The sequence below is a fragment of the Eleutherodactylus coqui genome, chromosome 1 (genome assembly GCF_035609145.1).
Source record: "Eleutherodactylus coqui strain aEleCoq1 chromosome 1, aEleCoq1.hap1, whole genome shotgun sequence".
Lineage (NCBI taxonomy): Eukaryota > Metazoa > Chordata > Amphibia > Anura > Eleutherodactylidae > Eleutherodactylus > Eleutherodactylus coqui.
Genome location: NC_089837.1, coordinates 315,228,714 through 315,300,802, shown reverse-complemented (window position 1 = coordinate 315,300,802; position 72,089 = coordinate 315,228,714). Strand labels below are relative to the sequence as shown.

The 72,089-nt window shown below is 44.2% G+C and overlaps 2 protein-coding genes across 4 annotated transcripts; one reads left to right on the top strand and one right to left on the bottom strand.

The window, feature by feature from the left end:
• The first annotated feature begins 15,673 nt into the window (after positions 1 to 15,673).
• Positions 15,674 to 45,798, top strand: ZBTB8OS (zinc finger and BTB domain containing 8 opposite strand). Of its 2 annotated transcripts, none has more exons than XM_066575028.1 (7): positions 15,674 to 15,827; positions 15,913 to 15,937; positions 26,218 to 26,339; positions 33,179 to 33,261; positions 37,551 to 37,603; positions 43,711 to 43,747; positions 45,473 to 45,798. In XM_066575028.1, exons 1-7 carry the CDS (start codon positions 15,746 to 15,748, stop codon positions 45,557 to 45,559), a joined length of 489 nt encoding a protein of 162 aa, XP_066431125.1. In that variant the 5' UTR covers positions 15,674 to 15,745; the 3' UTR covers positions 45,560 to 45,798. The 2 variants fall into 2 exon arrangements, with proteins under 2 accessions (XP_066431125.1, XP_066431126.1); XM_066575029.1 differs by having other exon boundaries at positions 15,719 to 15,831.
• Positions 45,799 to 45,900: 102 nt separating this feature from the next.
• LOC136574627 (zinc finger and BTB domain-containing protein 8A-like) lies at positions 45,901 to 63,090 on the bottom strand. Of its 2 annotated transcripts, none has more exons than XM_066575026.1 (4): positions 62,971 to 63,090; positions 55,158 to 56,092; positions 50,638 to 50,807; positions 45,901 to 46,595 (listed from the first exon to the last, which is right to left on the bottom strand). In XM_066575026.1, exons 2-4 carry the CDS (start codon positions 56,077 to 56,079, stop codon positions 46,278 to 46,280), a joined length of 1,410 nt encoding a protein of 469 aa, XP_066431123.1. In that variant the 5' UTR covers positions 56,080 to 56,092; positions 62,971 to 63,090; the 3' UTR covers positions 45,901 to 46,277. The 2 variants fall into 2 exon arrangements, with proteins under 2 accessions (XP_066431123.1, XP_066431124.1); XM_066575027.1 differs by having other exon boundaries at positions 46,457 to 46,595; positions 50,604 to 50,807.
• Between the last annotated feature and the right edge of the window lie 8,999 nt (positions 63,091 to 72,089).

The window sequence follows — 72,089 nt, the reverse complement described above, 5'->3', positions numbered from 1 at the left end:
TGTCATAAATAGGAAACGCTAATGGGTCCCAACTCCATTATTCAATTCTATGCGCAAAAGAATTAGCATCCAACATGTTCTATAAAGCTGCATTGTGATGTCATTAAGGCTCTATTATGACACATACAGCTTGGAACCACTAGAGCACGCCAGCCAATTACCATTGGAGTTGGAAGTGGGTAAACAAGTACTAGGATATCTTCCTAAGAAGCCACAGCAGCCGGATAAATTGTATGTTCCACCCAACGGCTATTTTATTCAGCCCGCAAGGGGGAAGCAGCGGCCTACAAAATCTAATTCTCTCATTTCCTGATGAGATAGAAAGATAGATAGATAGATAGATAGACTGTATGCAATAACCCTGATAGATAGATAGATAGATAGATAGATAGATAGATAGATAGATAGATAGATAGATAGATAGACTGTATGCAATGACACCTACAGCTTGAAACCATAAATACTAGAGCACGCCACCATGCCCCCCTCCCCCCAACGATTCTCCCAGCAGTCATGCCTCCGCTCCCCCGCCAGCGATTCTCCCAGCAGTCAGAATGTCTCCCATCCCCCCCCCCAGCGATTCTCCCAGCAGTCAGAATGTCTCCCATCCCCCCCCCCAGCGATTCTCCCAGTCAGAATGTCTCCCATCCCCCCCCCAGCGATTCTCCCAGCAGTCAGAATGTCTCCCATCCCCCCCCCCCCCCAGCGATTCTCCCAGCAGTCAGAATGTCTCCCATCCCCCCCCCCCAGCGATTATCCCAGCAGTCAGAATGTCTCCCATCCCCCCCCAGCAATTCTCCCAGCAGTAAGAATGTCTCCCCCTCCCCCCCCCAGCAATTCTCCCAGCAGTAAGAATGTCTCCCCCCCCAGCAATTCTCACACAACGGCTATTTTATTCAGCCTGGAAGGGGGAAGCAGCGGCCTACAAAACCTCAGTGGTCGCTGCTGCCGTCATCTAGATATATAAAAACGAAGTATGTATGTATGTCTGTCTTCGCAGCAACGCGCGACGGGTACGCTAGTATACTAATATATTACACAAGACGACCTCCTCCTCATATACTAATTCTATGCGCAAAAGAATTTGCCTCCAAATTTTACGTACGGAATCTAATTCTCTCGCTTCGCGATGTAATAGAAACTTGAAATTTGGCACGAGCATTGAATATGTCATAAATAGGAAAAGCTTATCGGTCCCAACTCGATTATTCAATTCTAGGCGCAAAAGAATTGGCGTCCAAATTTTACGTACGGAATGTAATTTTCTCACATAGAAACTTGAAATTTGGCACGGGCATTGAATATGTCATAAATAGGAAACGCTAATGGGTCCCAACTCCATTATTCAATTCTATGCGCAAAAGAATTAGCGTCCAACATGTTCTATAAAGCTGCATTGTGATGTCATTAAGGCTCTATTATGACACGTACAGCTTGGAACCACTAGAGCACGCCAGCCAATTACCATTGGAGTTGGAAGTGGGTAAACAAGTACTAGGATATCTTCCTAAGAAGCCACAGCAGCCGGATAAATTGTATGTTCCACCCAATGGCTATTTTATTCAGCCAGCAAGGGGGAAACAGCGGCCTACAAAATCTAATTCTCTCATTTCCTGATGAGATAGATAGATAGATAGATAGATAGATAGATAGATAGATAGACTGTATGCAATAACCCTGATAGATAGATAGATAGATAGATAGATAGATAGACTGTATGCAATGACACGTACAGCTTGAAACCATAAATACTAGAGCACGCCACCATGCCCCCCTCCCCCCAACGATTCTCCCAGCAGTCATGCCTCCGCTCCCCCGCCAGCGATTCTCCCAGCAGTCAGAATGTCTCCCATCCCCCCCCCAGCGATTCTCCCAGCAGTCAGAATGTCTCCCATCCCCCCCCCAGCGATTCTCCCAGTCAGAATGTCTCCGATCCCCCCCCAGCGATTCTCCCAGCAGTCAGAATGTCTCCCATCCCCCCCCCAGCGATTCTCCCAGCAGTCAGAATGTCTCCCATCCCCCCCCCAGCGATTATCCCAGCAGTCAGAATGTCTCCATCCCCCCCCAGCAATTCTCCCAGCAGTAAGAATGTCTCCCCCTCCCCCCCAGCAATTCTCCCAGCAGTAAGAATGTCTCCCCCCCCCCCCCCCCCCCCAGCGATTCTCACACAACGGCTATTTTATTCAGCCTGGAAGGGGGAAGCAGCGGCCTACAAAACCTCAGTGGTCGCTGCTGCCGTCATCTAGATATATAAAAACGAAGTATGTATGTATGTCTGTCTTCGCAGCAACGCGCGACGGGTACGCTAGATATACAATAGCAGGTGGCTTACTTATTCGATCTACGTGGGGGGGGGTAACTTTCGACGACGCTCGCGCGCCATTTATCGTAGGATATTTGTACTATGCCTATAATCTTCCCAGGAGTGTACTCAACAACTTCCCAAAGTTTCATGGCGATCGGATGAATGGTGTAGTAGCGCATAAAGGACAAACAGACACGCACACAGACATACATTCAATTTTATATATATAGATGTTGGGGCATGTTCAAGGGCGTCCGATGTTGATGACATCAGTGATGACATCACAATAGCAGGTGGCTTACTTATTCGATCTACGTGGGGGGGGGGCGTAACTTTCGACGACGTTCGCGCGCCATTTATCGTAGGATATTTGTACTATGCCTATAATCTTCCCAGGAGTGTACTCAACAACTTCCCAAAGTTTCATGGCGATCGGATGAATGGTGTAGTAGCGCATAAAGGACAAACAGACACGCACACAGACATACATTCAATTTTATATATATAGATGAGCAGGAGGTCTCACAATGCAGCTTTATAGAACATGTTGGGTCATGTTCAAGGGCGTCCGATGTTGATGACATCAGTGATGACATCACAATAGCAGGTGGCTTACTTATTCGATCTACGTGGGGGGGGGCGTAACTTTCGACGAAGCTCGCGCGCCATTTATCGTAGGATATTTGTACTATGCCTATAATCTTCGCAGAAGTGTACTCAACAACTTCCCAAAGTTTCATGGCGATCGGATGAATGGTGTAGTAGCGCATAAAGGACAAACAGACACGCACACAGACATACATTCAATTTTATATATATAGACTAGCGTACCCGTCGCGCGTTGCTGCGAAGACAGACATACATACATACTTCGTTTTTATATATCTAGATGACGGCAGCAGCGACCACTGAGGTTTTGTAGGCCGCTGCTTCCCCCTTCCAGGCTGAATAAAATAGCCGTTGTGTGAGAATTGCTGGGGGGGGAGACATTCTTACTGCTGGGAGAATTGCTGGGGGGGGGAGGGGGAGACATTCTTACTGCTGGGAGAATTGCTGGGGGGGGATGGGAGACATTCTGACTGCTGGGATAATCGCTGGGGGGGGGGATGGGAGACATTCTGACTGCTGGGAGAATCGCTGGGGGGGGGGGATGGGAGACATTCTGACTGCTGGGAGAATCGCTGGGGGGGGATCGGAGACATTCTGACTGGGAGAATCGCTGGGGGGGGATGGGAGACATTCTGACTGCTGGGAGAATCGCTGGGGGGGGGGATGGGAGACATTCTGACAGCTGGGAGAATCGCTGGCGGGGGAGCGGAGGCATGACTGCTGGGAGAATCGTTGGGGGGAGGGGGGCATGGTGGCGTGCTCTAGTATTTATGGTTTCAAGCTGTACGTGTCATTGCATACAGTCTATCTATCTATCTATGTATCTATCTATCTATCTATCAGGGTTATTGCATACAGTCTATCTATCTATCTATCTATCTATCTATCTATCTATCTATCTTTCTATCTCATCAGGAAATGAGAGAATTAGATTTTGTAGGCCGCTGCTTCCCCCTTGCGGGCTGAATAAAATAGCCGTTGGGTGGAACATACAATTTATCCGGCTGCTGTGGCTTCTTAGGAAGATATCCTAGTACTTGTTTACCCACTTCCAACTCCAATGGTAATTGGCTGGCGTGCTCTAGTGGTTCCAAGCTGTACGTGTCATAATAGAGCCTTAATGACATCACAATGCAGCTTTATAGAACATGTTGGATGCTAATTCTTTTGCGCATAGAATTGAATAATGGAGTTGGGACCCATTAGCGTTTCCTATTTATGACATATTCAATGCTCGTGCCAAATTTCAAGTTTCTATGTGAGAAAATTACATTCCGTACGTAAAATTTGGACGCCAATTCTTTTGCGCCTAGAATTGAATAATCGAGTTGGGACCGATTAGCTTTTCCTATTTTCTATTACATCGCGAAGCGAGAGAATTAGATTCCGTACGTAAAATTTGGACGCTATTCTTTTGAGCATAGAATTAGTATATGAGGAGGAGGTCGTCTTGTGTAATATATTAGTATATGAGGAGGAGGTCGTCTTGTGTAATATATTAGTATATGAGGAGGAGGTCGTCTGTTTAATATATTAGTATATGAGCAGGAGGTCTCACAATGCAGCTTTATAGAACATGTTGGGGCATGTTCAAGGGCGTCCGATGTTGATGACATCAGTGATGACATCACAATAGCAGGTGGCTTACTTATTCGATCTACGTGGGGGGGGGGCGTAACTTTCGACGACGCTCGCGCGCCATTTATCGTAGGATATTTGTACTATGCCTATAATCTTCCCAGGAGTGTACTTAACAACTTCCCAAAGTTTCATGGCGATCGGATGAATGGTGTAGTAGCGCATAAAGGACAAACAGACACGCACGCAGACAGACATACATTCAATTTTATATATATAGATTCAATGCTCGTGCCAAATTTCAAGCTTCTATGTGAGAAAATTACATTCCGTACGTAAAATTTGGACGCCAATTCTTTTGCGCCTAGAATTGAATAATCGAGTTGGGACCGATTAGCTTTTCCTATTTATGACATATTCAATGCTCGTGCCAAATTTCAAGTTTCTATTACATCGCGAAGCGAGAGAATTAGATTCCGTACGTAAAATTTGGACGCTAATTCTTTTGCGCATAGAATTAGTATATGAGGAGGAGGTCGTCTTGTGTAATATATTAGTATATGAGGAGGCGGTCGTCTGTGTAATATATTAGTATATGAGGAGGAGGTCGTCTGTTTAATATATTAGTATATGAGCAGGAGGTCTCACAATGCAGCTTTATAGAACATGTTGGGGCATGTTCAAGGGCTAGCGTACCCGTCGCGCGTTGCTGCGAAGACAGACATACATACATACTTCGTTTTTATATATCTAGACTAGCGTACCCGTCGTGCGTTGCTGCGAAGACAGACATACATACATACTTCGTTTTTATATATCTAGATGACGGCAGCAGCGACCACTGAGGTTTTGTAGGCCGCTGCTTCCCCCTTCCAGGCTGAATAAAATAGCCGTTGTGTGAGAATTGCTGGGGGGGGAGACATTCTTACTGCTGGGAGAATTGCTGGGGGGGGGGGGGGGGGAGGGGGAGACATTCTTACTGCTGGGAGAATTGCTGGGGGGGGGATGGGAGACATTCTGACTGCTGGGATAATCGCTGGGGGGGGGGATGGGAGACATTCTGACTGCTGGGAGAATCGCTGGGGGGGGGGATGGGAGACATTCTGACTGCTGGGAGAATCGCTGGGGGGGGATCGGAGACATTCTGACTGGGAGAATCGCTGGGGGGGGATGGGAGACATTCTGACTGCTGGGAGAATCGCTGGGGGGGGGGATGGGAGACATTCTGACTGCTGGGAGAATCGCTGGCGGGGGAGCGGAGGCATGACTGCTGGGAGAATCGTTGGGGGGAGGGGGGCATGGTGGCGTGCTCTAGTATTTATGGTTTCAAGCTGTAGGTCTCATTGCATACAGTCTATCTATCTATCTATCTATCTATCTATCTATCTATCAGGGTTATTGCATACAGTCTATCTATCTATCTATCTATCTTTCTATCTCATCAGGAAATGAGAGAATTAGATTTTGTAGGCCGCTGCTTCCCCCTTGCGGGCTGAATAAAATAGCCGTTGGGTGGAACATACAATTTATCCGGCTGCTGTGGCTTCTTAGGAAGATATCCTAGTACTTGTTTACCCACTTCCAACTCCAATGGTAATTGGCTGGCGTGCTCTAGTGGTTCCAAGCTGTACGTGTCATAATAGAGCCTTAATGACATCACAATGCAGCTTTATAGAACATGTTGGATGCTAATTCTTTTGCGCATAGAATTGAATAATGGAGTTGGGACCCATTAGCGTTTCCTATTTATGACATATTCAATGCTCGTGCCAAATTTCAAGTTTCTATGTGAGAAAATTACATTCCGTACGTAAAATTTGGACGCCAATTCTTTTGCGCCTAGAATTGAATAATCGAGTTGGGACCGATTAGCTTTTCCTATTTTCTATTACATCGCGAAGCGAGAGAATTAGATTCCGTACGTAAAATTTGGACGCTAATTCTTTTGCGCATAGAATTAGTATATGAGGAGGAGGTCGTCTTGTGTAATATATTAGTATATGAGGAGGAGGTCGTCTGTTTAATATATTAGTATATGAGCAGGAGGTCTCACAATGCAGCTTTATAGAACATGTTGGGGCATGTTCAAGGGCGTCCGATGTTGATGACATCAGTGATGACATCACAATAGCAGGTGGCTTACTTATTCGATCTACGTGGGGGGGGGGGCGTAACTTTCGACGACGCTCGCGCGCCATTTATCGTAGGATATTTGTACTATGCCTATAATCTTCCCAGGAGTGTACTTAACAACTTCCCAAAGTTTCATGGCGATCGGATGATTGGTGTAGTAGCGCATAAAGGACAAACAGACACGCACGCAGACACGCACGCAGACAGACATACATTCAATTTTATATATATAGAAGATGAGGAGGAGGTCGTCTGTTTAATATATTAGTATATGAGCAGGAGGTCTCACAATGCAGCTTTATAGAACATGTTGGGGCATGTTCAAGGGCGTCCGATGTTGATGACATCAGTGATGACATCACAATAGCAGGTGGCTTACTTATTCGATCTACGTGGGGGGGGTGCGTAACTTTCGACGACGCTCGCGCGCCATTTATCGTAGGATATTTGTACTATGCCTATAATCTTCCCAGGAGTGTACTCAACAACTTCCCAAAGTTTCATGGCGATCGGATGAATGGTGTAGTAGCGCATAAAGGACAAACAGACACGCACACAGACATACATTCAATTTTATATATATAGACTAGCGTACCCGTCGCGCGTTGCTGCGAAGACAGACATACATACATACTTCGTTTTTATATATCTAGATGACGGCAGCAGCGACCACTGAGGTTTTGTAGGCCGCTGCTTCCCCCTTCCAGGCTGAATAAAATAGCCGTTGTGTGAGAATTGCTGGGGGGGGAGACATTCTTACTGCTGGGAGAATTGCTGGGGGGGGGAGGGGGAGACATTCTTACTGCTGGGAGAATTGCTGGGGGGGGATGGGAGACATTCTGACTGCTGGGATAATCGCTGGGGGGGGGATGGGAGACATTCTGACTGCTGGGAGAATCGCTGGGGGGGGGATGGGAGACATTCTGACTGCTGGGAGAATCGCTGGGGGGGGATCGGAGACATTCTGAATGGGAGAATCGCTGGGGGGGGGATGGGAGACATTCTGACTGCTGGGAGAATCGCTGGGGGGGGGATGGGAGACATTCTGACAGCTGGGAGAATCGCTGGCGGGGGAGCGGAGGCATGACTGCTGGGAGAATCGTTGGGGGGAGGGGGGCATGGTGGCGTGCTCTAGTATTTATGGTTTCAAGCTGTACGTGTCATTGCATACAGTCTATCTATCTATCTATGTATCTATCTATCTATCTATCTATCTATCTATCTATCTATCAGGGTTATTGCATACAGTCTATCTATCTATCTATCTATCTATCTATCTATCTTTCTATCTCATCAGGAAATGAGAGAATTAGATTTTGTAGGCCGCTGCTTCCCCCTTGCGGGCTGAATAAAATAGCCGTTGGGTGGAACATACAATTTATCCGGCTGCTGTGGCTTCTTAGGAAGATATCCTAGTACTTGTTTACCCACTTCCAACTCCAATGGTAATTGGCTGGCGTGCTCTAGTGGTTCCAAGCTGTACGTGTCATAATAGAGCCTTAATGACATCACAATGCAGCTTTATAGAACATGTTGGATGCTAATTCTTTTGCGCATAGAATTGAATAATGGAGTTGGGACCCATTAGCGTTTCCTATTTATGACATATTCAATGCTCGTGCCAAATTTCAAGTTTCTATGTGAGAAAATTACATTCCGTACGTAAAATTTGGACGCCAATTCTTTTGCGCCTAGAATTGAATAATCGAGTTGGGACCGATTAGCTTTTCCTATTTTCTATTACATCGCGAAGCGAGAGAATTAGATTCCGTACGTAAAATTTGGACGCTATTCTTTTGCGCATAGAATTAGTATATGAGGAGGAGGTCGTCTTGTGTAATATATTAGTATATGAGGAGGAGGTCGTCTGTTTAATATATTAGTATATGAGCAGGAGGTCTCACAATGCAGCTTTATAGAACATGTTGGGGCATGTTCAAGGGCGTCCGATGTTGATGACATCAGTGATGACATCACAATAGCAGGTGGCTTACTTATTCGATCTACGTGGGGGGGGGGCGTAACTTTCGACGACGCTCGCGCGCCATTTATCGTAGGATATTTGTACTATGCCTATAATCTTCCCAGGAGTGTACTTAACAACTTCCCAAAGTTTCATGGCGATCGGATGAATGGTGTAGTAGCGCATAAAGGACAAACAGACACGCACGCAGACAGACATACATTCAATTTTATATATATAGATTCAATGCTCGTGCCAAATTTCAAGCTTCTATGTGAGAAAATTACATTCCGTACGTAAAATTTGGACGCCAATTCTTTTGCGCCTAGAATTGAATAATCGAGTTGGGACCGATTAGCTTTTCCTATTTATGACATATTCAATGCTCGTGCCAAATTTCAAGTTTCTATTACATCGCGAAGCGAGAGAATTAGATTCCGTACGTAAAATTTGGACGCTAATTCTTTTGCGCATAGAATTAGTATATGAGGAGGAGGTCGTCTTGTGTAATATATTAGTATATGAGGAGGCGGTCGTCTGTGTAATATATTAGTATATGAGGAGGAGGTCGTCTGTTTAATATATTAGTATATGAGCAGGAGGTCTCACAATGCAGCTTTATAGAACATGTTGGGGCATGTTCAAGGGCTAGCGTACCCGTCGCGCGTTGCTGCGAAGACAGACATACATACATACTTCGTTTTTATATATCTAGACTAGCGTACCCGTCGTGCGTTGCTGCGAAGACAGACATACATACATACTTCGTTTTTATATATCTAGATGACGGCAGCAGCGACCACTGAGGTTTTGTAGGCCGCTGCTTCCCCCTTCCAGGCTGAATAAAATAGCCGTTGTGTGAGAATTGCTGGGGGGGGAGACATTCTTACTGCTGGGAGAATTGCTGGGGGGGGGAGGGGGAGACATTCTTACTGCTGGGAGAATTGCTGGGGGGGGGATGGGAGACATTCTGACTGCTGGGATAATCGCTGGGGGGGGGGATGGGAGACATTCTGACTGCTGGGAGAATCGCTGGGGGGGGGGATGGGAGACATTCTGACTGCTGGGAGAATCGCTGGGGGGGGATCGGAGACATTCTGACTGGGAGAATCGCTGGGGGGGGGGATGGGAGACATTCTGACTGCTGGGAGAATCGCTGGGGGGGGGATGGGAGACATTCTGACTGCTGGGAGAATCGCTGGCGGGGGAGCGGAGGCATGACTGCTGGGAGAATCGTTGGGGGGAGGGGGGCATGGTGGCGTGCTCTAGTATTTATGGTTTCAAGCTGTAGGTGTCATTGCATACAGTCTATCTATCTATCTATCTATCTATCTATCTATCTATCAGGGTTATTGCATACAGTCTATCTATCTATCTATCTTTCTATCTCATCAGGAAATGAGAGAATTAGATTTTGTAGGCCGCTGCTTCCCCTTGCGGGCTGAATAAAATAGCCGTTGGGTGGAACATACAATTTATCCGGCTGCTGTGGCTTCTTAGGAAGATATCCTAGTACTTGTTTACCCACTTCCAACTCCAATGGTAATTGGCTGGCGTGCTCTAGTGGTTCCAAGCTGTACGTGTCATAATAGAGCCTTAATGACATCACAATGCAGCTTTATAGAACATGTTGGACGCTAATTCTTTTGCGCATAGAATTGAATAATCGAGTTGGGACCCATTAGCGTTTCCTATTTATGACATATTCAATGCCCATGCCAAATTTCAAGTTTCTATGTGAGAAAATTACATTCCGTACGTAAAATTTGGAGGCTAATTCTTTTGCGCATAGAATCGAATAATCGAGTTGGGACCGATTAGCTTTTCCTATTTTCTATTACATCGCGAAGCGAGAGAATTAGATTCCGTACGTAAAATTTGGACGCTAATTCTTTTGCGCATAGAATTAGTATATGAGGAGGAGGTCGTCTTGTGTAATATATTAGTATATGAGGAGGAGGTCGTCTGTTTAATATATTAATATATGAGCAGGAGGTCTCACAATGCAGCTTTATAGAAGATGTTGGGGCATGTTCAAGGGCGTCCGATGTTGATGACATCAGTGATGACATCACAATAGCAGGTGGCTTACTTATTCGATCTACGTGGGGGGGGGGCGTAACTTTCGACGCTCGCAGCGCGCGCGCCATTTATCGTAGTATATTTGTACTATGCCTATAATCTTCCCAGGAGTGTACTCAACAACTTCCCAAAGTTTCATGGCGATCGGATGAATGGTGTAGTAGCGCATAAAGGACAAACACGCACGCACGCACGCACGCACGCAGACAGACATACATTCAATTTTATATATATAGATAGTAAGCTGTTAGGAGCAGGGTGTGTATTGTATATTAGATAGTAAGCTGTTAGGAGCAGGGCGTGTATTGTATATTAGATAGTAATCTGTTAGGACTAGGGTGAGTATTGTATATTAGATAGTAAGCTGTTAGGAGCAGGGTGTGTATTGTATATTAGATAGTAAGCTGTTAGGACTAGGGCGTGTATTGTATATTAGATAGTAGGCTGTTAGGAGCAGGGTGTGTATTGTATATTAGATAGTAAGCTGTTAGGAGCAGGGTGTGTATTGTATATTAGATAGTAAGCTGTTAGGAGCAGGGTGTGTATTGTATATTAGATAGTAAGCTGTTAGGAGCAGGGCGTGTATTGTATATTAGATAGTAATCTGTTAGGACTAGGGTGTGTATTGTATATTAGATAGTAAGCTGTTAGGAGCAGGGCGTGTATTGTATATTAGATAGTAAGCTGTTAGGAGCAGGGTGTGTATTGTATATTAGATAGTAAGCTGTTAGGAGCAGGGTGTGTATTGTATATTAGATAGTAAGCTGTTAGGAGCAGGGCGTGTATTGTATATTAGATAGTAAGCTGTTAGGACTAGGGTGTGTATTGTATATTAGATAGTAAGCTGTTAGGAGCAGGGTGTGTATTGTATATTAGATAGTAAGCTGTTAGGAGCAGGGTGTGTATTGTATATTAGATAGTAAGCTGTTAGGACTAGGGCGTGTATTGTATATTAGATAGTAAGCTGTTAGGAGCAGGGCGTGTATTGTATATTAGATAGTAAGCTGTTAGGAGCAGGGCGTGTATTGTATATTAGATAGTAAGCTGTTAGGAGCAGGGCGTGTATTGTATATTAGATAGTAATCTGTTAGGACTAGGGCGTGTATTGTGTATTAGATAGTAAGCTGTTAGGAGCAGGATGTGTATTGTATATTAGATAGTAAGCTGTTAGGAGCAGGGTGTGTATTGTATATTAGATAGTAAGCTGTTAGGAGCAGGGTGTGTATTGTATATTAGATAGTAAGCTGTTAGGAGCAGGGTGTGTATTGTATATTAGATAGTAGTAAGCTGTTAGGAGCAGGGCGTGTATTGTATATTAGATAGTAAGCTGTTAGGAGCAGGGTGTGTATTGTATATTAGATAGTAAGCTGTTAGGAGCAGGGTGTGTATTGTATATTAGATAGTAAGCTGTTAGGAGCAGGGTGTGTATTGTATATTAGATAGTAAGCTGTTAGGAGCAGGGCGTGTATTGTATATTAGATAGTAATCTGTTAGGACTAGGGTGTGTATTGTATATTAGATAGTAAGCTGTTAGGAGCAGGGCGTGTATTGTATATTAGATAGTAAGCTGTTAGGAGCAGGGTGTGTATTGTATATTAGATAGTAAGCTGTTAGGAGCAGGGTGTGTATTGTATATTAGATAGTAAGCTGTTAGGAGCAGGGTGTGTATTGTATATTAGATAGTAAGCTGTTAGGAGCAGGGTGTGTATTGTATATTAGATAGTAAGCTGTTAGGAGCAGGGCGTGTATTGTATATTAGATAGTAAGCTGTTAGGAGCTGGGCGTGTATTGTATATTAGATAGTAATCTGTTAGGACTAGGGTGTGTATTGTATATTAGATAGTAAACTGTTAGGAGCAGGGCCTGTATTGTATATTAGATAGTAAGCTGTTAGGAGCAGGGTGTGTATTGTATATTAGATAGTAAGCTGTTAGGAGCAGGGTGTGTATTGTATATTAGATAGTAAGCTGTTAGGAGCAGGGCGTGTATTGTATATTAGATAGTAAGCTGTTAGGAGCAGGGTGTGTATTGTATATTAGATAGTAAGCTGTTAGGAGCAGGGCGTGTATTGTATATTAGATAGTAAGCTGTTAGGAGCAGGGTGTGTATTGTATATTAGATAGTAAGCTGTTAGGAGCAGGGTGTGTATTGTATATTAGATAGTAAGCTGTTAGGACTAGGGCGTGTACTGTATATTAGATAGTAAGCTGTTAGGAGCAGGGTGTGTATTGTATATTAGATAGTAAGCTGTTAGGAGCAGGGCGTGTATTGTATATTAGATAGTAATCTGTTAGGACTAGGGTGTGTATTGTATATTAGATAGTAAGCTGTTAGGAGCAGGGCGTGTATTGTATATTAGATAGTAAGCTGTTAGGAGCAGGGTGTGTATTGTATATTAGATAGTAAGCTGTTAGGACTAGGGTGTGTATTGTATATTAGATAGTAAGCTGTTAGGACTAGGGCGTGTATTGTATATTAGATAGTAAGCTGTTAGGAGCAGGGCGTGTATTGTATATTAGATAGTAAGCTGTTAGGAGCAGGGTGTGTATTGTATATTAGATAGTAAGCTGTTAGGAGCAGGGTGTGTATTGTATATTAGATAGTAAGCTGTTAGGACTAGGGTGTGTATTGTATATTAGATAGTAAGCTGTTAGGAGCAGGGCGTGTATTGTATATTAGATAGTAAGCTGTTAGGACCAGGGCATGTATTGTATATTAAGCGCATTTGCCGCGGCGAAATTCTGGACAGAATTTCCGTAGCAAATTTGCTCTGTGTGAACCCAGCCTTAAAGAAATTATGTTACAGATTTTTAACCCTTCAAATGGGTGGGATGAAATCTGTGACAAATGCACATTAACGTATGCTGACTTTGTTGTGTTTTTTTTTTGCAGCGGAACATTCACAAAAGTGTTACATGTGCATTTTATTCCCACAGTTGAAGGTGCAAAAATCCACAGCATAAATTGACAGGCTGCCGACAGATCCACACAGGTTCAATTTTGCCCCGTAGATTTTTTCCACAGTGTATGCATGAGTGTTCTTAAACTCAGTGACTTGGCCTGTACTCTAAAACACTTTATTTTATGGATTTAAAGGGGTTGTCCAGTTAACTATTGATGGCATATCCACAGGATAGGTCATTAGTAGTAGATTGGTGGGGATCCGTTCTCTGAGCCGATGTGCTTCTCCACTGAGCAAATTTCTACAGGAAGCAGATGGCTCTCTTCCTACTGCGGTGGCCAGGCTTTCATATTGTAGGCCATTCCTTTCAATGGGAACTTTGCTTGCAATACCCAGCCTGGCCACTTCAGAGATAACGGCGCTATCTGCTTCCTGAGGAAATCAACTGAGTGCATAAGTGCACCTGCCAAAAACTTTTAGAGTTGCATTAATTAAAAAAAAAACATAATTTTGAAATTTACACTAGATTTTGATAGGATTTCCGTTCCTATTTTTTAGAGGTCTCTGACTAGACATGTGGTTTCCTGAGTGTTGGAGATGAACCCTTATCATAAGCCTATGGCTGTCAACTCAACTCTACATGCTCCATCCATCATGCTCCTCGTGTAATAAAAAATATACCGATAAGAGAACTGTTAGGAACCAAAAGTAATTGTTCAGATTAGAAATTTCTCTAGAACAGGATAATATTTTCCGTAGGCTTGTGCTAAAGGAATATCCAAATTGGTGTCGTAAGGGCCATTTACATGGGAGAATTATCGCTCACAATTCATTCAAATGAACCAAAATGAGCGATGATTGTTCAGTGTAAATGCAAAAAAATAGTTTGCTATTTGTTCACTTTTCGTTATTGCTAACTCTCGGTCAGCATAAAGAACATCGTTGAATCGCTGGTTTCTCGCAGCGTGTAACCGCTCCTCGCTCCACAGAGAATGTGGCCACTATGGGACATTTAGCACAGAATACATCACTCTATACAATCAGACGATTTCTATTAAAACCACCTATTAAATGTTGCACCAAGATCCTCTTTTCCACAAACTAATTTCTTCTGGTGTGGGATGTGTAGCGTGGAGAGTGCCAGCATTGGCTACGGCCCCCTGCACAGGGGTGGAAATTCCGTGGCGGGATTTCCGGGAGAATTTCCACCCGTGCCCGCCTGCATAGGATTGCATTAGAAAACGCAATCCTATGCAGACGGCCGCGATTTGTCTGCGCGAAAATACATTAGGCAAACAAATAGCGGCATGTCCTATTTCTGTGCGAGTCTCGCAGAGGCCAGCAAAGAAATGTCAGTAGTGCTGGGCCGGCTCCGCTCTGCGCATGCACTGGCTGGCCGGCAGCTGGCACGTCACAGAGCCGGAGCCACGGGAGCTGGTGAGCGCCGCACTGGCCCCTTCCTGGTCGTGGGTCAGATCCTGCTGCGAGAATTCTCGCTGGGGATCCGACCCGGCCGTCTGCAGGCGGCCTACTTCTCTCTCTCCTAGCTTATTTCTTCAGATGAGGATACATATAATTGGGTATGTACCACTAAGCTTCATCAGTGTGGGCACCTTGTGTGTATGAGACCTCTCTGTATTTGAAGCAGAAGTCTCCACGATGACCTCTGTGTATTTGGACCACCATGTAGGGGCCGGAGCTTGAAACCTCATGCACGGCTCCCATTGATTTGAATGAGAGCCGTGCCTGCAGTTACAAGCGCCGGCCACTGCACAGTTAAAGAGGCAACTAGTAAAACCATGTAGCACTCATTTATGCATCATCCTTCATGGACATTTCTTCTATCCCACATTCTGCTATTTCATTCCTTGCTGGAAGTAACGCCGTACGACTGCTGTGATTGTGAATACATTTTATTAGTGTATTACAAAGCTTCAACCAAAACTCTACATCTGCGGGTCGGCCGAGAACGTCGGGCACGACTGGCTGTTGCCGTGTATGTTCGCCGCCTTTATCCGAGCGAACCTGGGACAGACACAACTGCGCTCCCAAGCGAGAGGGGGCGGGGTCAGCCGGCAGTCAGGTCACGTGACGGAAAGTGACGTCGAGACTCAGGTCACGTGACGGGAAGTGACGGCGAGACCCGGAAGGCTCTGTCCTTCTCTGGGAAGCCATGGATGAACGCTACTACACGGTGACGGAGGAGCAGGCCGCGGTGAAGGCCAAGTACCCGGCTGTGGTGAAGAAGCACGAGTGTAGGTGCGGCGCTGCTGCGGCTGCCGCCTGTGTGTACGCGGCCGTGCGCTCCACTCACTGGCTCTACCACCTTGTGTCTTTCAGATCTGGACCACACTGCGGACGTACAGTACGTGCCTGTCACGTGGTATTGTGCAGCTGTAGCCCCACAGATCTCCCCATACCCCAGAGTAATACACTGCAGTACTGCTGCCGCCTCATGCAGCACCTTATCACCTGGTAGTCAGCCTTCTTTCATGAGTCAGGCCATTGGGACCTCAGGAGCTGCCGATCTGGCTCAAAAGTGCTGCATGCAGGGCTTGTTCTTACGTCTAAAAGGGGCAGCTGAGCGGAAACTGATTGTACCCCATTATAACTAATAGTCTGTCCAGCGCTACTCGCATCCGTCCTTATACAGAACCACCGGACGCAGGGATTCCCTTGTCATGCTCCCAGAACAGGAAAGCGGAACCACCAGCGCAGGTGTGACACCACCCATAACGCTGTAGGACATACAGTTGCGTCCTGCAGCATCAGGGTAATGTGAAGAGTGGCGATCCCACGCCATATATCGCAGCTGCCGGCTGTTTCCTACGGCCGGCACCCACCGGCAACAGCTCCAATAAGCTGCGCCGCTTACCGGGGCTGTTAACTCTTTGAATGCCGCTGTCCATTCTGACAGCAGCATTTAAATCTCCCAACCGATGTTTGTGGGTCCCATGCAGGGCCTGCAATGAGATTGTGGGGAGCAGTGCGAGTGTCATGGCAGCTGGGGGCCTTCTGAAGGGCCCCAGCGCTGTCATACCTGAATGCCTATCAAGCCGTTAGAATAGCATGGCTTGATAGACTGCCTGTCAGATCGCAATATGATGTAATGCTGTTGCATTACATCATACTGCAGGAGCGATAAATCTATCAGATATTCTTGTACCCTCTGGAGACTAAAAAACAAAGCAAAAAGAAGTTTAAAAAAGTTGCACTAATTATTAGAAAGAAAAAAAAACTTGCCATATTTATAATATAAAAAAACAAAAATACACATTTGGTATCGCTGCGTCCGTAAAAGTCAGATCTATCAAAGTAATGCACAATTTACCCCACATGGTGAACCTCGTCAGAAAAAAAAAAAACGCCAAGCTTGTGCTTTTTTGGTCACCCTGTTTGCAAGAAAAAATATATTAAAAAGCGATCAAAAAGTCGTATGTATTCAAAAATGTTACCACCACAAACTACACGGCGTCCCGCAAAAAATGAGTCCTCACACAACTACGTTGACGGAAATAATTTTGAAAGATTAAATATCTTTGAAAAAAAATACATGTGCAGCAAAAAAAAAAAAAAGCTATAAGTTTGGTGTCGTAGTAATCATACTGAGCCATAGAATAACGTTATCATGTCATTTTTGTTGCAATTTTTGCGACATAGGAACAAGATGCACTGAAAGATGGTGGAATTTCGTTTTTTTTTCCCCATTTCACGACACTTAGAATTTTTTAAAAAGTTTTTCAGTACATTGTATGGCACGCTAAATAGAACCATTTAAAAATACAACTCGTCCCACATAAAAACAAGCCCTCATACAGCGATGGATAAATAAGAGTTATGATTTTTTTAAAAAGGGGAAGAAAAACAGAAAATGGAAAAAAAGGCTGTGTCCTTAAGGAGTTAAAGCTTGCTAAGCTCTATAGGTACCCTGTTTACCCTAAAATAAGACTCTTTCTTCTATTCATTTTTGCTCTAAAGAGGCACAGGGTCTTATTTTGGGGGGATGGTTTATGCTTGCCATTCAATACGATGGCTGTGTTTGGTTTTTCAAACGCCGCAGTGATTGGCTGAGCCGTGGTGCCCGAGAACCAATCGGAGCAATTGCTTGCTGGAGGCAGGGTTTACAAACGCTGTTACCAGCAAGCAATTTTCTGTCAGCGCTGATAACTGCAAGGAAGCCTGCGAAGACCAGCAAGAGGGACCCGGACAGCACCTGCTAGTTAAGTATTGCTTTTTTTCCATATAGTGTACCTAGGGCTTATTTTTGGGGTAGGGCTTATATTTTAAGCAACCCTCCATCCTGAAAATATCCTGAAAATTGGGGTAGGGCTTATTTTAAGGAACACGTGGTAGCATTCCCACAGCCAGCATGGGGCAGGCAATTATGTCCCACAGCCAGTTTACCCACAATAAGTGCAGCAGCAGGCCTTTAGGCCCCACCCATTTTATGCTAAACTACGCCTTTTGTATACTCTAACGGCTCCTGCACACTGGTGAGGGTGATATCGGGCTGTGATTCACGGCCTGATATCGCCCTCGCAATCCTTCTGAAAACCCCTGGATGCGAGGCGTTTTCACATGGAAACAGCATTGCATCCCTGTGGGGGTTCCCTTCATCCCCGCCGCAGCTAACACAGCCGCAGCAAGAAATTGCGATGTTCATCTACTCTTTTCAATGGGGTCGGCGCTGCTGCCTCCGGCCTCATTGGGCGATATCGCAAAGATAGAACATGCTGTGATTTGTTTCCTGCATAGTATCGCAACGCGGTGCCATGCAGGAAAACATCGCTTATCTGTATGACCCCATTTAAAAGAATGGGGTTCATATTTTTGCATCTTAAAACGCACAAATCTCACATGATTTAAGCACCCATGTGAAGGCACCCTATTAGACCCTTTCAGTGACCCCCTTCTAATAGCGCCGCTCAATGATCTCTTCACAGTAATAGTACATCTATAAATAATAGTCATATAGCAGCTCTACACAGAGATATTGATTACAGTGCAGTTACCTCCAGTCATCACAGGTTGCAGAGACTGAATTGGGATGTTCCGTAGTTTCTATCGGTACCATTTTGGAGTACATATGAAGGCCGAATGCACACAGGCGGATTAGCATCGCGGAATTCGGAGCAGGCGTCCGCCTCCAGATTCCGCAGCAAATACCAGCCGAAGCATGTAGTGGAAATATGATTCTTCATGCACATGAGCGGAAGCCAATTACGGTTTCCGCTCGCGAATGAAAAATCACAGCATGATGCATCTTTGCGCAGATTCCGCACGGACAGCTTCTATTGAAGTCAATGGAAGCTGTCCGTCCGTGGCCCTTCCGCAATTAACATTGCGAAAAGGTCGCAGATTCTGTGTCATTGCTATGCGAGAAAAGCACACGTTTTTTGTTGTTTTTTTTAAATCTGTACTGCGCATGTCCGACAGTGAGCCGTGTGAACTATCCGCAGTACAGATTGAAGAAAAGAAAAGCAAGTACACGTGGGCGCTGCTGATGCCAGGGACAGATTTCATTGCGGGATTCTGCATGGGAAATCCGACCCGCCCGTGTGCACGAGGCCTTAGTGTGATAGCACAGATGCAGCAATACCAAATATGGTTTTGTTTGTTTTTTATTTTGATTCTTTTATATCAAATATGGGAAAAGGTTTTCTTTTTTTTTTTTTACTTTTTAAAACCTTTGCCTTTTATTTTTGAAATAACGCATAAAGTTTTTTTTAAACTGATTGTTACTTTTTTTTTTTTTTTTAGTTCCCGTAGGGGACTTGAACTTGTGCGATCACTCCTGCAGTTTGATGTAATACCATAGTATTACAATATACCACAATCTGACAGGAAGTCTATCAAGCCATGTCTGCAGCATGGCTTGATAGACAATCTGAAAGTGGACGGGGGGTGTATTAGATCCAGGAACAATTATGTGATGTTGCTCTATTCCAAATTCTAGAAGGGCCACGGCAACCAAATGGTATCCTGCAATTTCATTGCAACTACACTACCGTTCAAAAGTTTGGGGTCACCCAAACAATTTTGTGTTTTCCATGAAAAGTCACACTTATTCACCACCATGCGTTGTGAAATGAATAGAAAATAGAGTCAAGACATTGACAAGGTTAGAAATAATGATTTGTATTTGAAATAACATTGTTTTTACATCAAACTTTGCTTTCATCAAAGAATCCTCCTTTTGCAGCAATTACAGCATTGCACACCTTTGACATTCTAGCTGTTAATTTGTTGAGGTAAGCTTGTGAAATTGCACCCCACGCTTCTAGAAGCATCTCCCACAAGTTGGATTGGTTAGATGGGCACTTCTGGCGTACCATACGGTCAAGCTGCTCCCACAACAGCTCAATGGGGTTCAGATCTGGTGACTGCGCTGGCCACTCCATTACCGATAGAATACCAGCTGCCTGCTTCTGCTGTAAATAGTTCTTGCACAATTTGGAGGTGTGTTTAGGGTCATTGTCCTGTTGTAGGATGAAATTGGTTCCAATCAAGCGCTGTCCACTGGGTATGGCATGGCGTTGCAAAATGGAGTGATAGCCTTCCTTATTCAGAATCCCTTTTACCCTGTACAAATCTCCCACCTTACCAGCACCAAAGCAACCCCAGACCATCACATTACCTCCACCATGCTTAACAGATGGCGTCAGGCATTCTTCCAGCATCTTTTCATTTGTTCTGCGTCTCACAAACGTTCTTCTTTGTGATCCAAACACCTCAAACTTGGATTCATCCGTCCACAACACTTTTTTCCAGTCTTCCTCTGTCCAATGTCTGTGTTCTTTTGCCCATCTTAATCTTTTTCTTTTATTGGCCAGTCTCAGATATGGCTTTTTCTTTGCCACTCTGCCCTGAAGCCCAAAATCCCGCAGCCGCCTCTTCACTGTAGATGTTGACACTGGTGTTTTGCGGGTACTATTTAATGAAGATGCCAGTTGGGTGCCTGTGAGGCGTCTGTTTCTCAAACTAGAGACTCTAATGTGCTTATCTTCTTGCTTAGTTGTGCAACGCGGCCTCCCACTTCTTTTTCTACTCTGGTTAGAGCCTGTTTGTGCTGTCCTCTGAAGGGAGTAGTACACCGTTGTAGGAAATCTTCAATTTCTTAGCAATTTCTCGCATGGAATAGCCTTCATTTCTAAGAACAAGAATAGACTGTCGAGTTTCAGATGAAAGTTCTCTTTTTCTGGCCATTTTGAGCGTTTAATTGACCCCACAAATGTGATGCTCCAGAAACTCAATCTGCTCACAGGAAGGTCAGTTTTGTAGCTTCTGTAACGAGCTAGACTGTTTTCAGATGTGTGAACATGATTGCACAAGGGTTTTCTAATCATCAATTAGCCTTCTGAGCCAATGAGCAAACACATTGTACCATTAGAACACTGGAGTGATAGTTGCTGGAAATGGGCCTCTATTCACCTTTGTAGATTTTGCACAAAAAAACAGGCATTTGCAGCTAGAATAGTCATTTACCACATTAGCAATGTATAGAGTGCATTTGTTTAAAGTTAGGACTAGTTTAAAGTTATCTTCATTGAAAAGTACAGTGCTTTTCCTTCAAAAATAAGGACATTTCAATGTGACCCCAAACTTTTGAACGGTAGTGTACATTCCGGGCATTTAAGTACTGCTATCAGAATTTGTGACATTTAAAGGGTTAACAGCCACGATAAGTGTGAGCGCTGATCACAACTGTTGCTGCGTGTGTCAACAGTGAGAAACGGACGGAACCCGCATTGTACATCTTGGAGTGTTAGGGGGTTCCTAAAAATGTATATGACTGCACATTCAGAGCATCCTCTTGTGATATAGTTATGACAACATTGAGTGTGTCCCACTATGATGTAACAGTGACATTTAAAACGCCCTCTCCATGCAGTAGAATTACATCCATTAACAGAAGCCAAGTGCCTCCCTCCCTAATTACATTAAAGAGGTCGCCTGAGTCTCTTTACTGTTGATGACCTACCCTCAGCATAGGTCATCAATAGTTGATCGGTGGGGTTCTGCCTCTCGGGATCATCACCTATCAGCTGATTTCTGAGTCTATCGGTGTGGACAGTGCTGGAAGCAGATAGCGCTGTCCTTATTGCAGTTTGATACTACCGGCACGACTCTCATTGAATTCCAAAGGGAGCACTACCTGCAGTACCAAACCGGGTCGCTGCCATAGAGACAATGTGATTTGTTATCAGCTATATCCTCACTGACAGTGGGGATCAGTAGGGATCCTGAGAGGCAGCCCCCCACTGATGAGCCATCCTGAGGATAGGACATCAATAGTGAAAGTCGCCGACTAACGGTCGATTTCTTGCGGGTTATTGCCAAAAAATAGGACATGCAGCGATTTTATTTATTTATTTTTTTTTTAAATCTCGCAGCATCATTGCCAGAGATAAGTTGTTCATGTGAAAAAAACACCTTGAAATCCATGTACTATTTTCACGTGTGAGCACATGGCCATGATATTGTCACGTTTTACGGGCATGAAAACCAATGATTTCAGTGAGAAATGCAAACCAGAAATCGGCTCCTCTGCAGTCGCTCCCACGCAAGGACTGGTTGGAAACCACAACTGATGAACAGGAAAATGGAGAAAGTCCAGCGTTGGGTTAAAAGCATTCAGTCTTTATTAGATCATCCAGACAGACAGACATGGAGGAACAAAAGGACATGTGCCATCTTACATGTTTTAGGCAAACATGTTGCCCTTAGGGCTCCTGCACACTTGCACTTTTCTTGCGCGTTTTTGTTAAAATCGCAATGCGTTTTTAACATTAGAAAGTCCTATTGACTTTTGCAAAAAAAAATGCAGCAAAATCATGTGAAAAACATGCGCGAGAAAAACACAAGTGTGCAGGAGCCCTTAATCATAGACTATGATTGAATGGCTGTGATTGGTTTATCGAGCGCTGGCTCTGATTGGTTCTCAAGCACCGCAGCTCAGCCAATCACAGCAGCGCTTCCTGGAGGCGTGGATTCTGAACCTCCAAACCAGGAAGTGCTGAGTGAAAACTTCAAGCAAGTCTGCCGGTGCTTATGGGGAGATGTGTGGCGCATGTTAGGTGATTTATTTTCTTATTATTTTAATTCCACCCCACCCCCGTCCTCCCCACCCCAAATCATCGATTTGCTCGCGGTGATATCACTGTCGCCCGTGTGAAAGAGGCCTTAAACCTTTTGCTCATTCTCAGCTGAACAGTCTAGTGGGCTGTTCTGTCAGTGATTGTCAATCATTAATAGCTCCGCCCACTGGACTGCAGCCGAGAATGAGCAAAAGGTTTAAAAGAATAAAATACAAGTTATACTGAATCTTTCCCTATAAAACTATATATCAGTCCGCTCAGCTCCTCCTGTTCTATAACATGATGTCTTTAAGCGTGCCTTAAAAACACATCTGTTTAGGGAGGTCACCATAGTCCCATATCTAACTTCTCAATTTACCCCAATTCAACCCCCTTCATCCCACTGTATCCACGTATCCCCATATCCCATACATCGTAAGGCACTACATATCTCTATGTACACTGGTACTTAGCTGGTGAGCAGCTCGTACAGCTTTATGTATACCACCCTGTTTATATAAAAGATGGCTGGATCATTGTATAGAGCAAGCACTGTTACCTCTGTCACCCCTATTTCCTTATAGTCTATAGACTCTTGCAAGCTGGGACTATTGTTCTTGACCCTCTATATTACTGTATGTTATGTCTTATTTTGTCTGTTTTCCCTGATTTGTAAAGTTGTGCGGAATGTGTTGGCGTTGTATGAATAAAGATTAGTATTGCTATTAAACAGCATCCAGCTTATTACCTACATCCCTGATGGTCTAAGGCAGGGCTCACACGGACAGATTTCAATTGCGGAATCTGTAGCAAAACGCAGGCATTGAGAAGCATGTACTTACGCTTTTTTGCTCACACTCGCTGATATAAATTGCGTATTTCGTGAGCGGAGAAAAAATTGCAGCATGCTCTATTTTGCTGTGGATGGCTTCTGTTGATGTCAGTGGAGGCTGTCCGTCCCGTAGCCCATACGCAATTAACATTGCAGATGGGCTGTGGGTACTTGCGTTATCACTAAGCGGCAACATAAGAAATACAAACATTCTAAAAAAAAAATACTGCGCATGAGCGACAGCGAGCCACCACTGTCATCCGCAATACAGCTAAGTAAGGTATGCAGAATCGCTGGCGGGGCTGACAGCTAGAATCCATTGCGGGCCTCCCGCATGCAGAATCTGGTCCACCCGTGTGTAAGGTAGGGAAGAAGTTGAAGAGTTTATATGGTCAATTAAAAATCTAGTTCGATGAATGTGTGGGCAATATGTGATGTCCTTACAATGAGATGAATGTTCACTTTACACACAAGAATTATCACTAAAAATTCATGCAAATGAGTGATAATCATTGCGCGTAAACACGGCCATAGTGCACTTTTCATCTGTACGATAATTTTAAGGTGAGTTTAAAATCCATCCTTCAGCCACAGAGTGATAAAGTATCTCTCAATAGAAGGCCTGCTGTGTTCTTCATGGGAGATGGAAGATTAGATTGTATTCTGCCAGCAGCCCTGACAAAACCAAGGCAGCTGTGCGCAGAGCCCAGCCCACATGCTGGGTTCTGCAAACAGCTCCAGGAGGCCATTTTACATGCAAAAGAAGATGATAAAGTGTTAATGGACATTAATGTCTATTAACACTTTATGTAAAATGATCACTAAAACTTTCAATCATTTGAAAGATTATCTTTGCATGTAAATGGGCATTAAGACCAGACCCAGTCAATTGTTGCTACAGGTTGTCTTATCTGCCTATTGTGTGCACTCCCTCCAGTTTACACGACAGGCATTGCCACAGCTTGTCCAAGGCAGTGTGTCTCAACTACAGTCCTCACGGACCCCCAACAGGTCATGTTGTCAGGATATCCTATAGTAAGAACACCTGTGGCAATGTCTGAGGCACAGATAATAACTACATCACCTGTGCAATACTGAGGAAACTCTGAAAACATGACCTGTTGGGGGTCCTGAGGACTGGAGTTGGGGGAACACTGGTCTAAAGGTCCTTTTACATGCTAAGATAATCTTTCAAACTGCAAAGATTGAAAACTTAAGCGATATATTTGCATAAAGTCTTAATGGCTTTAATGGTCATTAACACTTTATCATCCTCATCTGCATGTCAAAGGACCTCTAGGAGTTATATGCAGAGCCCAACCTGTGTTTAAACACACTCCCAACAGTGCAAACACATTCCATTGTTCTCCTTGTGGCTAATGTAAACATGCCGTGGGAAGAACATCCTGCAGTCTTTTGAAAGATTGTGAAATGCATTTAAATGGAATGTATTTGCTCAGTCGTTCAGCGGCTGAACGATGGATTTTATGTGCAGTAAAATCTATTGTTCAAACGAAAAGTGCACGATGCCCGCGTTTACGATTATCGCTCATTTTCGTCTGTTTGGACAAATTTTGAGCGATCATCGTTGCATGTAAAAGGACCATAAGGGACTGGAAGTTAATATTCATCTGTAAATTTATTATGCGTTACCCACACGAACATCTCTCATTTCTCTCTGTCTCTCGCTCTCCCCATACCTCTGGTGATTGCTTTGCTACAACCCCATCAAGGTCTGCCTTGACTTTCAGAAATAAGAATGAAAAAACATCTCTTCTATCAACCATTAATTATTGGGTTACATTTTACCTAAGCACCTCTAGTGTCTATGTGAGTTTCCGTTAAATCGGGACTCCATTTATGTTCTTATTGTTTATTAAAGAGGTTGTCCAGTAATTAGACAACATTGCTGCAATAGCTTGAACTATCTTAAATGTAAAACAGAGTAGTATTTACCTGTCCAGCAGAAGTCAACTGATCGCTGTAGCCAATCAAAGGCTGTGGCATATCCATTCTTAACTCCTGGTATTGTGGCACCCAGGGTGTTGGTGCTGATGCCAGGAGTACAGGCAGTGATACTGCAGCGGTCAAGGGACTTCTGCTGACAACAGTCACCGGGAGGACGTTGGGGTAACACTGCTGGATCACTGTGCAGAGAATGGGTAAGTACAGCTCTGCTTGTTATTTTAAGGCAATGTTGTCCTATAACCTGTAAACCCCTTTAAAGAACCCTTCAGGTACGCTAATTCTGCATACACTGAACTTTCCAGGGAGTGCCTGAATATCTAGTAACCCCCTTCCAAACCTTCACAGTCTTGTAAGTGTAGTCACTATTGTAGAACAGATGGCATGTGGAGGATGCCCACCAATCTATAGTGCTAGAGCTTTGTTGAATTGGAAGGGAGGGAACATATTCTATCCTGGACATAATGGGGTAGACTTGCTCTTCCGGGCTAATAGACAATGTAAGCTTATACTAAATAGTCTAAAACTTATCACAATGCTGGCTGGTTGATAGATTTGATGCATCTTCAGACACTTATCTACATTTACACCACCTATTGGTGGAGTAAATTGTTCTGTGACTTTTTTTCAAGGCAGTAAAGCACAACCACTAAATGCAGGTTTGCTTTAAATTAATTATAATAGCAATTCTATTTCAAGACACTTGTAGCTCTATATTGCCTTATTGTAAAAGACTTGACTAATAGATGGCTCCTTGTACTTTTTCTACAGACTACATGCTTGGGGTGAAACCCTGGAGGAAGCCTTTGAACAATGTGCTATGGCTATGTTTGGTTACATGACTGATATAGAGACTGTGGAGCCTATAGATACAATCGAGGTGCAAACTGAAGGTAAGAATTGTGTTGTACATAGATATTAATATATTTTTATTATTGCATTATGATTAGAAGGTTTTTTTCTTTTAATATGAGGAATTATGTTCTTCACGGTTTAGGCTAAATTTACACATTCATTGTGGATCACATTTTAGAGCTGTACAAATGACGATAAAAGGTTTTGAATTACCTTATATACTTGAGTATAAGCCGACTTTTTCACCCCTTTTTTTATACTGAAAAATGCCCCTCTCGGCTTATACTCAAATTAAAAATATATACTTACCTCTCCGCCAGAGGCCCGGAGCATCTGGCTGCTTGGGGCCCGTCACTGTAATGAAGTTCTTCCAGCAGGCATGGATTCAAAATCCCTGGCTGCTGAAAGGGCTGTGTCTGATTGGCTGAGCGCTGTGACCAATCACAGGCGGCGCTCATTTGTCCTTCAATGAATGGCTGAGCGCTCAGCAAATCAGACCAGACGCAGCACTTTCAGCAGACGGAGATTTTAAATCTCTGCCTGCTGAAAGAACTTTATTACAGTGACTGGACCCAAGCGGCTGCATTTTTTTTTTTCATTTTTTACTAAACTAGGGATGATTTTCAGGGAAGGGCTTATATTTAAAGGCCTTCCCTGAAAATCACTGCGGGAGGTGCCGGCTTATACTCGGGCACCTAGGTTTTCCCTGTTTTTTGTGGCAAACTTAGGTGCCTTGGCTTATATTCAGGTCGGCTTAAACTAGATTATATACAGTATTTAAAAAATAATTGTGCGCACCTCACTGGTGAATTCCACTTTTAGTCGCATAAAACTAGAAAAGAGGGGGAAAAAAGTCAGTGAAAAAAGATATTTAAAAAAATTGTGTATTTGTCACAGGAAAAAAAAACACTGCAAAAATTATTTTGGTAGCTGAAAAAAAGTAGGTTAGTAAAACCAGCACATGGGTAAAATCCCTAAAATGTGTCTGGTCCTTAAGGGGTTAAATAGCTTAACACAACTAATATAACAAGTGGTTTCTGCAACTTCAACACAAAATGCCATCTTTAATTGCTGTAGTCTCAGAATTATTCAACTCCTTTGTGACAAGCATCTTTGGTACTTAGTAGAGCACCTTTTTCTGTTATGACCTGCTGCGAACATGATGCGTAGTCAGATGCCAGCTGCTGGCAGCTTTGCTGAGGAATCTTGGACAATTCCTCATTGGCAATGGCCTGCAGTTCACTAATAATCTTGGGTTAATGTGCTAAAATTGTCGTCTTCATATCCTACCAAAGATTTTCTCTGCGGTTCAAGTCAGGCGACACTGACGACCACTCCAGAATCTTCAGGATGTCTTCTGAAACCAAGCCTTGGTGCACTTTGATGTTTGAGGTGTGCTTGGGATCATTATCCTACTGGTACATCCAATGATGCCCAAGCTTCAGCTCGCTTGTAGAAAGCTTAAAGGGGTTGTCCCGCGAAACAAAGTGGGTCTATACACTTCTGTATGGCCATATTAATGCACTTTGTAATGTACATTGTGCATTAATTATGAGCCATACAGAAGTTATCAGAAATTTTTCACTTACCTGTTCCATTGCTAGCGTCCTCGTTTCCATGGAGCCGTCTAATTTAGACGCGCTTGCGCAGTCCGGTCGTCTTCTTTTCTCAATGGGGCTCCGTGTAGCTCCGCCCCGTCACGTGCCGATTCCAGCCAATCAGGAGGCTGGAATCGGCAATGGACCGCACAGAAGCCCTGCGGTCCACCGAGGGAGAAGATCCCGGCGGCCATCTTCAGCAGGTAAGTAAGAAGTCACCGGAGCGCGGGGATTCAGGTAAGCGCTGTCCGGTGTTCTTGTTTAACCCCTGCATCGGGGTTGTCTCGCGCCGAACGGGGGAACTGTTGAAAAAAAAAAAAAACCGTTTCGGCGCGGGACAACCCCTTTAAGTTTTTTTCTTAGGATTTCCTGATACCTGACTGAATCCACCTTGCCCTCCACATGCTGCAGGTTTCCATTGCCAGAGCATCATCAATCCACCACCATGTTTTACTGTAGGCAGGTTGTTTTTAACGTATGCTTCATTCTTCCTTCTCCAGAATTATCGCTGGTCCATAGGCCCAAAGAATTTGCTTTGTTTCATTGCTCCACAGAACAGGATCCCGAAACTTCTGTGACTTATCTATATAGTTTTGATCATATTGGAGGTGACTTTTCTTGTGCTTTTCGTTCAGTAGAGGTGTATGCATTAAATCTTGCTGCAGGTCTTTTGCAGTCACTTGAGTGCTTTTGACCATCTGCCTATCTGGTGATCGCTTTCTCCTACGTTCAGGTAGTGTAGCCAGTGTTCAATTGACTTTGTACCGTGAGCTATGCTTCCAACTGTATCTCTAGGAACATTCAGTGCCTCTACTACTTTGTTGTATTTTCTTTGTTTGTATAAGGCCTCATGTCCACGGGGACAGATCCGCAGCGGGTCACCCGCACGTGTGATCCGCGCCCCATAGGGATGCATTGGACACCCCCAGGTAATTAAATACCTGCGGATGTCATTTTCCCGCAGCATGCACCATTTTCGTGCTGGTCTCCCGCGGGGACGGCTCCTGCAGGCTTCTATTGAAGCCTATGGAAGCCGTCCGGATCGGCGGCACAACCGCAGCTGAATTCCTGCTCTTCGGGGCGCGGGAGAGCAGGAGTTTAAAAAAAAAAATGGAGTGCACGGTGCATGCGCGCCAAGCACATCCACCGGGCCGAAGAAAGAAGATCCGACTGCGACAGAGGGCAGATCCGCAGCTTCTGGACAGGTAAGTAATGCTTACTTTTTAGCCTCATGTCCACGGGAAAGGAGGGACCTGCTGCGGGATTCTGCATGAAGAATCCGCAGCAGGCCTGATTTTCCCCGTAGACATGAGGCCTTAGGCAATGATTTCTTTTTGGACCCCTCTCTTGACTTAGTGTCTTTTTCCATGGCTTCAGCGCCCGACAGTCATTCCAGCGATCACTCCAGTGCTTTCACGCCGGAGTAGGATTGTTCAGTGAATTGAGGCTGAGCGCACTGGAGATCGCTCCAGCCGCCCGCCTTCATTCACAGTAAAGAGGCAGGTGCTCATAGCTGAAGGACTGCCTGTTTATATGGGCCAAGCTTTGTGTGTTTTTTTTTTTTTTTATACCTGCAGAAACTGAACAACGAACACATCATTCAGTGTAAAAGGGCCCTTAGCCTTATTTCTAACATGTAATCAAACGTCAGTGTCAACAAACTCCTTGTCTGTCCATGTATATGATGTGTTTTATCTGAAGCACAGCTAAAGGTACCTTTTTATATGGGACGATTATTACCCAATTATCGCTGGAAATGGTGAATTCAGTCAATGGTTGTCCAGTATATACGCGGCCCCCGATAGAGCACTGAGCGACAAATCACTCACTACTTGGAGTTGCTTGGTTTTTTGCAGAACTCCAAACCAAGTGACTGTCAGGCCATGTAAACAGGAGCCGCTCAATCTTTGACGGACTCCTTTTTACTGGGAATAGGGACTGGCGGGCCTGGACGATCCTCAGCCGCTTTGCCTCCTTATCGCACCTGTGTATAAGCACAGGATCAATAGTCACTGGTACGGCTATTGGGTGCTAATGCTCCCAACACTCGTACTGTATAAATGTACCTTAATGCAACCAGTGAAGCTCTGCTTGTGGCAACACCTGATTCACAAATATGTGCGTTTAAGGATTTTCTTCAGGGAGTTGAATATTTCTGAAACTGCAGTCATTAAAAATGAAATTTTGTGTTGAATTTTGAGAAACCACTACTTATGTTGTGTTGAGCTATTGAAACTCTTCTCATTTGATGATTTTTTTTTGGAAATGGTTTGTTAATTTGGCAAATAAATCTAATTTGCAATGGGGATTCAATAATTTTGACTGCAACTGTACTTAATAAAGATGTACAGTTGTTTTTTTTCTACCTTGTTTCCCCGAAAATAAGACGGTGTCTTATATTAATTTGTGCTCAAAAAGATTTAACTTTTTTACATGTATAGCTGCCTGGACACTATTTAAATTGAGGGCTTATATTTCAAGCATCCTCAAAAAATCCTGAAATATAATTTTGCATCCGCAGAAATCCTGGAAAATCATGCTATGTCTGATTTTCAGGGTATGTCTTATTTTCGGGGAAACAGGGGTACATTATCAACTAACCCAGAGGTGTTAAACATCCTTATGGTTGCCTTCAAAGGGGTGATTGCAATTGCACAGTAATGTAATAAAATTATCACATGAGAATATTCACACACATAATATCACAGTGAGTAGTCTTGCAAAAGTAATACACTATAAATTGAACCCATCAGTTTCAATGGGTTAGTTTCCATTAGCATTTCTTTTCACGTGATATGCGATCATGTTAAAAAATACACGGCATGACCTATTTTGGTGCATTTTACGCACCACAATAGGCCATTGAAGTGAATGGGTGGACACAAATCCGCAGCGAATACGCTGGAAACCTGTGCATTCACTGCGAATTTGCAAACCATTTCAATGGGCCTGTCTGCATTATTTTTTGCATGCGCAAATACACAATCTATATGCACACACAAAAACGCGCAGCCTAAAAAGACAAGCGTAAGCGATTTTCAAGAAATGCACTGATGCCCCATGTGAACGAATCCTAAGGGTGACCCCCCCCCCCCCCTTGGTGGCCCCAGTAGTAATGGTGACCCACTTAGTGGCCCCAGTAGTAATGGTGACCCACTTAGTGGCCCCAGTAGTAATGGTGACCCCCTTAGTGGCCTCAGTAGTAATGGTGACCCCCTTAGTGGCCTCAGTAGTAATGGTGACCCCCTTAGTGGCCCCAGTAGTAATGGTGACCCCCTTAGTGGCCCCAGTAGTAATGGTGACCCACTTAGTGGCCTCAGTAGTAATGGTGACCCCCTTAGTGGCCCCAGCAATAAGTGACCCACATAATGGCCGCAGTAGTAATAGCAACCCCTCTACAGGCTTTACTTTCACCCAGCCTGCAGCATTGGTCTGGTGTCAGCAGCCTCTGTTGAGTGTGTAACTGCTGGCCTCTCCTCTGTGTCTGCACTGCATACAGGACGGCGCACGCAGATGCCTGGGGGGAGAGGTCAGCAGTCACAGACTGCAGTGCTGCCGCCGGACTGGAGCTGCAGGCAGTGTTTGTAGAATTCCTGCTAGTTTTGAAGCACGGCTGGTGGGCAACATAAAATGAGGCAGTGGGCCTTGTGTTTGACATGTGTAAACTAACCTGTGCACAACCCCAATTCCCAAAAAGTTGGGGTGCTGTGTAAAATGTAAAAAAAAAAAGAATGCAATGATTTTGAAATCTCATATAACTATATTTTATTCACAATAGAACATAGAACACATACGAGAAGGGGGAAGTAAGACATTTTTCCATTTCATTTTTTTAAATTAACTCATTTAGAAATTGATGGCAGCAACACATCTCACAAAAGTTAGTACAGGGCCATGTCTACCATTGTGTAGCATCCCCTCCTCTTTTAACAACAGTCTGGAAAGTGAGGAGACCAATTGCTGGAGTTTCGGGAGAGGAATGTTGTCCTATTCTGCTCAACAGTCCTCAGTCTTTGTTGGACAGGGACCTCTCCTATCATCTATTTATACCCAGGACTGTGACTAACATGGGGGCATTTTCTACATCTAGATCCGTGTTCCCCAACTCCAGTTCTCAGGGACCGCCAACAGGTCGTGTTTTCAGGATTTCCTCAGTATTGCACAGGTGATGTAATTATTGCCAGTGCTCAGACATTACCACAGGTGTTCTTACCATAGGATATCCTGAAAACATGACCCGTTGGGGGCGCTGAGGACTGGAGTTGAGAAACACTGATTTTAGAGGAAAGAAGGTTTCTACACCGACTTAGAAGATGTTCTTTACCGTAAAAGCAGTGAGACTATGGAACTTTCTGCCTGAGGATGTGTAGCTGGTGAACTTGATAAGAGTTTAAGAGGGGCCTGGACGTCTTTCTTAAATGTAACAATATTACATGTTATAGTCGCTAATTACTCAGGATTGGTGATCCAGGGATTATTCAGATTGCCAGACTCGAATTTTGTTTTCTCTTAAATGAGAAAAATTGGCTTTTATAGCAATGGTTTTTTTTGCCTTCCTCTAAATCAACATGGAAGGGGGTTTCTGGGGATAATAGGCTGAACTGGATGGACGTGTCCTTTGCAGCTTTACATTTTAAAAAATGAAATGGAAAAATGTCTCATTTTCACCTTCTGATATGTGTTCTATGTTCTATTCTGAATAAAATATGGTTATATGCATATCCAAATAATTGCATTCTTTTTTCTAAACAGTCATTTACATTTTACACATCGTCCAAACGTTTTTGGTATTGTATATCTGTACTGTATGTATGTGTGTATATATGTACACTCATTGTAAAAAAATATGTCAAGCACCTAGAAGGACTTGTTGGAATCAAATGAAACTTTCTCTGTGATTTGTAACGTTGATATAAGCAAGTGATTACAATGTTAGAGCGAAAGGATCATTTATTGTGGAAAACTGACCCCTTGATGGGAGGCTCTAGTACCCTGTTGTACTGCCTCTAACTTGGATACAAGATGTAAAACGGGCGGGCATGGAGGCTCTAGTACCCTGCTGTACTGCCTCTAGCTTGGATACAAGATGTAAAACGGGCGGGCATGAAGGCTCTAGTACCCTGTTGTACTGCCTCTAACTTGGATGCAAGATGTGATACGGATAGGCATGGAGATATACAGGTTCCATATGGTATCCTGCGGCATATCAGTCCACGTTTACTGTAACTAAAGCAAAACACTACCACAGGTGTCTGATTTTTTTTCTTTCTTTTTAATAGGGAGTGATATGCTCAGCTTACTCTATCATTTCCTAGACGAATGGCTCTATAAATTCAGTGCTGATCAGTACTTCATACCTCGGGTGAGTCTTTTATGATGGTTTGTAAGGCTAAAAAAAAGACATATGTCCATCCAGTTCAGCCTATGATCATTAATGTTGATCAAGTGGAAGGCAAAACTCCCCCATGAGATAGAAACTAGTTGTCCTCATTTTAGGGGGGAAAAAAATCTGGCAATCGAAGTAACTCCCTGGGTCACCAACTCTTTTGAAGTAATTAGTGATTATAACTTGTATTAAGAAAGGGCATCCAGGCCCCTCTTGTACTTTTTTTTTTTTTTTTTTTTTTTTTTAGCGAGTTCACCATCATCACATTCTCAGACAGAGTTCTGTGTTTGTGTAAAAACTTTCTTTCCTCTGAATGTAACAAGTGGCATCCTCTATGTATACAGTCCTGGCTCTAAATAGATGATGGGAGAGATCTCTGTATTGTCCCCTGATATATTTATACATAATTATTAGGTCGCCCCTCAGCCATCTTTTTTCTAAACAAAATAACCCCCATTTTGCTAACCTCTCTGGGTATTGTAGTCCGCCCATTCCATTTATTAAATTAGTTGCCAATCTTTTCACTGAAAAAGCCAAAAATACCTGAAGGTCTGCAAAGCAGACACGGTCGCCATAGGCACGATCGCCATAAGGCAGGCACAATCGCCACCGACACAATCGCCGTAGGGCAGGCGCAATGGCCTTAAGCCCTGAGGATATGTAGTCAGCCAGACAATAATGTGTGGAGGAGCAACTTGTTCCTGGCAAGCTAATATGCAGTCACCCACTCAACCCAGCCCAGATGGGGAGGAGTGACTGCATATACTAATAGCCTGCACATGTGAACGATACCAAAGATGTCAGCCATAGATAGGTGGTGACCCACCATACAGGATATCAACCCTGGCTGATATGACAGCGGGTTGCCCTGTATCTCTAAGGTGGGCCACACTGGCTGACATCTTGGGCTCCCCCACCAACTAGCAAACTACATACAAAAGTACTAATGCATACTGATAAAATACGGGTGTTAGTACTGCATTTTGGCCAAAACGCATAGGCTGACGGACCGCGTCGAGGTCACACCGCTTCCGTCAGTACCTACGCTAACTCACGATAAATTACATAAAATCACAGAGGTGAGGAAAAAGAAAAAAACAAACACATTCACTGAAAAAGCCAAAAATACCTGAAGGTCTGCAAAGCAGACACGGTCGCCATAGGCACGATCGCCATAAGGCAGGCACAATCGCCACCGGCACAATCGCCGTAGGGCAGGCGCAATGGCCTTAAGCCCTGAGGATATGTAGTCAGCCAGACAATAATGTGTGGAGGAGCAACTTGTTCCTGGCAAGCTAATATGCAGTCACCCACTCAACCCAGCCCAGAATGGGGAGGAGTGACTGCATATCCTCAGGGCTTAAGGCCATTGCGCCTGCCCTACGGCGATTGTGCCGGTGGCGATTGTGCCTGCCTTATGGCGATCGTGCCTATGGCGACCGTGTCTGCTTTGCAGACCTTCAGGTATTTTTGGCTTTTTCAGTGAATGTGTTTGTTTTTTTCTTTTTCCTCACCTCTGTGATTTTAGTTGCCAATCTTTGTACCAGCTTAAGCTCTGATATGTCCTACTTGAGTACCGGTGCCCAAAACTGTACACAAGGTGTAAAAAGCTTTATAAATGTCCCACAAATTTCTGGCTTTAAAAAAGTTGCAAACATATATGACTTTTTGTGCCGCCCTCGTTGGTTTTTTAAAAAGTGGATGGGGTTTGTTGGTACGTGGTTTGGCTCACAATACCAACAAATTTCTGTTAAATTGACACCAGAAACTGGCAAAAATGTCAGAAATAAACATTTCTTTTAAGGCACGTAGAGATGCTTAGATGCACCTAATATATGAAGAGTTATGCACCCAGGGAAATCCTATTCAGGCCAGCATTTTAAATGCTGGTCTTAATAAATTCCCCCCAATATTCCATGTGTGGTCTCACCAGTGACTTGTAAAGAGGAAGAACAATGTTCTCATCATGTGCCCCTAGACCTCGTTTGATGCGTCCATGATCCTAATTGCCTCGTCAGCAGCTGCCTGACACTTTTTACTCCATTTTACAGTTAGCTATAGGACCCCAGGTCCTTTTTCATGTCGGTATTACCCAGTGGTTTCCCATTTAGTGTGTGATGTTGACATGTATTTCTTCTGCCCATGTGCATAACCTTACATTTATTAGTGTTAAACCTCATTTGCCACTTTTCTGCCCCAGATTTAGCTTTTCCAGATCCATTTCCAACCATAAACTGTCCTCTTATGTGTTAATTACTATATAGCTGCAATTATGGCATTTTACAGTGTAATCTTTTATTAATAAATGTTAAAAAGAATGGGGCCCTATGCTAGCCCCTGTGGGACCCCAATAGTAACGGTGACCCAATCTGTGTATGTACCATTTATAACCACCCTTTGAAGTTAAACTGACTGGCCTATAGTTTCCGAGTTTACTTTTTGACTCGTTTTTGAACATGGGCACCACATTTGTTATGGACTAATACAGTGGAAAAGACCCTGTCAGTAGTCATTAAATATAATAAATAATGGTCTATCATCACATTACGTAATTTCCCTATATCCCAGGAAAGTATACCATCAGGACCCAATGATTGGCCTATTTTAACTTTTTTTAAGGCAGTTCTGTACTTCTTTCTGGGTTAGGGCCCTTTTATACTGCACGATTGTTGGGCACAGAAGAGCCTAACAGCCATCCCAGCAATAATCGCTCCTGTGTAAAAGCACAGAAGCAAATCATCACTCAGTGAATGGAGGTGGAGTGCGCTGGGATAGTTCTGGCCTGCCCAACGCCATTCACAGTAAACAGGCAGTCATTCATAGATGGGCTGCCTGTTCACACACGCTGATCATCGTTTGATTTTTATGCATGCACAATCCAAATGACAAACAAATTATCATTCAGATTACCATGATCCAGTGAGATATGAACGATAACCGTTCCGATGCACCAGTAGCTGACCTCATGGCTACCATGAGACTTTGCAGCGGTGCTTGGATTACGCCTACTATGTCATTCTTGTCAGAGGAGGCGAGAGGGATGGACTTATGAGGGGAACAAGCAGCTATCAGAGACAGTCCGGCCCACCCACTAGATCCCTGTGCCTCATTTACATGTGGCGCAGGAAACTTTAAAACTGCTATTGCTGAGAGATGCTTTTATCACCATTCATAACAAAATAAGTGTAGAGTGAGCCAACGGCATTGTAGCGCTGTTACTGGTCGCTATTGGCAAAAACTGCTGACTGGTTCCCTTCAATAGAGCGGTTTTTATCACTCTCCATTTTACTTAACTTATCCTTTTCCTCTATGAATGCGCTGCAGAAAAAAAAGCCTAAGGCCGGCTGCACACGAGCGTGACGGGCTCCGCTGCGGAATATTCCGCGGCGAAGCTCGTCACAGCGCCCCCCCCAGGGACCCCATACTTACCAGCGTATCCGGCGTCTTCGCTCCCGCATGACGCTTCCCCGCCCACCGCCGCCGCGTCATATGACACGGCCGGCCGTGTCATATGACGCAGCGGCGGTAGGCGGAAAAGCGTTTTCACGCTATCTTCCGCTGTGTTACAGCGGGAGATAGCGTGAATGGACGGATTCCATTGACTGCAATGGAAGCCGTCAGCGCGTACACCCGCGGCAAATAGAGCATGCTGCGGGTGAGGACGGGAGATTTCACAGTGCGGAATTCCGCACCGTGAGCCCTGAGCTATTAGGTTCAATAGAACCTAATAGCTGCGGGCAACGCAGCAGATTTTCGCCGCAAATTACGCGGCGGAAATCCGTTCGTGGGAAGGAGGCCTAATAGATTTGCTTTCTCACTGCCCTCTAGGATTTTTTCTTTTTTAATGGGCAACAATTTCAGTATTAATCTTTTTACTATTTATATAATTAAAGAACAGTTTAGGGTTAATTTTACTCTTTGGCTAGAAGTCGCTCTTGCTTTTTACATAATATGTATTTTCCCTTATAGCTTTTAGTGCTTCCTCGCTGCCTTTCGTTTTTTTGGCTTTAGATGCTTTCTTTTTACTGTTTATTGCCCGGTTTGTATCTGTATTGAGCCACATTGGTTTTCTCCTATTTCTATGAAAATGAACAGCTGATAGGAAATTTTTTAAAGCATCTTAAATATTCTCTGTTTGTCTGTATTCTTTGAAGACATTGTCCCAGTCATTAATGCTGAGGGCATCCCCAAGCTGCTTAAACTTAGGCGCTGTGACTAACTGCCATGTAGATTGTACAGAAAAATAACCCTGTCTCTTTATTTAGGAGGTGAAAGTGCTACATATAGACAGAATAAATTTCAAGATCCGTTCTATTGGGTAAGTTATTTCTCAGTCTAATTTATATGTCTGCAATAGGGATTAGTGTCCCAGCATGACCACTGGTATCCTGACCTGAACTCCCAAGTATTGTAGATTCCTATGATACGTGGAGTTCAGATCAGGATATCGGGCCGGGACACTCATCCTTGTCAAGGATGCATAAATGCAGCTATAATACGCTTATGTCACTGGCCGGAGGATGTTAATACATTAGTACCATTAGCGTTAGCAAGTGCACCCATGCAATTATTGGGAAATGCATGCACTAGCAGCCACCCATGTACGTGTATTGGCACCCTTGAGGACCCACACCTATCAGACTTTTGTGAATATGACATAAAAGTCTGAGATAAGAGTAATCCTTTAATACTTACAGCTTTTCACCTGCTACAATACGTAAGCAACTTCAGACAAGTCTAGGGAATTCTGTGTGAGCTAAATATGTTACCAGCAGAAATCTCCCCTGTTCTTAATATTTGGTATAACCATCTCACCTCAATTGATGACCAAATCACCAGAGCCAGCAGGATACCCAGGAATCAACTACTCCGATACACAGAGAAGGAAAGAAACAATCATGTGCCTCTAGTAGTGACCTACAATTCACAGCTAGGGGTACTAAGGAAAACTGCAAAGAAACTCCACCATACCCTACACAAGGATGACCGTCTGAAAACCATATTCCCGGGCCCTCTTCTTCTGTGTTACAGACAACCTCCTAACTTGAGGAACTTTATAATCAGGAGTGCATTACCCTCTGACACACAAAAAGGAACTTATCCCTGTAATGTAAGGAGCTGTAAGACCTGCTCACATGTACTGACTGCGGACAGGATACGGATCCCCAACACACAGCAGGACTATAAGATCCCGGAGACATTCACATGTTCCTCGTCCAATGTTGTGTACCTGATCATGTGCAGTAAATGTCCTGTTGGGGGACTTTGTCGGAGAAACAGGACAGAAACTGAAAGCAAGGATGAGATCTCATCGCCACACGATTGAACACAGAAAAAGGGAATTACCTGTGGCCGAGCACTTCTCTAACCATGGACATAACATAGGAGATATGAGAGTTTTGATATTGAAGGGTGGTTTCAAGTCACAAAACCACAGAAGAATTTGGGAATATAAATTGATAACAACCTTTGACACGCTGAATACTGGGTTAAATTATTCCCCAGGATTTATGCGTGAATGGGAAGTGTGAGACATTTATTGCACAGATAAGACTGCTGGCCTGGTGAACCCCCTCCAACAGTAATTTAGGGACCATAAAACTTTCACTCTGCTATCAGTGCCTAGACAAGTTTGTTTTCTGTTGCAGAATTCCTTTTAAGTGCAAACCAATCCCATCCATGTCTGTGCCTTGTCATAAGTGTGTTTAAATATTCATGCCTCTTCGGATCTATTCCATTTTTAGCCTGACAAAGAGCCTGAGAGGTTCGCAAGCTCGCTATTACATAATGTAGTTTTGTTAGCCATTAAAAGGTATCATATCTACAAGATTACGTGGTTTCTCTTGCTGGAAAAAAAAATCACATTTTGAATATTTGGTACAATGTATCAGAATGACCAGACTTGAAATGTAGCAAACCATCAGCTGTGATGACCGTTAGATCTGAATTGGTTAGGAGCTGCCAAACATGTTTTGTAATCTTGGATCTACTTTTTTTTGGCCTGTGAGTAGGAGATCTCCGGGTGAACTAGAAATTGCTGTATGTGGCGCACAGAGCATGTTACTACAATATTTTTCTTTTGCATGTCCTGTTTTTAGATGCTGAATAATGACAATTGCAGCTAATTATTGCACTTGCTCAACAGCCATGCCTCTTTCATACATGACACTACTGCTTCTTCACTGTGCCCTACTCTGGGCTGGAATGTATATTTGGTATCCGTGGGTAATAGTACTAGTCATACAAATCCTGGTATGATAACCCAAGGAACATTTCAATAGGATAGGAAGGAGAAGGGAAACACAAACCTATGAGGGGGCAGTTGTCCCACTTCTGTGTTGATGCCAGCTGGAGAACAACCTGGTGGCCTAACATCAAAAGCTACTACACCTGCTATGAAGTCTATTGGTAGATCTGTTAAAGGGAACCTGTCATGTCCCCACAGCAACATAAACTAAACTATAGGGCTGTTAGAGTAGGTTACAGGGAGCCGGGTGATGTATTTTTTTTAATTCACCGACTCCCTAGTTCCTGTGGTGTCCCTTTCTGAAGTCCCGGCCGCGCTTGAAAATCTGACTCTTCTTCAGAGTCTCATACATACACTCTCCTATAGACTTCAGAGTAGGACACCGCAGGAACCAGGGAGCGGGTGAGTATAGCAAATACATCAGGCGGCTCCCTGTCACCTCACCGAACAGCGCCATAACTTAGTTTATAGAGTTGGTAGGACGTGACAGGTTCCTTTAATCTACTAGTTGACCACTCTTGGTACAGGTTTTTATCTTCTGGATGTAAACATGAATGTCTTACTTGGTGTGCCTTCACACGGGCAATAAAATTGCGTGATATGAGAATAAAAAAGCAGAATTATGAAACCAATGGATTTTCAATGTTTTTTTCACATTAGCAAAAGGTTATCACTGATCCGATGTTGCGGGGAAAAAAATCACGGCCTGTTCTATCTTTCTGCGATGTGCAACTTTTAAAATCTCCCATGTTTCCCTATAGAGCTTCCTTTTTATCGCATCGCACGAACTTGCAGTTTTTGTGCAATGCATTCTTAACATTACAAAGTCCTATTGACTTTTGCGGTAAAAAAAAGTCTTGTGCTTTTATCGCTTAAAAATTGTGGGTACAAAGACGAGATTTTTTTTCATGAAAAATCGCGACCAGCTGTGTGAAACCAGCCTTACTGATGCCAGGAAAAGATCTTTGAAAATGGTCAGTATTAGTGAGTTGCAGAATTTATTTTGCAAGTACAATGAATGCACTAGCTTGTGTCTTGTGCAAGGTCTCAGGGGATAGTGGATGTCTCAAGGACACGTACATCCCCTGAGGTCTTGTACTACATACACTAGCATTCAAAAGTTTGGGGTCACATTGAAATGTCCTTATTTTTGAAGGAAAAGCACTGTACTTTTCAATGAAGATAACTTTAAACTAGTCCTAACTTTAAACAAATGCACTCTATACATTGCTAATGTGGTAAATGACTATTCTAGCTGCAAATGTCTGTTTTTTTGTGCAATATCTACAAAGGTGTATAGAGGCCCATTTCCAGCAACTATCACTCCAGTGTTCTAATGGTACAATGTGTTTGCTCATTGGCTCAGAAGGCTAATTGATGATTAGAAAACCCTTGTGCAATCATGTTCACACATCTGAAAACAGTCTAGCTCGTTACAGAAGCTACAAAACTGACCTTCCTGTGAGCAGATTGAGTTTCTGGAGCATCACATTTGTGGGGTCAATTAAACGCTCAAAATGGCCAGAAAAAGAGAACTTTCATCTGAAACTCGACAGTCTATTCTTGTTCTTAGAAATGAAGGCTATTCCATGCGAGAAATTGCTAAGAAATTGAAGATTTCCTACAACGGTGTGTACTACTCCCTTCAGAGGACAGCACAAACAGGCTCTAACCAGAGTAGAAAAAGAAGTGGGAGGCCGCATTGCACAACTAAGCAAGAAGATAAGCACATTAGAGTCTCTAGTTTGAGAAACAGACGCCTCACAGGTACCCAACTGGCATCTTCATTAAATAGTACCCGCAAAACACCAGTGTCAACATCTACAGTGAAGAGGCGGCTGCGGGATTTTGGGCTTCAGGGCAGAGTGGCAAAGAAAAAGCCATATCTGAGACTGGCCAATAAAAGAAAAAGATTAAGATGGGCAAAAGAACACAGACATTGGACAGAGGAAGACTGGAAAAAAGTGTTGTGGACGGATGAAACCAAGTTTGAGGTGTTTGGATCACAAAGAAGAATGTTTGTGAGACGCAGAACAAATGAAAAGATGCTGGAAGAATGCCTGACGCCATCTGTTAAGCATGGTGGAGGTAATGTGATGGTCTGGGGTTGCTTTGGTGCTGGTAAGGTGGGAGATTTGTACAGGGTAAAAGGGATTCTGAATAAGGAAGGCTATCACTCCATTTTGCAACGCCATGCCATACCCAGTGGACAGCGCTTGATTGGAACCAATTTCATCCTACAACAGGACAATGACCCTAAACACACCTCCAAATTGTGCAAGAACTATTTACAGCAGAAGCAGGCAGCTGGTATTCTATCGGTAATGGAGTGGCCAGCGCAGTCACCAGATCTGAACCCCATTGAGCTGTTGTGGGAGCAGCTTGACCGTATGGTACGCCAGAAGTGCCCATCCAACCAATCCAACATGTGGGAGATGCTTCTAGAAGCGTGGGGTGCAATTTCACAAGCTTACCTCAACAAATTAACAGCTAGAATGTCAAAGGTGTGCAATGCTGTAATTGCTGCAAAAGGAGGATTCTTTGACGAAAGCAAAGTTTGATGTAAAAACAATGTTATTTCAAATACAAATCATTATTTCTAACCTTGTCAATGTCTTGACTCTATTTTCTATTCATTTCACAACGCATGGTGGTGAATAAGTGTGACTTTTCATGGAAAACACAAAATTGTTTGGGTGACCCCAAACTTTTGAACGGTAGTGTAGATACATCAGTTTTGCCCGGTATTTTACTTTAAAACGGTATTTCAATATATAAAACTTATTGAAAGTATACAGAGCAAAACAAAAATCCTCAGTATATACTAATTAAAACTTTTCAGTATTTTCTCACATACTCACTAAGCAGCCCAAAATGTGATGTTTATAGCTCACTGCCTAGAGTTACGACTTGCAGTTCCACTTCAGTTTGCTAATGGAGCCTGCTCAGAGCTAACACTAGGTGTGCTAATGTGAGAAAGCACAATATGAAATGCACAATATGGAACAGTGGTCAGCAATGCAAGATGGGAAGTGTACCTGCTACCTACCTGACCTGCTGCTGAAACCAGGAGCACTCTTACTGCAGTGGGGAGCACATGAGGAGCAATATTGTCTTCTATTATTTTGTAATGATAGATGTTTAGGATGTACTATTAGGCTAGTTCCACACGGGCGATCACTGTTTTGCTGCGAGGCAAAACCGTCTCTTGCTTCCCAAGGCTTTTGGAGCATCAGCGCTGCGTTTTCTCGCAAAATCATGACTACTGCTCGCGATTTTCTTGCTCGGTTTTTATATTTCTTTTTAAGAGAAAGTCAATAGGTTTTTTTTAATGTTAAAATCACATTGCAAGTTTGTTGCATTGCAATTAAAAAGGAGGCTTCATAGGGAAACCTGACCGTAAAAAAAAAAAAAATCACATATCGCAGAAAGATAGAGCATGACAGGGTTTTTTTGTTCTCTCAACATCGCTAATGGGAAGAAAACCATTGAAAATCATTGGTTCCATATTGTGCTTTTTCAGAGTCTCGAATCGTGTGAAAATCGCGCTATTTTTACACCCTTGTGAAACCATTTTATGTGTTGTATTCTAGCTCTGTGTAACTGCACTGTAAAAGCGTAACTTTGTTTTCCTAAAACTATTGACATTTCATAGTGTCACGTTTTTATTGGTGGGTGCGTGTGTGCTGAAAAGAATCACTTAACCAAGCACTTTGCCCCCTTTAGCCGTGATTGGCGCTCCTTGGGTCGGCTGGTTTACCCAGGAATTCAAAAATATGGCCGCTGTTTACGCAACCTGTGGAAACCCATCCCAGGATGTGAGAATGCATCTTTAGACCAGAGGTGGCGGGCAGTGCCTAATGCCACGCTTAGCATTTAGCCAAACAGTGTGGCGTTAGGCCCAGGCCTCTTCTCCGTCCAGTCTAGAGATGCATTCTCCCGTCCAAGACAGTTTTCCATGGGTTGCCTGGACAGTGGCCATTTAGTTACTGGACTACCCCTTAAAGCTTTAGGGCCAGTCTAATTAAAGGAGATCAAATTCAGATCTCTACTTTCTGCAATAATTTATGAATAGTATTATGGCTGGGTTTCATAACACTTTTTCAAAGAAAATAATTAGCATTTTTCACTGTTACATTTGAGACATTCAGTTATGCATTTTTGTTTTTCTTTTACAGGTGGGGAGAAGAATTTAGCTTATCGAAGCACCCCCAGGTAAATTCTTATTTGTTACACAAGAAAACTGGGCTGCGTTCTTAAACGGAATCTGTCAGGTCCCCTAAGCTTGCAAGCAGCACAGTATAGTAACAGACATGCAGATATACAGAAGTCTGTTACTTATGATGATTAGTATGGGGTTTTAACACCTCTCATGGCACTTTTACACAGGCTGACAGTCTTTCAAACGACTGCATGAGCGATTACGTCACCGCTATGGTCCTCAGGAACTCCTGGAGAGCATTTACACAGAGATAATTACCGCTGGATTGGGGGCTTCTTGCTCAGCGCTTCACCTCGAAAGGGAAGCACAGAGCGTTCACACAGGACGAGAAGCTAGCGAGTCAACAGGGTTTGTTAGGTTGACTGTAAAGTCATCTTAACAAACCGCGAATGACAAGTGAGTAATTTTTCTGCATTTACACTGAACGATTAATACATTTTGAGCAATAACCATTACTTTTGAAACTTTGCTAGAACTGGACTAGACAAAGCCAATGAATCTCATACCTATTCATATAAGTGCTCTACCAGCTTCTTGCTAGGCAAGTCCTTCTTTGTTGAGAGCTATTGAACGAATTTTGAGCGATAATCGTCCCCTGTAAAATCAACAAAATTGAGTGATAATTGTCCCGTGTAAATGCAAAGAATTGTTTACTATTCATTTAGGTCTCATTTTTGCTGACTTTGTCAGCATAAAAAAAGCATTGCTGACTCCTCGCTGCATGTAAACACTCCCTCCTTTTCATAGGTGAAGCGATGAGCAAAAAGCCCATGATCCAGCAGTGAACTCTGCCTGTCTAAATGCTCTGACAAGTGCAGACAACCTTAGCGGTGACATCCTGTCTAAATGGGACATTACTGTACACGGAGGGACCTGCCAATCAGCATCCGGAAGGGGGAAGGATGAGGGTGGGGAAAGTGTACATATGAACATGCATGAGCTTCATTGAATTCCTCTTCACTCCATCCCTGCAAAATTTCAAAAGTAAGATTTGCAAAACTATAAACAGATCACCATAAGTGACAGACTGCTGCAATCACAGTGTCGCTATCCTGTACTGTCTGCACACCAGCGACCTTTACAGGTTCCTTTTACGGCTTGTTAGTAAAGTAGCAGAAGAGTGGACAGTTGAAGGGTCTGCAGGTAATGGTATTGTTGCCAAGTGGTTGTTTGATTCAAATACTCCTATAACTAATATAACCCATTGCTTTTAATCTTGATGAAAGAACAGTCATTTCTATCTGTGAGTGATACAAAAGTGCCGGTAAAGTTATGAATATGAAATAACTTTGCATTACAGGTGTTGTACCACTTCTAGCTAGTGGGGGTGATCTGCCATCTGGGAGCGCCAGGATTCAGCGGTTTCCCTGGGCTGCTGTCCGTGTACTGAAGTTTGCTGCAGGAAACAGCTCCTTACATTGCACAGTGGATTGGATTGGTACTGCAGGCTGACTCCTATTGAAGGCAATGGGAATCGGCCTGCAGTACCAATCCAGGCCACTACGCAATGTAAGGAGCTGTCCGTTTCCTGCAGAAAATTAGCTCAATACACAAAGACACCAGCCTGAGGAAAACAGCTGATCTCTGGGGGTCCCAACTGGTAGCCCTTTGCCGATCTGCTACTGATGACCTTTCCTGAGGACAGATCATTATAGTTAAAAGTGGCACAATCCTTTTAACAAACGCCTAAGTCCTCAAGCTGTCTTTTGTTTTGCCAGGGCACAGAAGTGAAAGCCATTACATATTCAGCTATGCAGATCTATGAAGAAGAGAAGCCTGAAGTTTTTGTCATTATTGATATTTGACATTTACTAGAATTCTTCTCAATCATCTCTGATGTGGAAGGGGCACAGCCGAGAGTCAACTGACCATGGGGATGCCTTACTTTCCTTTTTTAGCACTTTTACAACATTATTGACAAAATGGAGTATATACATGGGGTAGTAAATTGATCTGTACGGGAAAGTGGACTTTATTTGTTGCGAGTGTTGAGGCTACTTGCTATTTGCACTGAAAAACTGAAATAAACCTATTTTTAAACTAACCTTACCTTGTATCCTGTAAGCAGCTTATTTTTGGAATAGCCTTGGTGTTAATACACTTGGGTGTGGAACATTTGTGCTGTTGTGAGGAAACACAAGGACTATTTGTAAAAATTATAATCCTTCATTACAGTGACACTTTCAGAAACATTTAGGATATCATGTAACATACAGGAGGAATATTTCATATAGTGCCAGTTTGGTTTATGGGGGAAGATAATTTACATGAAAGGAAAAAGTAATGGCCATTACCACCAAACTAGAACATCCATGAGGACGCTGGGATCCAGTCTTAGTAATGGTCTAATTCTCCAAGTTGCTACTGAAAAAAGTGGTGCACAGTTACTCTAAATCAATAAAAACCACCATGGACACATAAAATCACAACACTAAGTAGGTGTGAACATCATAACCAGTTGTGGGAGTGAGAAGAGGACAATAATGTACGGTCTTTGGAGTCTATTTTCGCTCCTGTGAAAATTCACTTTATTCGGGATTTTGAATCTTCCTCTTCACTGTCCTCTACTTCTTGGATCACAAGTTCTGATTCTGGGCGATCCCTACTGTTCTCCTCTTTAGTATCGTCCTTGAAGTTCCAACTCTGCTCACGTTCATTTTCAGGCGGTAGCACCAGGGGCTGGTCATCCCCAAAATCAAAGTTGACATTATCCAAACCAGCTTCTGCTAGGCACGGATGACACAGGCGGTATCTTCTTGTCCCGTCTTGAATTACTCGACCTGTAACCTCTGTGACCGGTAATTTGCAGCGTCTACAGATGAGCTTGCCAGCTTCATGGATCTAGGTTGAGGGCATAGAAAAATGTTAGTTTATTAATTACTACATACAAATACTTCCTACATAGCATATATTGGGATATGGCTGAACGCTTCATTTGTACTTCCCTTTTTCAGTGGTTTGTATGAGAGATGTAGGTTTTGTGCCAAAAATGGGATCACATTTTTTTCAGTGAAAAAAAACACGTTTCCTCTGCCAAAACCAATTTTTGGCACAAAATATCCAGACCTAACACAAATGTTTAAAGAGTTGAGAATGACGCATAAGTGATTCTGTCATCACAGTGAATGAGTATATACAGGCAGCATAGTTCTCTGTACCCCATGTCACACAGCCAGAGTGCAGGAGGGCAGGGAGCTGTGCCTCCGGAGTGCAGTCGGACTGCCTCAGTGACTCGCGGTGGGTCAGTTTGCATACTCAGCACTAGAATATAAAACTAGGTCTTTACTGCAGTCACAAATCTTCTCCTTTTACCAAAGATATGTTCAGGGTGTGAGACATGGATTACAGAGAGCTACAGGGCCTGCTTATACATGACGATTGTGATAAGAGAACTACTTTAACTTTTGTAGCTTGTATAACGTAATGGTAGCGTAGACCACACACTATAATGTCATTGCTTCTATAGGAGAGGACTTCAGGGCCTGCAGTTTCCATAAAACAAGCTCCGTATAAGGCCGCTTGCACACAGGCATATTTGCATTGCGAAATCTGGATCGGACGTCCGCCTCTGGGTTCCACAGCAAATACCCTCCATAGCATGCTATGGAAAAGCGTGTTTTCCTGCACACAAATGGAAATAAAATGCGATTTTCCGCTCGCGGGAGAGAAAAAAAATATAAGGTCGCAGCATGCTCTATATTTGGGTGGTGTCTGCACGGACGGCTTCCATTGAAGTCAATAGAAGCAGTCCAACCCGCAGCTCAGTCTGCAATTAACATTGCGTAAAGGTCGCGGGGGCCGCATTATCGCCTAGCGACGCCACAGGAAAATCTGTACTGCGCATGTCCGACGGCGAGCCAGCCAAACCATCCGCAGTACAGAAGAAGAAAAGAAGACAGGTGCACAGGGTCTGATTCGGGGCGTGGGATGCTGCATCCGGAATCTGACCCGTTCGTGTGCAGCCAGCCTAAAACAAAGCTAGAGATCAATAGCAAAAACATTTAGGCCAAGTTCACACACGATTGATTTGTTGTACATTCTGCTGATTTATGTGGTCAGGGTTCATGCATGTCATGAAAAACCTGGAATTTGATGAAAGTCATGGAATTTTCTGATTTGGCATGGAATTTTTGCGATTTTTGTGCGATATGTTTTTAACATTAGAAATTCCTATTGATTTTCGCACTAAAAAAATTGCGGCAAATTAGCGTAAGAAAATCGCAGTGAGAAAAAGCACCTCTGATGCTCAAAAATCGCAGGAAAAAAGTCATGGTTTTGCCATGATTTTCGCGCAGCAATATCGTGATCGCCACTGTGAAGGTGCCCTAAACCTTTGATTCAGTGTATTACGAGTTCTGTGAGTGTCAATGAAAAAAAAAATTCATATTTTGTTATGGAAAACATTTTTTAAATCCCTGTATGGACCCTGGTGGTACATGAATGCTGCACACATTTAAAGCCACAGTATCCCTAGCTTGTTGCTGTAGATTTCACTCGCTGTATTGTCGAGTGAACTGCAAGCTCAAATCAGCTGTTACAGGTTATTTATGTGCATGGCATGATATGGCAAAATGCAGCATATGTACCCAGCACTAACACGGTCACGGACACGGATGTATATAGTGTCCTGCCTTTAACCCCTTGGATAGGGCCATTTTTAATTTTTCGTTTTAGCTCCACTTTTGAAAAATACCCTTTCTCTGCTTGTTTTTTGCAGGAGTTCTATTTTTTTCATGGTACCATATAATGTACTGAAAAACTTTCTAAGATGGGGTAAAATGGAAAAAATGCAGTAGCATCATTTTTTGGGGGGAGGGTTTTACAGCATACAGAGTGATAACTTATACTATGGATCAGTACAATTATGGTGATGCCCAAAATCTAGGGATGAGCGAGTATACTCGTTAAGGCACTACTCGCTCGAGTAATGTGCTTTAGCCGAGTATCTCCCCGCTTGTCCCTGAAGATTCGGGGGCCAGCGCGGGGCGGGGAGCTGCGGGGGAGAGCGGGGAGGAACGGAGGGGAGATCTCTCCCCCTCTCTTCCGCCCGCTCCCCGCCGCAACTCGCCTGTCAGCTGCGGCGGCACCCAAATCTTCAGGGACGAGCAGGGAGATACTCGGCTAAGGCACATTACTCGAGCGAGTAGTGCCTTAGCGTGTATACTCGCTCATCCCTACCAAAATCTTTAAAAAATATCTTCTAACCAAGTATTTTTTTCTGTTTATAGGGTTGTGTGAAGGCTTGCCTTTTGTGGCATGAACTGCACTTTACATTAGTATCATCTTGGGGTACACACACATTTTTGAAACATTTTGAAGACAGAGCAACCAAAAGAGCGCAGTTCTGGCATTGTGCATTTTTACTTGTGTTCAGGGTGGTATAGATTTTTTTTTGGAATAGATTGTACTTTTATGGGTGGGGCAATACCTTTTTTTGTTAAATAGGAAAAGGTTTTTAAATTTACATATATATTTTTAGTCCCTATAAGGGACTTCAAAAAGTGATTGATTGCTTATACAAGGTACTGCAATACTTCAATACATATGTGTTATCAAGTGCTTGTTGTAGCTAGAGTATGAGGCTTAGATATTCTGTTGTAATAACTCCTTAATCATGAGGCCCGTTTGTGTCACTTTAACATAGGATAACTCTGAAAAGGTTTGGCATATCCAAGTAATCCAGTGTGTTTGGATTGGATGAACTGCTGAGAGGTGTTTTCTGAGGGGTATATACATTTGGAAAGGATTCCTTTAGTAGGGACTAGAGATGAGCGAGCGTACTCGGAAAAGCACTACTCGCTCGAGTAATTTGCTTTATCAGAGTATCGCTGTGCTGGTTCCTGAAGATTCGGGTGCCGGCATGGAGCGGGGAGCTGCAGGGGAGAGCGGGGAGGAACGGAGGTAAGATCTTTCTCTCCCTCTCTCCCGCCCGCGCTCCCCGCTGCGACTCACCTGTCAGCCGCAGCGGCACCCGAATCTTCAGGGACGAGCACAGCGATACTCGGATAAAGCAAATTACTCGAGCGAGTAGTGCTTTTCCGAGTACGCTCGCTCATCTCTAGTAGGGACATTAGGAGCCTCAATGTATTTAATGCATCATAGGCGGGGTCATCTCTTGGGGGACTTGGGAATTATCAGTTAAATAGAAGAATTGTCTTATCGTTTTAAAGCATATTTGGGTTATAACTGCTGCAAATACAGGATTGGCATGCACTGCACTGATAGACCGGTATGAGGGATGGAGGATTTTGTTTTCACTAAACCCAGTAACATTATCATTCCCATTTTTTTTTTTTATATCTGGCACACTTGTGGGGACCATAGTTTAGAACAGATAGGATTTTGGTGCCCATAACTATGTTCTACATCAATCTGCTGTATAGCATGGTGCTTGCAGATGCAGAACAGCAACTTAAAAGCTTAATTGTGTACTAGGGAAGATTTTTTTTTTTTACTTTTTTTTTTTTATTCTGAAGCGTAATAATATCTTTTCATCTATATTAAGTGATATTTTTTTGCCTTTGGAAGAAATATACAGCTTTGTTTTTCCATATATGTGTACATTGAGAGAACTCAAGCTGCTCCATGAGGTTGGCCAATTTTACTTTTTATTTTCAAGACCTGCTTAATTGTGGAGCTACAAGTTTACAGCTATGAGAAAAGGCAGATCAAACATCTCCACAAGGATGGATAACCTGCTTTGTGTGAATTATACCAACAGCTCCATATGGATCAGGGCACTCAGAAGGGAAAAGACGAAACATGACTACAGGATCAGCGACTACATCACTCGACTATTTATAAGATTTCATTTTAGACCAAAAATATGTTACAAAAGGTGCGCCCAACCTTTAGTGAAATACGCTGAACGTCTGTTACATACAGTTTGAAAATGGTTGCGGAGATGCTCTAAACGTGTGAACCTCTTCCCACAGGCTTCGCAGGGATATGGCCGCTCTCCGGTGTGACAGCGTAGATGACGCTTAAGATCAGCTTTCCGCTTGACAGTGTGCGTACAAAACGGACATTTAAACCTCACAGGACTTAGGTCATCTACAAGCAGAAAAGTTATATAAATGAGAATACCAGAAGAAAAAAAGGTTTTGCAGTAAGCGCATGAATACAGAGCAAATAATCCAGTACTTGCTGGGACATATAACGTGTGCTTTTTATGTTGCAGGTAGAAACAAAAGTTGGAAAAGTAGTTTTTACGTTACATTTAAATTCTGAAAAGAAAATGTCATATCCAGATGGTTCTACACAAACGGAGTTCCTGTGATCACTGCAGCATAGGTGTTATAAACGTCTAAACCTAAGCGTCCCCTAAGGACACCGTTTTCTGAATTCAATGTGCGAGGCAGCATGAAGCAAGCCTGTTTGACATTTAAGAATAAAACCTACTGCCACTTGTTAGCACCTCATGCTGCCTGTTATTGGGGCGACACAACCTAGTGACAGGTACTCTAAAGCAGACCACTTATGCTCATTTAATAGCCCATGTGTGTCTCACCTTGTAAGATAGAAAAAAACAGCCTGTAGAAGAAGTTGTTCTGTTGTAAAACTCGTCCTGCAGTTACATCTCAGGCAGATATGCAAATGATTAGCGTTGTGGGGTGATTAGATGAACGGTCTTGTCACCTGAAGCCCTAAAAGTGGTTCCCACCTTGGCCTCTAAAAAGGCTCTCAGAGGCTCCTTGTGTGCAGTGACCTCTTTCTGCTGGTGTAGAGCTTGTTGGCCACTTAACGCCTCCATAATAAAATCAACGAGATTTGGCTGAGTTTACAGATGGGGGAGAGCGCATTATTGGAATGCCAGAAACTGGATGGTTGTATGGACAAATTGCCTATCATTCCGACTAGATTGATAGGAGGTGTTGAAGACCAGTGGATGCATGAGGGCGCACAAAACTCGCAGCACCCATTACGTGTACTGCCTTAACACCCGCCATCATCTCAGTTTGCAGTGATGTCATGAACAATGAAACTGGACTGCTACGGCACTGATGATAGTGTTTGTATCTGGAGATCTAGAGATGCATTAGTCCTGCCTTTACTGTGGAGCGGCACATTGCCCCCACTGCCGGTGTGATGGTCTGTGGGCCATACGACAGTCGGTCAGCCTTAGTAGTGGTATAAGATACAATGATAGCTCAGAAATATGTTCAGCACATCCTGCAGCCACATGTTACCCCTTAGGGCAGGGCTTCCAAGAGGCATTTTCTAGCAGGATAATACTGGGGATGCACACAGCAAGGGGGGGGGGGGGGGGGGGGTCACAGGAATGTCTCCACATTACCACACTTCCAAAGCACGTCCCGTCTCCAGATTTATCTCCAATAGAACATGTACGGGAGCATCTCAGGCGCTAACTTCCTCAGCCTACTACTTTGCACGATCTAGAGGCTCAGTTAAAGCAAATGTGGACCTATACGCCTGCCAGATACCGTAAGAAACCTGTATGCCTCCATGCACGCCCGTATCACATCTTACATCCAAGCTAGAGGCGGTACAACAAGGTACTAGAGGCTCCATGCCCACCCATATCACATCTTGTATCCAAGCTAGAGGTGGTACAACAGGGTACTAGAGCCTCCATGCTCGCCTGTATCACATCTTACATCCAAGGTAGAGGTGGTACAACAGGGTACTAGAGCCTCCATGCCCGCCTGTATCACATCTTGTATCCAAGCTAGAGGCGGTACAACAGGGTACTAGAACCTCCATGCCCCATGCCCACCTGTATCACATCTTGTATCCAAGCTAGAGGCGGTACAACAGGGTACTAGAGCCTCCATGCCCACCCGCATCAGATCTTGTATCCAAGCTAGAGGTGGTACGACAGGGTACTAGAGCCTCCATGCCCACCTGTATCACATCTTGTATCCAAGCTAGAGGTGGTCCAACAGGGTACTAGAGCCTCCATGCCCGCCTGTATCACATCTTGTATCCAAACTAGAGGCGGTACAACAGGGTACTAGAGCCTCCATGCCCGCCTGTATCACATCTTACATCCAAGGTAGAGGTGGTACAACAGGGTACTAGAGCCTCCATGCCCACCTGTATCACATCTTGTATCCAAACTAGAGGCGGTACAACAGGGTACTAGAGCCTCCATGCCCGCCTGTATCACATCTTACATCCAAGGTAGAGGTGGTACAACAGGGTACTAGAACCTCCATGCCCACCTGTATCACATCTTGTATCCAAGCTAGAGGCGGAACAACAGGGTACTAGAGCCTCCATGCCCGCCTGTATCACATCTTACATCCAAGCTAGAGGTTGTACAACAGGGTACTAGAACCTCCATGCCCACCTGTATCACATCTTGTATCCAAGCTAGTATCCAACCCCCCCCCCCCCCCCTCTGCAGAGGAGAACGACGTATATCGGCTCGGCGTGAAGACCGAGCAGATATACGTTCGTGTGAATGCACCCTAAGTCTGTGGGTCTGTATAATAACGCGGATACCAAATTTATATAGTAGTTGGTTTGTTTTTCTAATATTTCGCAATAAAAAGTAATTTTTCATAGAAAATGTTTTTGCATCACAATGTTCAGTCATAACTTATTCTATCGCCAGAGTTGTGTGAGGACCTCTTTATTATAGGGGGAGCTGTGTTTTTTTAACCATGCAATCATTTGTCAGGGCCCGTCCACGCTGTCATCCGTGAAACACACGTTTTTACTCCAAAAACTGTATGAAAGCTTACTGTTTAACAAACCTATAGGCTATAGTGGGTTAAACTGAGTCAAACGATGCATACATTTCTGTGAGCTTTTTGGGGCATGGGGGTTTGAAATGTGTAGCCCAGAAATAAAATAAATAAATAAAAAAAATTGTATACACATTTCCATACTTTTTTTAATATTGCAGTCAATGGAAAACATTGAAACTTTCTACATACTTTAATGTATACTTTTTTTGTGATCAAATGCCTTAAAGAAATAAAAACAACTGTCGAATAACAAAACTTAAGGCAAAAAAGGTTTACAGTGAAATCAAAAATGTATACTATACATATTGCTAATGTATGCTTAAAAAGCGTGCGTTTTACACTTTTTTCTCATGTATGGTTCTCGCATACATTAAAGGTGATCGAATTTTTCCAGGGTCAAAGCGGGATACAGGGGTGTGGTCAGGGGGCGGGGCCTATTGCAACATAGGATTTTACCTCGGTCGTTAGAGAAAGTACAGGGCTGTTTCAACAAAGAGAGGAAGCAAATTCCGCAGCATTTCTGCATCCAAAAAAACCCAATCAAAATCTGTATCATTAGTGTGAATATTGATGGAAATCTGCTGAGTATCTGCAGCTGATCTCATACTATGCGGCGCTCCCCCTCACCTCCTCTGTAGGCTTCCCTCTGTCAGCGCTCCCTGGCTTATGATTCCCAGCGGCTTGGTCAGGTGTGACGCCACTGGTCAGGTGAGGTCACTGGGAACTGGAAGCCGGGGAGCCCGAGAGCAGGAAGCCTACAGAGTAGGGGAGGGGGAGTGGCGCATAGTATGATCAGCTGCTGATACGCAGCAGATTTCCAATCAAAATCTGCACCAATGGTACAGATTTTGACAGTTTTTTTGGGATGTGGAAATGCTGTGGACATTCTGTAGCATTTCCGCCACGTGTAAACATACCCACAACCTGCTTGAGGTATGCTGCCATGTGCAGTGTCCCCTTTATCGGCCCCAGTAGTGATAGTGACCCCACCCCCACCGTGCCCTCAGTAGTAATATTGTCTCCTATATTATCCCCAGTAGCAATAGTGTCCCCCACAATGGCCTCAATAGTAACAGTGTTCCCTAGATTGGCCCCAGTAGTAATAGTGACCCCCACAGTAGTGGCCTACTGTGGTCAATATAAGGGTATTACATTACTACTGGGGTCGGGCCCCAGCATTAATAGTGACCCCCAAAAAAGTCCTCCTGAGACTGATATAATTTCCTACTCCTCGTCTTCAGAGCGCCGCTGCTCATTTACTCAGTGCTGCAGCGGGTAGAAGTGTATGCGCCCAGACGCCTCCTCTCCCTTTGTGAAACCAATGCGGAGAGGTTAGAGGAGGAGGATCCTGGGTTCACACACTACCATCAGTGTGTGCATCCCGCAGCAGCGCCGCTAAGTGATGCCTCAGTTCATATTGAAAAGGCGTTCATTCCGATACAAACTACACCTATACCGTGGTCATTCCACGTCTAGCAGGCACAGAAAAAAAAATTATTTCTTCTTATATTCTCGCCAATTAGTAATACTGTTCATTCCTTCTCTTTCTAGCTTGTCCCATTTTTTGACATACCAATTGTTTGAATTAGTACGATACTGTAACACTGGCAATTATTAGATTAGTGTAATAAGATACAGACTTATTTTTAGGTTCAGTGATTACTCATCAACAAACAGAACCACTCACCTTCACTCCAACCAGACATAACACCCAAGATGGTAGGCATTGCTTTGTACAGCTCATCTGCCTTGGAGATACGTGGAGCCATGTCCTGGTCTCCAGAGTCTACATGCTGTGGTGACTCTGGCCAGCTTTGAGCAGTATCACCTTCTTCCTCTTCTTCAGGCTTTGGGCACATCAAGTCTTCATGTGATTGTGCTTCCTCATCCTGCATTGTACTCTCTTCATCATGAATTATGCATTCTGCAGAACCACCCACAAGGTCGCCTAATGGTACCGATGTGATGCACGCCGCGTTCAGAGGTTCAGGCATTAACCGCCTACGGTGCTTGCGGACATGTTCTGGTTTACGGGAATGTTTAGAGAAAGGACGCTGCAACCGTGGTGTGATAGGAGGTGGGTAATTGTATCCGGCAATGAAACCACTATGCTCTGCCGTTTCATGAGCGTGTGTTGGGCTATTTTCAGTCCTCCACCCAGCTGCATAAAGTCCAGTGCCGTTGGTGCCATTGTCCTTATCAGACAAGCTAAAGAAGCCATCCCTGTCCTTTTCATTGATATCCAGGGAGGATTTAATAAACATTTTGCATACACTGATGATATCAGTCATTTGCAAATAACTAGCCGCTGACATAACTTCAATGACATTCTGCCCAGACAGGGGTAGTTTGCCAGAATAGACAAAATCTAGGATGGCCGTAAACGTGTCAGCGGAGAAGACATCAAAGGTGGCTGTTGTAGGTTTGCTCATGTCCTTGCAGCTCTGGGACAGCAGCATTTTGAAGTACCCACTACTGGCAAATAGGACATTTCTATGAGCCTTGAACATCTGGCCTTCTACCATGATGTGACAGTCACAAAACAGGTCTTTCTTCCTCTGTTCATCCAACTGCTGCAGGAGTCGAATATGATGAGAGGAGAAATCCATCCTTCCCCGTACACTGTAGCAGAGTAAAAGACTGGTGAGCTAAATATGACCCATGGAGGAAACGAAGACTTTATTAACAACAAATATAGATTATTATATGTCAAGAGAAAAACTAAGTACAAACTCTTTGAATACGTTATGGTTTTACATATATACAATAACATCTGGTCCTTAGAACAACAGCACATGACAAATTACATAAACCTAGGCCAAAATGCAGAAGCAGTGTGTGAAAAATTAACTACTCTATTACTGCTTCCATAGGAATTATGCAGGTAAATTGCTAAGAATAAACAAATGCCCACAAACCTATATGAACGATACCAAAGTTGTAAGAAAGAGTGGCCCAAAATTCCTCCAGACTGATTTGAGAGACTGATAAAGTCACACAGAGGTTGCTTCAAGTTATTGCTACTAAATAAAGGTTGTAGAGTGGTCGCAAGAAATCAAATGTCCAAATTTCTTTGACAGAAACCCCTAAAAAGTTGCCAATTGGTGTAAAAACGAGATTGTCAAAGTTTCAGCTCGATCGGATAACGTTAAGACCTGCCTCGTCAGCCCTAAAGAATTTTAAAACATTTTTAAAAAAAAACAAAAAAAAACACAATCTGACATTTTCCACTATAAGATTTCAACGGTTTATCCTAAGAACGTGTTATTTTTAAGTTTTGTAGAGAATGTCCCTGTTTTCAATTTTCACTCACACAACTTGTTAGACAAATGTTCAGCTCGAAAGATATTTGGCTTTTTCGTGGACCAGACCCGGAAAATTGTGGACCAGACCAAAAAAATGTAAGAATGCACTATAAAAACATGATAAAATTACTTTTTAACCAAGCTTTTGTTGTTCATTGAATCCTTTGCATTCAAACACAAAGTAATGTTTCAATATAAGTTTTTTGAAATATATATATTTTTTAAACATTACATTTGTTTTCCAGAGCTGTAAGTAACAACAATGGATTCAGAACCTTCCCATGCTGATTCATGGGATGTACTTTCACACACTGCTTCTGCATTTTAGCCTCTAGTTGTTTTTGTTTAATAAGGACACAGTGTAATTTGCTCCTCTTAGGCTGGATTCACACAAACGTATATCGGCTCGGTTTTCACACCGAGCCTATATATGTCGTCCTCATCTGCGGGGGAAGGGGGGTGGGGGAGGATGGAAGAGCCAGGAGCAGGAACTAAGCTCCCAAGCCCTCTCTGCCCCTCTGCACTATTTGCAATGGGGAGAGGCGGGACAGGGCGGGGCTAATTTTTGTAACTTAGCCGCGCCCCGGTCCCCCCTCCTTTCATTGCAAATAGTGCAGAGGGGCGGGAGCTCAGTTCCTGCTCCTGGCTCTTCCATCCCACCCCCCCCCCCTGCAGATGAGGACGACTTATATCGGCTCGGCGTGAAAACCGAGCCGATATACGTTCGCGTGAATCCAGCCTTAGGTTGTGTTTACCTAGCTTTAAGACCTTCTAAGAAGGAGATTTCTTTTTTATTATGTTCTGATACATAAAACCATAGAATTCAAAGAGGATGCACTTAGTTTTTCTTATATTACATACAGACACCCCAAAACACACCCTTGTTTTTCTGAGAAATCTTCCTACTAACCCCACCATAAATGGGCATGCTCTGCCAAGTGTGCATATTTTTTTTCAGTGGGGAGAGGAAGAAGCCACTGCTAGAGTCATCTCCAACAACAGGAAAGGATGGGGCATGCTGAAATTAAACGTGCCCAATTCTTCTTTATCCCATATGCAGTCAGGCAGATTTGAAAGACCCTTATATACCGTAATTACCTGATCCTGCTAAAATTGGCAGGTTAGGCCAACTTATCCAATATGCATGGACAGCTTTACGTAGGCTCAAATTCACAAAGCACTCAACTTAAAAAAAAAAAATTTAAAAAAAAAAAAGGTCACAGGCAGTTTTATTGTACATTTTGTAAAACAACAGCAGCAAGAGGTCAAGCTGAGAGAGGTGAGGATGACACTACAAACTGAATAGTCAACTACACTATTGTGACCGGCCAGAGACCAGAGTATGCAGTTATGGGATCTATATTCTTAGGGTTCTAGCTGGCCTGCTTTCTAGGTGGGGCCCTGGGATGGAACACCTGAAACAGGGTTAGGAACGCAGTACGAATTTAGCCTAACAAATGAATGATCGTTGAATATTTCATTTCAAGAAAGTTATCGTAATGTTCCACGACTGGGCAAACATGCAGATACTTTATGTACAGGTTGGTCATTTTAAAGCCTACCTGAAAAATATGACAGGTTCTCCTTCCCCTTTCATTTGCTGCTGTTTGCACCCTGTTTCGTGGCTGAAAGTTCAGACTTTCAGGAGGACCTTCCCCATTTTTCTGCTGTTGTGCAATCCACTTTCAGGGAGGGGGCATGTAGCAAGCCTACCATTCCATCACTATTTCATTGACCTGACTTCCTATACTACATTGCACAATCTCATGTCCAAATTAGCAGGGAGGCAGTATCAGAATACCCACCCCTCTGCTTTCCCAGGACGATTCAGGCATTACGGACAGAGGATGAGTAAATCAACTAGCATGTGTGTAATGGGTTACAGATGCTGTCAAAGCAGGAGGGCAGAGATCGTTATCACAGTGTCTGCTGATCTGTCAGACTGCAGCCTCTGAGTGCACAGGAGCTGCCTGTAAAGATAGCCCCTCCCCCTGTTGCTGTGGAATTGTCCCTGTGTCCTTGTTACCATAGAAGCTCTGTATCTAAGGACAGGGAGTGTTTGCAGAGAAGCTAGAAGGGAGACCCCTAGTGGCAGTCACTTCAAATGGGATTTTCAGTGGTAAAGCAACAAACTTTTTTATTACAAAAATGATGAGACTAAACACAAGCTAGGAGATGATCAGAAGTTGTCTGAAAGGTTAGTGCCCATTTACATTAACCCCTTAATGACGCAGCCTTCCCCCCATCCCCATTTTCGTTTCTTTCCTCCCCCCCTTAATTTAATTTTTTTTAATTATTTTTTGCCGCCATCTTCTGCATGCAATAACTTTTTCATTTTTCGTCGACGTAGTTGTACGAGGGCTCATTTTATGCGGAACGTCCTGTAGTTTACCTTGGTACCATTTCGGAATACATATGACTTTTTGATCACTTTTTATTGCATTTTTTCTGGGAGACAGGGTGACTGAAAAAGTGCATTTCTGGCGTTATTTTTTTCGGACTACGTTCACAGTGTGGGGCAAATAATGCGCTACTTTGATAGATTGAACTTTTATGGATGCTGCAATACCAAATATGTATTTTTGTGTTAGGGTTTAGATTTTTATTATAGATACGGCAAAAGGGGGGTGATGTAAACTTTTTTTTTTTTTTTTTTTTTTTTTACAATAAATAAAACTTTATTGATCTTATTTTTACTTTTCTTTTTAGCCCCCCGGAGGACTATAACTAGCAATGCTTTGATCGCTCCTGCAGTATGATGTAATGCCATAGCATTACATCAAACTGCAATCTGACTGGCAGTCTATCAAGGCACCCACGGGGATGGCTTGATAGACAGTCTGCTAAGACAGCCCTGGGGCCTTTCAGAAGAACCGTGGCTGCCATGACACCCGTACGGCTCCCCCGATCTCATGTGGGGGGGGGGGGGCATACGAGACCCCCGAACATCGTTCTGTGGATTTAAATGCCTGTCAGAATTAATGGCAGCATTTATAGGGTTAATAGCTGCGATTGGCCGCGAAGCCAATTGCAGCTATTGCCTGCGGGTGTCAGCTGTAATAAACAGCTCACGCCTGTGCTGTTTGAAGAAAGGTCAACCCACGATCTCACTTCATACATAGGCCGCTGATACAGGCTATCAAAAGGTGCATTGGTGGTCGTTAAGGGGTTAAATACTGGCCACACTCAGATTGTTTACTAAATGAAATAGTAGTAGATTCATGAACACTTAAAGGGGTTGTGCGAGAGGGAGTGAAAATGCAGAATTATGAAACCAATGATTTTCAATGGTTTCATTCCCATTTGCGATCCCCTTTTTTTTTTTTTATGTCCCATGTCTCCCTATGGAGCCTGCTTTTTATTGCTATGCTCAAACTTGCGATTTTCGTGCGAAGCGTTTTTAACATTAGAAACTCCTATTGACTTCTGCGCAATAAAATCACGTGATTTTATCGCACGAGAAAAATCGCAGGCAGCAGGGATGTGAGGCAAGATTCTTCCCAGGAAAAAGTATCGCCGACGCTCAAAAATCTTGGGAACAAAAATGCGATTTTGCTGCGACTTCCTCACAGCAAAATCGCGAGAGTGAAGGCGCCCTTACTCCGCATTTCTTCTTACAAGCAGATAAGACACTGGAGCTTCAGAAGCAGCCGCTCACCACACCAGGGACCCTGCACATACCGAGTGGAACAGAGAGATCAAGACTGAGCATGTGCGACCACCGTGGACCATTAAAGCCCCCCCCTAGATGGAATGATTATTGTTCAGAAAATTGTTTAAATGAGCAAAACTGAACAATAATAGTTTGGTTTAAATGCGGGCGAACGACAAATGAGAATCGTGAGGCTCTCGTCTCTTTCAGGTTTGGCATAAAAATCAGCGCTGCTTCGTGCCCTTGTCGGGCATTTAACACTGAAGTGCACAATTCTTAATGAGAATCGTTCAGTTTAAACAGGCTGCAGGATGCGGACGGCCGGGGAGGACATCGCCAGCTCATCCGCTTGGGCAAAATAGAATCCATATTAAAGGGCCAGCACTGAGGTGCACACAATAGAAACAGCAAATGGTGCTATTCTAAGGCAAGGGTCACATGGGACGGAACATCTCTCATGTGAACGAACCCGTGGGAAACCTTGGGCTTCACATACATGTGTTCTGTAGCGATGTCCCTTTATCATCTTCACTTGCTGGTAAAGGGACCTCCGTACACACCAGCATATCCATAAGATATAAATGGCGGCACGCACCATTTCTCTGCGTACGGTACGGATCACTGCTATGGGCTCCGTATCAAACGCTACTCCTACACAGGCATTTGAAAAAAAATTAGAAACCCCACTGCACATGTCCGTGACGCCAGTTTCCAGGGCATGCCTGGCTGATACGCGGTCTCTGCCGTATGTGTAAAACAGCACAGGAAACCCACGCCGGTTTACGTATATACCCGTGGACATAAGCCCTATGGGTAATTTCACACACACACACACACAATATTGGGCCATGGAACTCGGCCCGCTATCACGCTCGCCAGCGTTTGCCGTACCCGTGAATGTGAGATGTTTTTATGTTAACGCCTCGCATCACTTCAGGGAAGTAGTGATCCCGTTCTCAACATCGGATCGCATTAGCATGCACCTCGCACACCGCGCAATGGTTTGTCAACCCCATAGAAAACAATGTGTGATGTGAGGGAACACCCAAAGATAGGGCTGGTCGCGATTTTTTCCAGCGCCGCATTGGGGGAGGGCAGAGAAACACTCATGTATACGACCCCATCCAAAAGAATGGGGTTCACACTTGTGTGTCTCGCAACGCACAAATCTTGCGCGATTTTCTCAGACGTGTGTAAGCGGCCTTAGTCCTCATCGGTACTTTTTGAAGACAGCATACATTGCGTCACATTGATGTAGTCGCACGAGGATTTCAAAAATGTGGGGGGAAAAAAAAAAGAACTGAAAAAAAATTTAGCATGTCCTATTTTGGTCCAAAAATTCATGGACCAATATAGCCCATGAAAGTCTATGGGACTGTAAGGACTGCAGTGAACACGGATGTTACACGTGTGTTCACTGCGTTTCGTGTGCATGTTGCCAGAAGACGGTATAAAAAGAAGACAGCAATTGAGTCTTTTTGCAGTTTTTTTTGCACGCCTGACAAAGTGAACACACATCAGATATTCGTACACACACGTAGTGGAAAGGCTGCGGTTTTCGCAGGCTCGCCGGCACGGACGGATTACATGAGGCCTGACGCTGTACGCGCCCGTACGGATGAGCCGTTACAGGTTGTACGTCCGGCGGTTCTGGCAGTGGATGCCAGGGTACCACCGGGCGCACCGCTATTCTTACAGCCTAATCAGTGCCAATGCCAATCGGACGGGGTTATCACCTCAGTAATAAGACGCATTACACCGATGTGAACAGGGCTGAAGTGTTATGGCGGCAATGTCTGCACAGTATGTATTGAATTATCTGTCAACTATACTGCCAGTGCAGTGAGCAGGCAATAGGCCATATATTGTGTGCAGTGCCTCCACACCAGGCGGTCTATGGGCTGTGCCCTGTATGGCGCTTCGTCTAATACGGGCTGACACGGTATAACGAGGTCCCTGGCAGCTCCGGCCTCCAATGAGCGCCGCCGGTACTTCACACTCGCTGTCACACACGCAGAATGAGCTCTCTGGAAACAAGTCGCTGATTGGTGGAGCGAGCTGTCCATCACGCCAGCAGCCAGTCTGCAACTGCAGCTCCTATTGGCCAGTCCCTTCACCGGTAAGGGCGGGGCCAAGCGTCTGCGCCGCAATTTGCTCCGCTGCCTGTCACTCAAAGAGAGGCGGGATATTAGCACCGTAGAAACGTAATTGGTAGCCCGGGCTGTCTGTTATATGCCACACCCTTACCGGGAGATTCGGTGCCGGTACATTACCGTAAATATTCACCACCTTCCTCTGGGCGCCGCGTCTAATCTACTCGTCCGTCCGAGAGTTTATTCTAAGCGAGCTGTGACCCGAAATCCCCGGTCTCCCGCGCCCGTCACCGCCTGTTCCTGAGCCCGAGCGTGTTGGCAGTGCCCCCGCGACAGCCGCGCTCTGCAGTGTGCAGCTCCCCCCGCCGCCCACCCGCCCGGTCCCGGGTCACCTGATCCGGTGCGCTGCTCCCCGGCTGCGGTATGCCCACAGCACCTACATATACGTACCGGAGCCAACACCCCCTTTCGGGTGTCCCGTTGCTTCTGTCTCCCTTCTCACCCGCTTTTGATTTCTCCGGTGGTGTTTCCGTCGCCCGAATGTTCGGACAAAGACCCGTCACGTGACGACGCCCGAGGGCTGAGACTGTCTTAAAGGGGCCGCGCCTAAGGGGGGTGTGCAAGACACCCGGAGGAGTGGCATGCCTCTGCAAAATGAGTGTGCGGTGACCCGAGCGTGCGGCTGGAAGTGGGTGACAGGAGGCATGCAGCAGAGCCGAGCGGGTGGCAGACATCTGTGCACTGGGCACATGGAGGGTGCAGAGCTGTCTGCACTGGTACAGTGTGGCATCCAGCCTAGTAAGGTAGCACATCAGGCCCGGTGTGCAGGCTAGGAGCGCTGCTCTGCGGGGGCTACAGCTGCAGGGAAAGGGGCCGTTAGATGGAGCAATCAGGGTTCAAAAAAATGGTCCAAACCAGCGGAAGTGAACTGTGAGGTCTCAGGGCAGCTGTAGTCGCTGATGGGACGCGTCTCGTTTGTCGCTGGTCTTATGCAGCATCAGAATCATCGTTGGCTCGTTCACGTGGCGTGATAATAGCGAGATTTTCTCGTAAGTGAAAACGCGTGATGTCTTCACTCCTGCGATGCTGCATGAAAAACAAAATCGCAGCATCTCCTTTCTGTTAGCGAGATTGCTCATTGTTGTTGGGGCCGGCAGCATTGGGAGAAGGCTGCGATCCCCGGCTGGGGCTGTGACAGCTGTGTCGGGGGATTCCTTCAGCCCCGCAGGGATGGGAGGCTGTCACACCCAGGGGTTTACACGTTTTCAATGGGGCCAGTAGCAACAGCGCCGGCCACATTGAACACAATGGGAAAAGATGGCGATCTCCTACCACGGCTGTGTTAGCTGCGGCGGGGATGAAGGGAACCCCACAGGATGCAAAGCTGTTTCCATGTGACAATGCCTCGCATCCAGGGGTTTTCAGAAGGATTGCGAGGGCGATATGTGATCAGGAATCACGCCCGGATATCGCCCTCACCAGTGTGCTGGAGCCCTTACCCAGCAATCGTTCCGCCCCTCTGTCACTTATACAGCGATTGTGACAGACTGAACGATCCTCATGTGAACGAGCAACCATGTACCCGTCTGTATAAACAGGCCGCCCGAGGGCGAGCGAGCTACTGATGATGTCACTTGTCCAAATGAAAAGGACCTTTACACAGGCCAACTGCTGGGTGCATCCCATCCCACCGACTGTCACTCCTGGGTCATTCCAGGGCAAATCCCCCAAAGGGGTAACACCCGACCATCTCTGATTGTTACTAAACTTTGCACATTTGTTTGTTACTAGAATGTATGTAAAAATCTTAATTTTAACCGATCAGGTCTCGGGGTCAAGAAATATAGACGGTCGATTTTTTTGAAGGCCACCGAGAGCCATCATTTTTGATAATTCACATCTCAGAAACTATTGGGTGGAGGAAGATTGGCAAGGTTCATTCTCTTCAGAATAGTATGTAGATTTAGTGCATCTTCTTCCTAACACTGTAATTCCAACACAAGTAGAATTGGAACAAAGATTTTAAAGTCTTTTGCTTGGAACTGAGGCACTCTAGAAAGATTACTGAAAAAATGTGCGTGCATGTATATACCGTGTTTCCCTGATAATAAGCCCTATGCCGATTTTCACGGGGTCTTGAAATATAATCCCTCCCCTGAAAATAAGCCCTAGCTAGGCTACATGTGGAAAAAAAAAAATTGCTCACCTAGCAGTTGGTGTTCACGTCCCTCGCGATGCCTGCAACGCTGCTGCAGGCTGCCGTGTCCTCCTGCATGCCGACAGAGCAGTTCTTCTTGGTAGCAGGGCTTGAATACCCCGCCTCCAGCAAGCTAATGCTCTGATTGGTTAATCAAGGGCCATGTCAGCCAATGAAAGCCTGCGCTGGATTAATCAATGATGTCATTCAGTGTCTTATTTTTGGGGAAAATGGTATACATAATATATTAATAATTATTAGGAAATTATAGTACCAGTGTTTCTGGTGGTTTAATGCGCCACACAGCTCTGCTATATGTACATCACACACACAGCACTGCTACATACATTGTTCATCCCATACAACAGGGATCAGAAGCAGCACAGCAGTGGAGATGAAGGACCCATAATGACATCACTGTCATGCTCCGCCCCTGATCACATGATGGTGACACATCCCAAATTAATGACTTACATGTTCCGCCCCTGATCACATGACAGTAACGTCCTCAAAGGTCCTGCATCCTTATGCAGATTACGAGTCGACTACAAAAGCCCTGCGCATATTAGCCTTTTACTCTCCACTTCTACACGAGCCAACCTAAACAACCAATGACCGTGAATCAGCCGAACCAAATAACCAATCACTGTGAATGCACCAAGCCGAGTAAATCCAAACAACCAATCAGGTTGCGAATGGTGTGCATTTGGGGAGTAATATAGATATATGCACCCCCTGCGGCGTCATTTGCTATGAAATACTAACAAACACCTAGCCGGACAGCAGCCGTGTGCGTACAGGACCTGTGATGATGTCGTCATCATGTGAGCAGGGAGATCGTATATCTACCATATTTTTCAGGCTATAATAGTCACTTGACTATAGGACTCACCGAGGCTTTAGACCAGGGGCGTATCTAAAGGCTCAGGGGCCCGCAAGCAAAAGTTCAGCTCACCCCCCACCCGCCATACCTAAATCGTGCTGCATAAAACAAATTTCCATACATGATCTGGCCCCTTGGTATAATCTTTCCAAACAAAACTCATTTCCTGGACTGCATGAAAATTTGTAGCTCCTGAGGCCACACACACCGCTATAAGTGCAACATCCCAAGTGCAGTACTAACAGCGGTACAACACTCCCATTGATTTTAATAGGGTTACTCAGACAATGATGGGTGCATTAAAATGCGCTGTACCATGCATTCAAAACCGCCGCTCTAAATTGTGGTAAAAATGCCACGATTTTGAGCTGCGTTTTCTGAACGCAGGTGTGAGTGGGGCCAGTACTGGTGTATCTTGTCGACACCGGAAGCTAGGGGCTGACCAGCCTTAGCTGGAGTTGACACCCCCTGTCACACTCCTAGCTTCCGATTGGCTGATGGTCTGTCTGGGTGTCCTCTATGGATTTATCCTTTTGCAAGGCAGCAGGGGCACTTGACTGGCACACAGCAGCTATAGGCAGCAGAATGCAGTGCGATCAGTGACGGAGAGCCGCCGGGGGACAGAGGTGTGAGCCGGCATCCAGTGAGCACAAGACTGCGGCAGAGACACGGCTGGGGAGCACAGTAGATTTTTAATGCGGTGCAGGGAGGGGACATGCTAGTGCCCCGGGGAGTAGGACAATCACAGCTGAGGTACTAATGCAACACCAGCAGGAAAACACATTGGGGCAGGAGCATAGCCGGCGCTTAAGCTTACCCTCACAGCAGCAGTGGGGTCTCCAGCTGATACGTACAGCAGTGGTGTTGACGGGAAAATGGCAGCTGCTGCTGAGATGCCAGCGCACACACTGGGACATGGGAGCTGAGAGCCGCTCCAGAGATGCCAGGGCATATGCAAGTCGATACAACAGATGGGTTTCCAGGCCACATGACAGTGGACATAGGATTGACACTGGGTTCACCCAATCAGCAACTGTGGCCGTCACCTGCCCCTCCCACAATCTCAACCCACCTAACCTAGCTCGCCACTCATACATCCGGTGGAGACAAGATACACCAGTACCAGAGTGGCCTTAGGCGCGGTTCCCACAGAGCGGAATCCCGCCGGAAATCTCACGGTTTGGCGGCAGCGAAAAACCGCAAGATTTCCGCTGGGAAAGCGGAACTTAGCTGTGGGTTTTGGAGCGGCTTGGCTGCATGCTTTTCTGTTGCCGCTGGTGCTTCCATAGAGGAGAGCGCGGCCAGAACGGGAAAAAAAAATTTGACATGTTGCAGCTGGGGAATCTGCGCCGCCTTTGCCAAATCTCGTCCACATGGCTGGCTAAGCCCAGGATCAGCGGCCGCAGGCGGATATGCCGCAGCGAAATCCCGGATGGAATTTCCCCGGCAAATCCGCAGTGTGTAAACCCTGCCTTAGGGTGTGGTCATGTTTTTAGTTGTACTTTTAAACTACATTAAAGAAAAACACAAAAAAACTGCATGCGATATTCAAAGACCACATACGTTTTTTAAAAACTGCATGTGTTTTTGATGCGTTTTTTTAATTGTGTGTAAAATGTGCAATTATATACAGTACATACAGGGAGATGTATAACTTATACCAGCTGTAGATAGATATGAGAGAGATATAGATAGATTTGAGAGATAGACATATAGATAATGAGAGCGATAGACAGATATTATAGAGATACATATATAGATAGGAGACAGCTATATTGATAGATATAAGAGAGATAGATAGATAGATATGGATATGTGATAGACAGATATGAAATAGATACATAGATGTGATATAGATAGATGTAAGACAGATAGATAAATAAATATATAGATAGATATGAGACGGATAGATAGGTAGGAGACAAATATGAGATAGATAGGAGACAGATAGATATATGAGAGATATATTTTTAGATATGAGACATATAGGTAGATATCAGATAGATTGATAGGTAGGAGACATATATGAGATAGACAGATATTATATAGATGGATATCAGATAGATAGATATGAGATAGAAGGCAGATAGATATATTGATAGATATGAGGGAGAAAGAGGTAGATATATTAGATATATAGATATGTGATAGATATACAGACAGACATATAGATACATACATACCCCGGGGCCGGGACCACTTCTCCATGTGAGGAGAGCAGCAGGGCAGGCAGATGCAGCCGCCGTACAGCAGGAGGCAGGAGCAGCACGATGATGACCTCATCGTCTTGCTCTACTTCGTTCTGGGCTGTGCGGCTGCCTCCCCCCTCTTCTCTTTTTCTCTGACTGGTTGTGCTGCTGGCTGTGTGATTGGAGCGGTGCTGCCAACAGTGCGACCAGCCAGAAATGCACTGAATGTGCATATGTACATGGCGGAGGGCGGCCTCTGGGCCGCCCGGAGCCCGGTCGCAAATGCGACCCCTGACGGTATGCCTATGCTTTAGACCACCGTTTCCCAAGCTGTGCTCTGCTGAGCTTCTCAAGGACTCCGACCGAGGGTCTAGGTCCCAGCTCTACTCACTGATGCAGCAGTGTTCAGACAGGCTCTAGTGAGGAACAGGACCTGTGGTGGTATATCAATGCAGATCACATGAGCTGGTTACGGTCATGTGACCTGTGTCACTATGCAAGCGCAGGTCCTGTTCATTCATTCTTCACTCAAGCCTGACCGGACACTGCTGCAGCGGTGAGTAGAGTGGGGGCCAGCAATAGGGGGGAGCCCATTACTACTGGGGCAGCAATAGGTTCACCTATTACTATTGGGACAGTAATGGGGGGACACTATTACTACTTGGGCCGCAATGGTGGAGTCTATTACTATTGGGGCAGCAATAAGGGATCGCTATTACTACTGGTGCAGCAATAGGGGTCGCTATTACTTCTAGGGCCAATATAGGAGGTCACTATTATTACTGGGACCACCCATATTGGGGTTCACTATTACTACTGGGGCCACCAATATAGGGTGTCACTATTACTACACGGACAGGTTTGCTGCGGACGTTACAGTAGTGGTAGCAGCAAAGTGGATGAGATTTTGAAAATCTCATCTACACGCTGTGGAAAAAATCCTCACAAAACCCGTGCAGATATGGACATGTGGCGCGCGATTTAATATAATGTATATCAATAGCGCATCTAGCGCTCCAGCGTACCTCCCTGTTTTTTTTCTTTTAACCGGCCCTGTCCTTTTCATATTAACACCTGTAAAAATCATATGGCGTGATAAGCCACACCCCTAACCCCTGCCATGACCACACCCTCTGTCCCGCTTTTTGGGCTCCACGATAAAATTTCGCTTCAAAAAGTGCTCCATTGCTGAAAAGTTTGGGAACCACTGGTACAGAAAACAAAAAATATTTATTCTAATGTAACTAACTTGTCCAGACTGCTGCCAGTTTTTTGAATGTTGTAGGGTAGAAAGGGGGTTAATATTTTATTATAGTAGTATTATGATCTGCAATAACAAATGGGATGGGAGGGGCATAAATTAACGCCTGTCTCAATGAGCGTCATGTAGTTCTCCTGCACTAATGAAGTGTGCACATTTTCTCTTTGTATGGCAATACTTTATTTTTAGCCAGATGTTCTGATAATGATTGTATTTTAACTTCAGTGAAGCTCGAGGACCACATGCTGGAATATATCATCCTGTGCATTTGTACATTCATTCGTACCATCTCTGCACACTGAGAGTTCATTGTGAAACCGTACAGCTGCATTTCTGACATATTGTAGCCATGATGTCCTCTGTCCACTTTCTTTCCATTCATAAGCTCATCATTTCTCAGTGCTTAACCTCCTCCTCAGTAATGCTTCAGCTCCAGTAACTGCACATTATTGAACAGCATGGCTTCCTGCCACGACTTTAATGTTCTGCTTATAAGTTGAGCCTCACATCACTGTCTCATATTGCATGTGTGCAGGGAATGTAAGCACGATTCAGTAGACTGAGAGAGGAATAAGAAGAAAGATGGGGAGATAAGTTCAGGCAGTATCTGCAGCTGGGATAGGCTAGGGTCAGTCACTCAAGGGTTATTCAAAGGGAAAGCTCAGCTTGGTATGCCGGGTCTAGAAGGATGAAGCCATGTTGTCACTGCTCTGCACTTGGCTGGACAGGCAAGGGGGGAGACTTTAGCAAGATTTATTTTTGCTAAAAAATGTCTTATGGTCAGAAAATATGGTATATACAGATATTACAGAAATCTCAAACATGTTCCACAGCACCATATATATCTGTCACCCGCCAGTATCATTAATTATGCATTATTTTATTATCAGTAAGAGGTTAAGAATTTATCTTCATAAACTACAAAAAAGAATGTCTTCCTGAAATTTTCACCACAATCCCGTCAGTCCCAGGCTGTTTTTACCCACGAGTCGGGCTTCCAAGGCTTTCCTGAGGACGGGGCCTCTTACTTTCCACATTCCCACTGGACAGGCTGTTGGTCTATACTTGGCTCCCTTAGTAAACTGTGTTTCTGTCCCTGGCTGCACCTTGAGAGATATGTGATATGGCTGCTGTGTTCTGTCCTGCCTGTTTGCATGGTGGAGGCAGAAGAGATGTGGACATAGCAGGACACTTAGGGAATCAAGGCCCTGGGTGTTCTGCATCTCCAGCACATGGTATTCCTGGCTATAAAACAAGCCAAGTCAGTAAAAGCTATTACTTATATGGACTTTTTACTACAAAAATGGATACATGTTGTAACAGGATTTACCTCTTATAGCAAAACTGCAACATCATATAAATCTATGGCCGATTGAAACCTGCATTCTTTATCATTTATGGTCCAAAGTGGCTCAAAACCCAACCATTCAGGACAGTTTTGGGGTTTTTTGCAATACATATAGCGGATATTCTTGACTCATTGTTTGTAGACCACGAAAGCAACTTACTGGAGACAAATAACCTTTTACAAAGGGAATATTACCAATCTACAAGAAGCTTGCTATCTCCAGTCTAGAATAGGTGGAAAACGGGCTACATCTGCAGCTCCCAGAAAACATACACCTTTTTTTCCTTTCTGGCTCACACAGCAATAGTGTAGACATGGAATCCTATAACCACAGCCCAGAACCAGATGAAACAGCAGCTACTTCTTGGGAGCGACGTTCTCCATCACATTGTTCCTCCATTGGCTCCTCTTCCACTAAAATAATTATTCCGGGCTCCTTCAGGCCTCCCCCAACTCCAGAGGGTTCTTTCTCCAAAAAAGGTTCTTTAAGGTCCAAATAAGGAAAATTCTGCCTGTAACTTGCAATCACATCCAGGTACAGATACAACAACAAACACATTAAAAATTGATTTTCTCTTTAGAAAGACATTTCTTAAGATATGCAAAAAATTTCCAATAAACTTCAATCAAGCATTGACTATCCTGCCACACGTACAGCTCATGGTTAACAAAAAATGGGTGAATTTTCCACTGCTCAAAACAAGTTGGTAGATGCTCATAATGTCCTGCAAGAAGTCTTTTGTTTACATGAAAACGTTACACATCTTGAAGATAGGTCACCAGGAAACAACGTAAAATTCAGTGGGGTTCTGAAATCTGTGTCCCCTGTTGACCTTCCTCAGTACTTAGTTTAGCTCTTTCAAACTTTGCTCCCATCTTTATTTCCACTGGAATATCCTTTTGACAGAGCGCATAGAATTCCTCTCTCTGTCTCAGAGGCTGCTCCGTGGGACGTTTTAGCTCAAATCCATTTTTATCAAACTAAAGAGAAGCTTTTAAACGAAGGAAGGCCAAGATGATCTTTACTAGACCCATACAATGTTATACTGATCTGCCCCGAACTTTACAACTCCACAGGCAATTTTTACCAGTTACTTCTGCTATATTAACCCCTTAGTGACCAGCCCATTGCCTTTTTACGTCCTGTCCTGCTGGGCTTAATTCCCAGAGGCCGTAAAAACATGCCTCCTCTGGGAATAAAAACCCTGCAGGCTCAGGACGTGATAGCTCCATGCTGCCGGTTATCGGAGGTAGCCGACAGCATGGAGCTGTCATCCCGGGCCACGGGGCCCCACTCCCGGTCACGCGATCGCCGGTATGTTTCTGAACACGGGACAAATGGGGGTATACATTTTGGGGTGAAAGTCTTTATTCCTATGTATGCTGTACAAAAAAAACCTATTTTTAAAATGACATAGTTGCCAAAAAAAACAAAAATCGTAATTTTTTCCTTCTGTTTTGCTTCGATTCATTTAAAAACGGTGCAGTCAAAATACGCAGTACACCACTAGATGAATGCATTAAGGGGTGTAGTTTTTAAAATGAGGTCATTTTTGTGGGTTCTCTATCGTTTTGGCCGCTCAAGGGGTATACAAGTGGGCAATGGGGCCTAAATAACCTTCAAGCAAAATGTCTGTTCTGAAAACCACCCGCTGCTCCTTTCGGTTTTGGCCCCGTTGTACATATGGACA

What these genes read in the sequence shown, in the direction of transcription:
- ZBTB8OS (XM_066575028.1), top strand. Translation starts at nt 15,746, where the DNA reads ATGGATGAACGCTACTACACGGTGACGGAGGAGCAGGCCGCGGTGAAG. An exon ending in GACCACACTGCGGACGTACA is followed by an intron (nt 15,938 to 26,217) that starts GTACGTGCCTGT and finishes CTTTTTCTACAG; the next exon opens with ACTACATGCTTGGGGTGAAA. An exon ending in ATCAGTACTTCATACCTCGG is followed by an intron (nt 33,262 to 37,550) that starts GTGAGTCTTTTA and finishes CTCTTTATTTAG; the next exon opens with GAGGTGAAAGTGCTACATAT.
- LOC136574627 (XM_066575026.1), bottom strand. Translation starts at nt 56,079, where the DNA reads ATGGATTTCTCCTCTCATCATATTCGACTCCTGCAGCAGTTGGATGAA. An exon ending in TATGTCTGGTTGGAGTGAAG is followed by an intron (nt 50,808 to 55,157) that starts GTGAGTGGTTCT and finishes TTCTGCTTGTAG; the next exon opens with ATGACCTAAGTCCTGTGAGG. An exon ending in TCCGCAACCATTTTCAAACT is followed by an intron (nt 46,596 to 50,637) that starts GTATGTAACAGA and finishes CCCTCAACCTAG; the next exon opens with ATCCATGAAGCTGGCAAGCT.